The sequence below is a fragment of the Podarcis melisellensis genome (genome assembly GCF_964234715.1).
Source record: "Podarcis melisellensis genome assembly, chromosome: 13".
Lineage (NCBI taxonomy): Eukaryota > Metazoa > Chordata > Lepidosauria > Squamata > Lacertidae > Podarcis > Podarcis melisellensis.
The window spans coordinates 11,733,214-11,805,302 of record NC_138545.1 but is presented as its reverse complement, the minus strand read 5'-3'; the positions used below and the strand labels follow the sequence as shown (position 1 = coordinate 11,805,302).

Below are 72,089 nucleotides of genomic sequence, written 5' to 3'. Positions count from 1 at the left end.
TAAGTGTAGCAACATAATTGCTCCAGCTTTGCGAATATATATTGGTAAAGGAAAACATCACAGGGAAAAGCTCAACCACAGCTGACTTACGAAGGAGAAACCTTCAGTGCATCAGTCTAGAATGGCATTATTATGTTAAATTTCCAAATTTATTTATTAGCTCTGTCTTAAATCCATTGTACCTCAAACAATGCCTGTTTCTGTCAAATAAATAAATTCTGTGTAAAGTTAAGTACCATTGCAATATTGACTTAAGATAGTTCTCTTTCAGGTTCACACTAATAAACATTTCTGGAATATTTTAATGCCCACATCCATTTTGCTTTCAGGATTGTTAACCCAATATTTGCTAACTCCCGTTCCCATTTGCTTGTATATGAAGGATGAAGAGGTTATTTTGCATATATTGAGAGTATTAAAAAGATCTTTGCTACTATAGTTCGACATATTTTTCCAATTCCTTCATCCATAACTTTTCAGAAGTAGTTGCCTACAAAATCATATATCTAAAAAATAAGACATTGGGAGGGAAATGTTGGAAATATTCGTTTTTGAAAAATGACACCAGACTTTATGAATTGTTTTTGTAGAGAACAAAAAGTTCCAATTTATTTTATGTACGCATTATATTGCAGTTCCCTCCATTTCATGAAGCTGGTTTTCTAAAGCCAGTCCATCACCACCCCAATACATCTGCCCACCATCTTCACTTCATCTTCACCGTATTCCAATGATATAAGTGGTAGGGAGCATTCAAATAGGAGCAGAACTACAATATTTCACTACCTCCAAACGCCAACTCGCTGAAGTTGACTAAGGGGACATCAAGTGAAATTCCTTCAGCAAAGGGCACGAGGATGTAGTTCCATCAAAAGAAATAGCCAGTAGTAATATTAGATCAAAATATCTGATGGTTGCATGAATGGTCAATCTAGGTATGAACATTATAATCTGCTTGTGTTTCCATGATGCTTCAAACTGTAACATTTTCTCCCACTATTTTTGCCACCTGGGCACATATGGATCCTACTATTAATGGGAGATCACCTGATATTAGATGAATCCCCTAAAACATTTTCTTAATATTGACCTCTTCATGTATCTTTGGATAGGTGCCACCCCTTTCCTTATGTAATGCCAACTGCCTCCCTGGTTATGAGAAGAAAAAGAAGGAGGGAGAGAAGTTCTGTTGTTATGATTGCGATCCATGTCCTCGTGGGATGTTCTCAAATGAGAAGGGTGAGAGATGCCATATCACCATATTCAAGCTATTTTAGTATATTATGAGCAAATTGGCAATGGGGTTTGCTCTGTATAGTAACAATAGTAGAATAATCTTCATTCTGAGTAAATGCTATCAATAAATTATGAATAAATTATCTTAACCTTCAAGAGTGAAGGAACTGAGATTAATTTTCCAACACTGTATCTATGTACATTGATCTTCTAAACATTATTGCATATAATATTTTATAATGTTTGATGAAGTCTCCAATTAACAGGGGTTCACTTCTGTGTTGCCAAATTTTTATAACATATATTAACGTTATAAGCCATGAGTGTAGGTCCACCAGGTCTGTTTTGATGCACCAAGACATAATATTTGTACATGCATTCTGCCCTGGAAGAAACTAAGGTTTGGGCAAAGGGAGGATGGAAAAGAATTGGTGGTGATTTCTCTAAGAACAAGGTTCTTTGGAGACTTTATCTTCAAAGCTTCTAGGGCACAAGCATTTCAACTAGAAGTTTTGAAACTTTTCCTCATGAAAACACAATGGTAACAGGATTTTTTTTTAAAAAAAACAAACTCTCATAAACATATTCTGGATTATTTTCAATGCTCATACCACCTTTTTGCAGAGTTGGAAATCTGTGCCAGATGTCCTTCGCATCAATATCCAAATCAAGAGCAGAATGAGTGCATTCCCAAGAAACCAAACGTTCTAGGCTTTGGTGAAACCTTGGCCATTGTTTCAACTTTCTCTGCGCTTTTATTCTTTCTGATCACAGCTATGGTACTTGGCATTTTCATTAAGCACCGGAACACTGCCATCGTCAAAGCCAATAACAGAAGCCTCACTTACATTCTCCTCATCTCCCTCCTCTTGTGTTTCCTGTGCTCCTTGATGTTCATTGGAATGCCTAACAAAGCAACATGCCCACTCCGACAAACGGCTTTTGGCATTGTCTTCTCTGTGGCTCTCTCTAGCATCTTGGCCAAGACTATTTCAGTGGTTTTGGCATTCATGGCTACAAAGCCAGATTCCACAATCAGGAAGTTGGTAGGCAAAAAACTGGCTTACTCCATTGTCCTTTCCTGCTCTGTGATTCAAGTTGGAATCTGTGTCTTCTGGCTGGCAACCTCGGCCCCATTCCCAGATGTGGACATGCACTCAAGCAGTGAAGAAATTATATTCTTATGTAATGAAGGGTCAGTTCTCATGTTCTATTGCGTTTTAGGCTACATGGGCTTCCTGGCCATTATCAGCTTCACTGTGGCCTTCTTAGCCAGGAAGTTGCCGGACAGCTTCAATGAAGCCAAGTTCATCACCTTCAGCATGCTGGTCTTCTGCAGTGTTTGGTTCTCCTTTATTCCCACATACTTGAGCACCAGAGGAAAATACATGGTGGCTGTGGAGATCTTCTCCATCTTGGCTTCCAGTGCTGGGCTGCTGGGTTGCATCTTTTCCCCTAAATGCTACATTATTGTGGTGAGGCCTGAGCTAAATAACAGAGAGCAGCTGATACGGAGAAAGATGTAAAGAACAGTATAGTCTGTAATTTCTGTATTTACACTCTGTAGACTTGTTGGCGTGGTAATTTCACTGTAGTTTTTTAAGAAAGTAAGTTACCTGAAATGATCAAAGTAACAAAAGAGATTCTCTTATCAATTATGATCTTGAAATCCAGCATGGTTGCATATGTGGTATAAATGAACTGGGATTATGTGTATGAAATAAACTATGGATGAAATCCAACAGCTTAAAACCCTACTCGTCTCCTACTCTTCTTCTCCTGCATCCAAAGGGTTGACCTCCCATATCTTCCCAAGAGGCCCTGAACCTTCCCTGTGGAGATGATGAGGTGCAGAGTCAAGAGAAGAAAGCAATGCAAAAACTTGATAAGCTGCCTTTTACTGATTCCATTAGTCTATCTAGCAGGGATATGCACCAGATCTCACAATTCCCCAGGCCAATTTGTCCCTTTTTTGGGTGAGCCGGGCATCTATCAAGTTCATGTGAGACAGCCATGAATTGCAACAGCTTGGATCCAAGATTCTTTGTCTTCGCTACATGCCTACTGCACTAGCAACCAAACTTCACAAAGTAAGGATAGGTAAATGAAGGGAGCCAGGCAGTAAAGATACTCACTTTATGTTTAGATAAGGATGAAGAACAAGGTAAGAATCCAGTAGAAATACCCAAAGATTGCTTGCCCACTGCCACTCTCAAGATTCAGTTTGCAGCTTGTGTCATCACACCTCAAGGAAGCCAATCAAGAACTGACTCTGTGTTAATTACCAACCCAACCATTCCCCTACATGTACTGATTATTTTAAGAAATGAATGGAAAGTGAGAATTTCCTGGGAACAGTAATTCTATAAAGTCATGTATCGTGTTTTGTTTGATTCATTTTGAAGCCCCTACATGTATGTATTCATTTATGTTGTTCATAATATGTTGAAGCAGAACATTTAAAAGTGCTCCTAACTGAAAATCACATGTGCACTCCGTTAGAAATTCTAGGCACAAAAGAACTATTAAAATTGGATTTAATCTCTGCCAAGAGAATTATAACTCACAAATTAGAGGAGATGGATTTACAATTTAATATTGTGACAGGTGTTGGCACCTGTTCGCCGATAAACCTTGGCTTAACACCACCAATGAAACTCCCATCTTATTGAACTACCTTATCTGTGGTGACGCACAGGTATGCCTTTATAAAGGCTAGATTCAATGTTTTCCCATCAAACGTGTTGTATAACAGACTCTCCAACGGACAGATCTCACTCCTCTGTGACTGTAAAAGTGGATCTACAGAATCGTTATCATATAATCTTCTGTTGTCCATTACATTAGGCTTCACGGTCCAAGTTTCTGGCCCCATATTTATTGAGAATTGCTGACAGACCTCAGGAAGCCCAAATAATATACTTATTAAACGGCGAAGATACAAGTAGATCCCTTGCAGTCGCTAGATACCTGATTAATGTTTTATTTCAAAAGAGGAGAAATGGATCACTGTATGACTCTGACAGCTTAGCTAAACTTAAGAACCATTAATAAGTGCCAGAACTAAGACGTATACCCCCCCCCAAAAAATCTGAGGGATTTGAATTGTGGTTTACATAGAGGGAGCTTACTGTGTATAGTGTTTACTTAACTGAAGTAATAATTGGTTTTATATGGGTGTTTTAACTTGGAACTGTTTAAATTGTATTGTCTATGGATAAATTTGGATGTATTGTTTTCGTTATGGGCCAATGGCCGTAATAAATCTTGAATCTAGGCACAAAAAGACACCTCTAATCAATTTTAGAATTCCCAGGATAAACTTGGATTTCTACACTTCTGGAATTTCATACCTCAATTGACCTGGGGCTGTGAAGGGAGACAGGAAGTGACTCACCTTGCCATACGTAGACAGTGCTCCAGACTCAGAGGTCCCTAATATTTGACATACCCCTAGCAGAACAATATCTCCCTAGAGAGGGAGCCTTATTCTACACCCCACTCTTATTTGCACCAGGGGTAGTCAATCTGTGGCCCTTCAGATGTTGCTGAACTGCAGCTCCCACCAGCTTACAACAGACCATTATTATCAAGGATGATGTAAGCTGTAGTCAAAACATCTGGATGGCATAACAGTGCCTATCACTGCTTTACACTGATGAGCCACCCTGACAATCTTCTGGATTAACGCTTGATACCAGAGTAAGAGAGAGATGTCTTAAACCAGTGGTCTTCAACCTGTGTGGCATCCTGGGATGCCTTGAATGATGGTCAGGTGTGCCGTGGACAACACTAGCCTTAGTCCCTCTTTCCTTCCCTCCTTCCTCTGATGCCCTCTCTCATCCCTGCCTTGCACAGCCTTAGCTACAAACTCCCCAGATGAATGGTGCCTCTGGGGCTGGCTAGGGAGAGATTCCCAGATCCCTGTGGGGCAGTGTTAGGAGATGCTTCTCTTTGGGGTAGGGCAGCAGCTCAGAGACCAGCAGCAACAACCCAGAGGACTCCCAAGGAGAGGGGAGAGGACAGGAAGCAGAGGGAACACACCACAAGGGAGGGTGTTGGGAAAAGACTCTCCCTTTCACCCTAACTCTCCATTAATGATTCCTCACAATCCCAGCACTCTGAGCCAGGTTGAAAGTCTCCTTCCCCCTCAGGTGCCTCCTGGGCCACTGGCTGACACTACTCTCCTCATCCAGCCAGGCCCTGACACTGACTTAGGTGTTCCCAAGCATGTCACTCAGCTTCAAACGGTATATACATGTTCTTTCAAAAGTAGGTGGACTGTATTATCCAGGGTCTCTATATCCTGATATGGTTTGGACCCTTTCCATCATTGTTTCCAAGATCTAGCAACTGGAATCAATGTTTCATATGTCACAGAGTGTCAGGGCCATTAGCAGTAGGAAATTAGACAAATGGGGAAAGGATGCAGTTGGCTCACCTCCAAACACATTTTGATAGACAAAACTTTAGTGAAAAGATGGATGTCTGTCTACAGGTGGGGTGTTTTTCTGTATCTCTGGTTTGTTTTTAGTTCTGGATGTCCTACATTAGCAAGCAGATAGGACAAGATCACTTTAGAGATCCCTTCCTCACCTTTCATTCTGTGATATGACAAAAATATTTACTTCAGCAGTTCTCCTACTGGTGATACAACATAGAGTCCAAAAACATTGCAAAAGTGGTTATCTCTTCCGTAATTATTATAATTATTACAATTAATACACCTGGAAAAGCTCCAGAAAAGCAGAATGGGGAAAAAGGAAGGGGGGAAATGAAATGATTAAAAGTAACCCGGTTTTCCATAGACACCTACGGTAAAGGAAGAGAGGTGAGGCCAGCTTTGATAGAGGAGTTTTTAGGTGAAATATGGATGCCAGTCTACAGGTAGAATGTTTTTCTTTTTCTTGGTTTGTTTTTAGTTCTGGATGTCCTGCAATAGCAAGCAGATTGGACAAGATGACCTTGGAGGTTTCTTCCTAACTTTTGATTCCGTGATGTGACAAATATGTTTACTTTGGCCGTTCTCCTACTGGTGATGCAACACAGAGTCCAACAACATTGCAAAAGTAATTATCTTCTCTATAATTATTTAAATTATGGTAATCAATCCACCTGGAAAAGCTCCAGAAGGCTGAATGGGAAATAAGAAAAAATAATTAAATCTGAAATGATTAAAAGCACCCCGGTGTCCCATAGAGAGCTAAGGTAAGCTAAGGAGAGGTGAGGCCAGCTTTTGCTTTTCATTGTATTGGTTAGATTTCAAATCATAGCATTCAATGATTTTTTTGTGGCAGTGTTGAAGTTAAGGAACAGGTGGATACCTGCCCCTTTAAGTACAGAACTGGCAGAATCAGTGGTCACCAAATACATCCTGTTCAAGTTAGGCTGATGACAATTACAGTATTGTAGAGAAGCAAAGGAGATTCCAGGTGTAGAAGGATAGTTGTGATGAGGATGTTGTTGCTGCTGCTGCTTCTCCTGCTGTTTCCCAATATGGTGCCCCAAGTGCACACTGTTGTTTGCAGCGGAAATAATCCTGTGCATATTCCACATGAATGGTATGAATAAGGTGATCTTACCATTGGTGGGATAGTGTCTCATATCCATTACATATTCCCCAGCATTTCCTTCCATGAACACCCATCTCAGGTCTTTATTCCCAACCCAATGTAAGTAAACAGCTCTGAAGATCATTTCATTTGTTCTTTTTCCATTTATTTCTGACTAAACTGCTCTTGGTTTTCTTTGAAGATTAAACCCAATAGTAAGATTTTTATAAGACTATTTCATTTATGGTTCAGAGCAGTAGTTAGAAAGTGGGGACACTCCATAATCTGCTACATGGTATCTCTCCATCCTCCAATGATGTACAGATCACTCACTAGACCTCCCCAGTCACAGGGGCAGCGTTAGGGTTCTGCGAGAAGTAGCCACGCATTGGGCACAGAGCCATGGGACTGCTGTCTCAAAACCTGGTAAGTAAGGCGCTGGGCTTTGGGAAGGAGGCGTGGGCTGTGTCAAGGTTTGCTTTTTGTCACTTTTTTGCTCCTCCAGTGACTTTCACCTTGGCCATAGGCTCTGCTTCTTGCCCTCCTTTGTCTGCCTTCTTTGCTTCCTGTATCCCTTCATTTTCAAAATGACAACTGCCAATTCTATTATTTTCATTTCATACCAGTTTGTCTTGCTAGGGACAACAACTGACAAAAGGGTGTAGTTATGATTTCAATAACTGTACATGTTTCTAGGGATAAAAAGCAGCATGGTTAGAAAAACCGAATGTTATTAAGTGAAGATCACTTATCAATCTATGTATTCAGACATATAAAAAAATCTGGTTCAGATGGAAGTGAGATCCAAACATTAACTCTAATGGAACCAAACCGTTTCCATATATCCAACATGATTTAATAGAGGCAGTTGTATCCCCCAGATCTAAGTGTTGTGTACTTTTTAATTCCCTATAAAATAGTAAGGCATTTCATTTGCAGGGTGATTAGAAAGTTCTACCAACACATCCTCGCCTTGGTGTTTGCTGTTGACGAGATCAATCAGAATCCCAGGATCCTGTCCAATGTCACTCTTGGATTCCACATCTATGATAGCTATTCTGATTCAAAGATGGCCTACCAAACCACTCTGGATCTGCTCTTTAAATCACATCACTTTGTCCCCAACTACATATGTGGCATTCAGAAAAACATAGTAGGAGTCATTGGGGGACTTAGCTCTGACACCTCCACATCCATGGCAGATGTCTTAGGTCTTTACAAGATTCCACAGGTAGAATATAGGTATTGAAAAATTCATATATCATGCCGTGATTCATTCTTTCATCCTTCCACTGTTGATGCATAAATATGAAGTGGGAAAAGGGAAAAGGGAAACAGGTTGCAATATACGGATATATTTAGGGGGAATAATAATAATAATAATAATAATAATAATAATTATTATTATTATTATTATTATTATTATTATTATTATTATTATTCATGTTCCCCCCAGCCACTCTGGGCAGCATCCAACAAAATATTAAAATACAATAGTGTGTCAAACATTAAAAGCTTCCCTAAACAGGGCTGCCTTCAGATGTCAAAGTCTGGTAGTTATTATTCTCTTTGACATGAATGGAGTGCATTCCACAGGGCGAGTGCCACTACCAAGAAGGCCCTCTGCCTGGTTCCCTGTAACTTTGCCTCTCGCAGTGAGGGAAGGCCTTCGGTGCTGGACCTCAGTGTCCAGGCTGAATGATGGGGGTGGAGATGCTTCTTCAGGTATATTGGACTGAGGTCATTTAGGGTTTTAAAGGTCAGCACCAACACTTTGAATTGTGCCAGGAAGTGTATAATATTAGTACCCAAAAATATACATGAAAGGACCTAGGTTCTAAAGAATGTTTATATAATATATTTAATGGAGGATTATTCAAAACATTTCAGTTTGATAAAAGGGACATATTATCATTAATTTTAAAATATAATTTTATCAGTTTTCAAATACAAAATTCCAATATACACCTCGTTGTATCAATACCAAATTATAACATCAGTTCCAATATGAATCAATCAAATACCCAATTACTTAATTTAGGTGGCCCGCCACATGCTGGAATTGAAGCTTTGGTAATTTACTTTAATTCTTCTGATCCACAAGCCCAAGAAGCTCAGTGGTTTAGACCACAGCACCAACTGCGTCCCCTTGAAGCTGGATTAGAAAGCCATAAATAACTTGAGACAACAATGTCCTTCTCTCTAGGAATCATAAGGTCATCTCCCTGTATATGTATGGTGATGTTTAGTACTATCCACTTTCAGAGGCTAACCGAAAACAAATTTCTTGTTATTTTTTCTGGCATTTAGGGAGGGATATAGTGCTACCAATTTGGTGTTTTCTGCTGCATTACAGGACTTCATATTAGTTGTCTTAATTTTTGCTGGTATTTTACTTTTATAGGATATGGTTTATTGTGGTCAAAGAAAAATAAAATGCACAATATTCAGGAAATGTACAGGATTTCCAGGAGATCCTCCCACCAGACTTCTTAGTAGAAATGCCATCAACCTCTCCCTACAAGTGTTATAAAGATTATAAACCAAAAAGAACACGATAAATTACTTGTATTTCTCCTGGTCCACTTTGTTGAAGCCAGTGAAAGGATAAAGGTTCTCCTGTTCTGGGAGGGGATCCTTGTGTACAAATATGCATCTGTGATGACTCCCATAATAATAGGAATATCTACAAGAATAAATGAGCTATATTGTTTCTATGTAAATGGGGGTCAGCCCTGTCTAAGATTAGGAAATATGAGATATAAAGGTTTTATATTCAGGTAAATGAGTGTGTTGTGAATTCTTGTTTCCACTTGGATAGGTTTGGCTTTTTTTATTTTTCAGATTTCATACGGTTCATTTGAACCAGCCACAAATGATCAAAGCAAAGTTGCTTCCTTCTACCGCATGGTCCCCAATGAAGATCTTCAGTACAAGGGAATTATCCAGTTACTTCTGCATTTTGGGTGGAAGTGGGTCGGGCTCATCACTCCAGATAATGAAGCTGGAGAACGTTTCATTCAGAACATTGAACCAATGCTTTTCAAGAATGGAATTTGTTCAGAATTCACAGAAAAAAGTGAAAACAATATGCGTTTCACTGGTAGCGTATTTGATATGCTGGGTGACATAAGGATTTTGTCCCCAGCTTTCATGGCAAGCAGAGCAAATGCAATTGTTATATATGGAGAGAGTACATCTATTTTATGGTTGTCATGTGCTATAGAGGTAAGGAATACAATTCAACTGATATGGCCTCCATCTAAGAGGAAACAACCTGAAAGAAAAGTATGGATTACAACAGCCCAAACTGATTTCTAAGGAGTGTAAAGCCTTCCTGGGCAGATGCAGATGGTTTTATCAGGGATTTCTGGGAACAAGCATTCAGTTGTTTACTTTCAAATTCTACTGTGTCAGCAAACACATGTACTGGAGAGGAGTTGCTGGAGAGCCTTCCTGCACCATTTTTTGAAATGAGCATGACCGGCCATAGCTACAGTATCTATAATGCTGTCTATGCTCTGGCACACGCCTTACATATTAGGTACTCCTCTGAAGCCATCAGCAAAAGGATAAAGGGTGGAGACAGACTCTCTTCACAGAATGTAGAGCCCTGGCAGGTAATGTTTCCTCTTATAAAATGTTCACCTTGCAAAGTATTCAGTGTTCTGCACTGTGTTGATAATATAATGTGAGTTGGCATTCATCTATAAGTAAATAATTAAAAGAAGTGTATCTGAGGAAGTGTGCATGCACACGAAAGCTCATACCAAGAACAAACTAAGTTGGTCTCTAAGATGCTACTAGATAATTTTTATTATTTTTTTTTATATATTTCTACTTCGTCAGACCAACATGGCTACCTATCTAAATAATTAAAAGTAATAAATACATGAAAGATTAACCTTAAATTCTTTTATTTCCTATAATTATACTAAGCCGACTTTAAATTATACAGACTTTCATAAGTGACAGAATAGCAGCAACTACTTGAAAGGTTTATAATAGTTCACTGCTATTTAAAGATTAAAAACTGGCGCTGTTCCAGTATTACAACTGGCATTTAATTAGACCAGTGATTTCCAATTAGCTAATTACTGAGAACTCCCTATTTTTCAAAATCTAAACCCTGGAACTCCCGCTTTTGAAAATTTTGATAACTGTAGGTAGCAAAGCAATCTTTTGAAGAAAATGTGGGGTAGTCCCAAAGAAGCAAAGGATTTTAAGTCTACTAAAAAACAGACCATAAAATTTGTAATTTTACCATGCAAAAATGACAAAGATTTGGTTGGAGCAGAGACAAATTCAATTTTATTAAAGTAAAGTACAAGTGAACAATTTTAGACATTTCTAGCATCTTCTAAACCTACATCTATCTATCTATCTCTATCTATCATCTATCTATCTATCTCTATCTATCTATATATATATCTATCTATCATCTATCTATCTATCATCTATCTATCATCTATCTATCTATCATCTATCTATCTATCATCTATCTAATCTATATCTATCTATCTATCTATCTATCTATCTATCTATCTATCTATCTATCATCATCATCTATCATCTATCTATCTGTCATCTATCTATCTATCTATCATCTACCATCTATCTATCATCTATCTATCATCTATCTATCTATCTATCTATCTATCTATCTATCTATCTATCTATCATCTATCTATCTATCTATCTATCTATCTATCTATCTATCTATCTATCATCTATCTATCATCTATATCTATCATCTATCCATCTAACCAGGTTGAGAGATCTAGCAGGACCAGGTTTCACGTCTATCCCACCAGAAATCATTGACCAGCATGACCAGGGTGGGTTCAGTCTCCAGAACATCAACTCAAATCCCTTCCAATTCTTGATTATTTACAAAGGGTGATCTGAAACAAGCAGGTCTATAGCCTTATGCCTCTATTATATATTTTTCAGCATGGTGTAGCAGTTAAGAGCGGTGGACTCGTAATCTGGTGAACTGGGTTCACTTCCCCGCTCCTCCACATGCAGATGCTGGGTGACCTTCAGCTAGTCACACTTCTCTGAAATCTCTCAGCCTCACTCACCTCACAGAGTGTGTGTTGTGAGGAGGAAGGGAAATGAGATTGTTAGCCGCTTTGAGACTCCTTAGGATAGTGAAAGGCAGAATATCAACTCCAAACTACTACTACTACTACTACTACTACTACTCTTCTTCTTCTTCTTCTTCTTCTTCTTCTTCTTCCTGGAAGTCTCTTGACTGCTAGGTTTATGCTGATTCATGATTTTCCTCTCTTCCTGTACCTACCACTGAAATTTGGCTTCTCTCCAATATGAACTGAAGTGGTTAACCTGTGCCACAGACCAGATTTAACGAACACTCATATCAAAGTGTTCTGCAAATTGATAACCATAGTCTTTTATATACTAATCTTTCATGTTCTTCCGCACACATTTAATGCTCCTAACCTTTCTTTTAGCTTCTTTTAGCTTCTTATATACTTTTTCATATACCGTATTTTCCCGTGTATAAGATGCCCCATGTATAAGACAACCCCTATATTTTTAAACCCAAAATTAAGAAATTAAGTTGTTTAGCTTTTGGGGGGTGGGGGAGGTTACTTCTGCCAATCGCTCACCCGCCTGCCCACCACTGCCAATCGCTTACCACAGCCCCTGCCAATCACACACCTCACCACAGCCATCAATTGTCTGCCTGCTCACTGCCACCAACAGCCCACCTGCCCACTTGTTGGAACCGCCAATCATCTGCCCAACTGCCACAGTTACAGCCAATCTCCTGCTTGCTGCTGCCATTAATCGCACATCCCCCTTCTGCATTCACTATCCGCATATAAGACGAGCATCGTCTTATACATGGAAAAATACGGTACCTTCTCTTTTAATACTTTTTAGCTTTCCAAAACATTTTACAGATTTTAAATGACAGTACCCCACCCTACTTATGTTGGTCTACAACAGTAATAAAGAAATATTGATTGAAGTGGATAACTCCTGGAGGAAAATAATTTAAATCCTTCTAGGAAAGCTATTTATCTTTGTAAGACTATTACATCATTTGATGGACCTTCTGATTCTCTTTCCACTTAGCTCCACTCATTGCTGCAGAGGATCTCATTCAACAACAGTGCTGGGGATGAAATTACATTAAATGAACATGGGAAATTAGCAGCTGGCTTTGATATTACAAACCTGGTCACTTTCCCAAATAATTCATATATCAGGGTCAAAGTCGGAAGGCTGGATCCCCAGGCCCCTGCTGGCAAAGAGCTCACCATTAATGGGGACAAAATCCAATGGCACAGAGGCTTCACTAAGGTAAGGAAATCACTGCACACAAGTGGGAGAGCATGTAGTTTTGCCACTTGAGGTGAAAAGGGTAGTGCTGCCAACTGCTGCTGCTACTATTAATAATGCTGCTACTAATAATTTGATTAATAAATAAACAAATGAACGACGTCATAAAAAGAGCAATATACACAAAAGACATGTCACACCAAGAAGGACCAATGGCTATCAGACAGTCTTGTCCAACATGTTTTTTTGTTCAAGGCAGCTCTCTACATAGTGGCATTAGATAGAATGCTAAGCTAACTGTATCATTGTGAATGAACATTGTAATCTTCATGAGTTTTCTTTGATACTGCTTGCGACACTATTGTTGAGTTGGAATGATAGAAGCAGGGGTGTATGTAGTTGTTTGTCAGGTTGGCCCTTACCACAGGCCCAGGCTCAGAAGGAGCCCTCAAAATCATACCCTGCTCAGAGTGGCTAAGAGCCCAGCTGCCCCTTGATGTACTCCATGGGCTGCTGGGCAAGGCATGCATGATCCTCTCAGTGCCTCGGTGGAGGAATCCAGCTGCTGCCATTGGTCATCAGAGGATCTGTGTGGTTCCGCACCCCCAATTGCCCAGTGGCACTATTATAAGTGTGAGCAGACTGCCAAAAAGGACTTGGAGAGGGGGGGGCAGCAGAGGAAGGAAGGAAGGAAGGAAGGAAGGAAGGAAGGAAGGAAGGAAGGAAGGAAGGAAGGAAGGAAAGAAGGTGGTAAGTGAAGGAGGGATTCAGAAAAGAAGGTAGACAGACAGACCAAGGAGGACAGGAGCCGATGGACAAGGAGAAAGTCACTGCTTACAAGATACAAACTTTTTGAGTTTCTGTTCCATGGCCCCATTTCAAACTTTTTGATTTTCTATTCAATGGCAATATTATTTAAAATTTCAACAAATATTTATTAGATCTACCTTAATTGAGTTATACCTCAAACAATGCCTGTTTTTGCAAAATAAATAAATAAATAAAATGTAAATTTAAGTACCATTTGGATATTGACTATTTCGGGTTCAAAATAATAAACATATTTACAATACTTTAATGCCCACATCCCTTTTGCTTTTAGGATTGTTAAACCAATATTTGATAAATCCCATTCCCATTTCCTTGTATATGAAGGATGGAGAGATTCTTTTGCATATGTTGAGAGTATCTCGGCTGCCATAGTTTAACAAATCTTTCCAATTTTTTTCAATCCATAACTTGTTAGCATTAGTTGCCTACAAAATCATATTTTTTTAAAAGGTCATTGGAAAAATGTTGGAAATATTTCTATTTGTAAAATGACACTAGGCTCTATACATTGATTTTGTAGAGAAGTCCCAACTTATTTTATGTGCACTTTGTATTGTAGTTCCCTGCTTTTCATGAAGCTGGTTTTATAAAGCCAGTCCATCACCACCCCAATACATCTGCCCACCATCTTCACTTCATCTTCACTTTATTCCAATGGTATAAGTGGTAGGGACCATCCAAATATGAGCAGAACCACAATATTTCACTACCTCCAAATCCCAACGCCCTGAAGTTGACTAAGGGGACATAAAGTAAAATTGCTGCAGCAAAGGGCACGAGAAAGTAGTTCCATCAAAAGAAATAACCAGTAGTAGTATTAGAATAAAAAATCTGATGGTTTGCAGTGATGGTCAATCTAGATATGAACATTATAATCTGCTTGTGTTTACATGATGCTTCGAACTGTAACTTTTTCTCAAACTATTTGTGCTACCTGGGCACATACGGATCCTACAGCTAACACTTCTGGCCCTCCTACTTACTGGTAGATCACCTGATGTTAGATAAATCCCCTAAAACATTGTCTTAATATTAACCCCTTTGTGTCCCTTTGGATAGGTGCCACCCCTTTCCTTATGTAATGCCAACTGCCTTCCCGGTTATGAGAAGAAAAAGAAGGAGGGGAAGAAGTTTTGTTGTTATGATTGTGATCCATGTCCTCGTGGGATGTTCTCAAATGAGAAGGGTGAGAGATGCCATATTACCATATACAAGCTATTTTAGTAAATTCTGAGCAAATGGGCAATGAGGTTTGCTCTGAACTTTGCTTCAGGATGAGAACAGAGATTGTGCTCAGCAGCGTGGCAGCAGCAGGAGGCCTCATTAGCTAAAGTGGTCTTCTGGTTAAAAATAGTTTCAGGTCCTCCGGAATGAATTAAGTACTTAACCCGAGGTACCACTGTAGTAGAATAATCTCCCTTCTGTCTCTGTAAAAGCTGCCACTATGAAGAAATTATCTTAACCTTCAAGAGAGTATACCATGAGGATGTGACCGTAATCTGTAATGTAAAGATTTTCCATCAGTGTACCTACATACATTGATATTCTAAACATTACAAGTAAAGGTAAAGGGACTCCTGACCATTAGGTCCAGTCGTGGCTGACTCTGGGGTTGCGGCGCTCATCTCACTTTATTGGCCGTGGGTGCCGGCGTACAGCTTCAGGGCCATGTGTCCAGCATGACTAAGCTGCTTCTGGCAAACCAGAGTAGCGCACGGAAACGCCGTTTACCTTCCCGCTGGAGCGGTACCTATTTATCTACTTGCATTTTGACATGCTCTTGAACTGCTAGGTTGGCAGGAGCAGGGACCGAGCAACGGGAGCCATACCAGAGTGAAGGTATCTTCTTCTATTTGTCATTGTGTCACTTTTAGTTTATTGGTTAATTTTTCTAGTAGGGCTGTTTCTCATACTATTTGGTACAAGTGGTCCATGCTTACTCCTGACAGGTCTTTCCAGTGTCTGACTATGATGTTTGTGGTTGCTGAGAGTAGGTGGGTTATCACTTCTTTGTGATGTGAGTGGGCATTGTTGCCTTGGAATATGTTATTAGGGCCAGTTCTGGTGTGATTTCTAATACTTGCTTAGTTATTTTACATTTCTTGTATGGCTGTTGTCCAGAATAGTTGGATTTTGGGGCATTCCCACCAAACGTGTAGGTATGTTCCTGTGGAGGTGCACCCTCTCCAGCATTTTGGTGAGGTTCCGGGGGGCCGTAGCGCTAGTTTCCTTGTTGTTAGGTAATATTCTCTAATGTTTAATGCAGATTCTAATTGATGGTGGCTCACTGCTGTGCTGCCACATTTTAATAACACATTTTAATGATATACACCATAAGTGTAGATCCGCTCCTCTGTTTTGATGCAAAAAGACATACAAATTGTACATGAATGCTGCCCTGGAAGAAACCAAGGTTTTGGGGAGGGAGGATGGAAAAGAATTGGGGTCTTTATTCTAAGAACAAGGTTCCTTGAGAACTTTATCTTCAAAGCTTCTAGGGCACAAGCATTTCGACTAGAAGTTTTGAAACTTATCCTCGTGGAAACACTACGGTAAGGGAACTCATGATTTAAAAAAAACTCTGAAGCATATACTGGATTGTTTCCAATTGTCATACCACCTTTTTTCAGGATTGGAAACCTGTGCCAGATGTCCTCCAGAGCAATATCCAAATGAAGAGCAGAATCAGTGCATTCCCAAGAAACCACACGTCCTAGGCTTTGGGGAAACTTTGGCCATGGTTTCAACTTTCTCTGCACTTTTATTCTCTCTTATCACAGCTATGGTACTTGGCATTTTCATTAAGCACCGGGACACTGCCATTGTCAAAGCCAATAACAGAAGCCTCACTTACATTCTCCTTGTTTCCCTTCTCTTGTGTTTCCTCTGCACTTTGATGTTCATTGGAACACCTACGGAGGCAACCTGCCTTCTCCGACAAACAGCTTTTGGCATTGTCTTCTCTGTGGCCCTCTCCAGCATCTTGGCCAAGACTATTTCAGTGGTTTTGGCACTCATGGCTACCAAGCCAGATTCCACAATCAGGAAGTGGGTAGGCAAAAAACTGGCATACTCCATCGTCCTTTCCTGCTCTTTGATTGAAGTGGGAATCTGTGCCTTCTGGCTGGCAACCTCTGCCCCATTCCCAGATGTGGACATGCACTCAATGACTGAAGAAATTATATTCTTATGTAATGAAGGGTCAGTTCTCATGTTCTATGGTGTTTTAGGCTACATGGGCTTCCTGGCCATTATCAGCTTCACTGTGGCCTTCTTAGCCAGGAAGCTGCCTGACAGCTTCAATGAAGCCAAGTTCATCACCTTCAGCATGCTGGTCTTCTGCAGTGTTTGGTTCTCCTTTATTCCCACATACTTGAGCACCAGAGGAAAATACATGGTGGCTGTGGAGATCTTCTCCATCTTGGCTTCCAGTGCTGGGCTGCTGGGTTGCATCTTTTCCCCAAAATGCTACATTATTGTGGTGAGGCCTGAGCTGAATAACAGAGAGCAGCTGATTCGGAAAAAGATGTAAATAACAGTAGAGTTTGTCATTTCTGTATTTAGACTCTGTAGACTTGTTGGCATGGTAATTTCACTGTGTTTTTTTCAAGAAGGTACTGTATTTTTCGCACCATAGGGCGCACCGGACGATAGGGCGCACCTAGTTTTGGGAGGCGGAAAACAAGAAAAAATTATTCTGAACCCCAGAAGCCAGAACAGCAAGAGGTATCTGGCTTCTGGGATACCGTGTGGCTGTTCTGGCTTCTGGGGTCACCGCACCAAGCCTCTTCAGGGCAGCGGGATAAAGGCTCCCCCTGCCCAAAGAGGCTGCGCAGGGCTAAAGCAGAAGCCAGGACAGACGCGTCACTGAAGGGGCACTGCGCCATCTCTCTCTCTGCCCAGCGCCCCTCCTTCACAGGAGAGGTGCTGCGCAGAGAGGGAGAAGGGGCATCGCCCTTCAGCGAACCTGGAGAAGGAACAGAAGGAGACCCTTCTGTTCCTCCTCCGGCTTCGCTGGACAAGCGCGTTTCTCAAAGGGCGCTGCGCCTTCTCTCTCTCTCTGCGCATCGCCTCTCCTTCACAGGAGAGGTGCTGTGCAGAGAGGGAGAAGGGGCAGCGCCCTTCAGCGAAGCTGGAGAAGGAACAGAAGGAGACCCTTCTGTTACTCCTTTGGCTTCGCTGGACAGGCGCGTTGCTGAAGGGGCGCTGCACCTTCTCTCTCTCTCTGCGCAGCGCCTCTCCTTCGCAGGCTGCCGCCCCAAGCCTCGTGCGCCCGGCGGGACCTCCCGCCGGGCGCGCAAGGCTTGCAGACACTCGCCCAAGTACGGGGAGTCCTCCGGAGGGCTCCCTGTGCTTCGGGCAGCAGGCTGCCTCCCCAAGCCTCGCGCGCCCGACGGGAGCTCCTGCCGGGTGTGCAAGGCTTGCAGACACTCACCCCAAAGCACGGGGAGCCCTCCGGAGGGCTTTGCATGCTTTGGGCGGCAGGCTGCTGCCCCAAGCCTCGCGCGCTCGGCGGGTTCTTCAGCTGGGCGCGCAAGGCTTGCGGACACTCGCTGGGGCTGCAGGCTGCTGCCCAAAAGCCTTGTGAGCCCGCGGGAACTCCCGCCAGGCTTGCAAGGCTTGCGGATACCTTCCTGAAGCCTGGAGAGCGAGAGGGGCAGTGCGCACCGATGCCTCTCACTCTCCAGGCTTCAGCGAAAGCCTGCATTCGCACCATAGGACGCACACAGATTTCCGCTTCATTTTTGGAGGGGAAAAAGTGCGTCCTATGGAGCGAAAAATACGGTAAGTTAAATGAAATGATGAAAATAACAGAAGAGAATTGTCTTATCCAGTGCTTATTTTATAAAAAGGAGAGAAAATGTTTAGTGGTACTCCCATTTTCCTACTCATATTGAAATTCTGCCCCTTAATAAGGCCAAACTTAGATTCACAAAATGTTTAGGGTTATGCATCTCCCTGCATCCCCTCGGGTGGGGGGGGGATCACTGTTGTTATCATCTATGTTCTTGATATCCAGCATTGTTGCATATGAGATGTAAATGAAACAGGATTATGTTTATTTAAGAAACCATGGATTATATGCAAAAACTTTGAATGCCTATACATTCCGTTTCTCTTCTTCTCCTGCATCCAAAGAAATACCCCCCTATCTTCCCAAGAGGGCCTGAACCTCTTCTGAGGAGGAGGTGATGAGAGAAGAGATGAAAAATTTGAAGCTATCTTATAATGAGTCCATGAGTCAATCCAGCAGGGCTGTGCTCCAGATTTGACCATGCCCCAAGCCATATCGTCCCTATTTTGGGTGACCGTCTATTAAGTTCATGTTAGACAGCCATAAAATTGCAGCAGATTGGATCTGAGATACTTTGTCTTCACTATATGCCTAACTGCACTAGCAAAGAGGCTGAGCCCTTTCAAAAAGTTCGTGCAAGTAAATGAAGGGAGCCAGGCAGTAAAGATATTTTATGTTTAGGTAAGGATGAAGAAGAAGGTAAGAATCCAGTAGTAACAGCCAAAGATTGTTTGCCCACTGCCACTCTCAAGATTCAGTTTCCAGCTTGTGTCATCACACCTCAAGGAAGCCAATCAAGAAATGACTCTATGTTCATTACCAACCCAAGCATTCCCGTACATGTACTGAATATTTTAAGAAATGAATGGAAAGTGACAAATTCATGGTAACAGTAATTCTATTAAGTCATGGGTCATGTTTTGTGTGATTCATTTTGAGGAGCCTACATTTATGTATGTATTCATTTACGATGTTCATTAACTCACTCTCTTAACTCAATTGACATAAGACTGTGCAGGGAGCCAGGAAGTGACTCACCTCGCCATATGTAGAGACTGCTCCAGATTCAGAGGTCTCTAATACCTAACATACCCCTAGTGGATCAATATCACCCTAGCGATGGAGCCTTATTCTACACCCCACTCTTATTTGCACCAGGGGTCATCAATCTGTGGCCCTCCAGATGTTGATGAATTGCAGCTCCCACCAGCTTACAACAGACCATTGCTATCACAGATGATGGAAGCTGTACACCAAAAACATCTGGACGGCATAACAGTGCCTATCAGTGCCTTACACTGGGGTGCCTTGAATGATGGTCAGGGGTGCCACGGACAACACTGGCCTCTGTTCCTCTTTCCTTCCCTCCCTCCTCTCATGCCCTCTTGTGTCTCGGTCTCCCAAAAGTTTCCACAGCCTTGGCTACATGCTCTCCAGATGAATGGTGTCTCTGGGACTGGCCAGGGGGTGCTTCCTAGCAGTAGGGCTGTGTTAGGAGGCACCCCTGTTTGGGGTAAGGGGGCAGTTCAGAAACCAGGGTCAGCAGCATCAGCTTCCTGGAGGATTCCCAAGGAGAGGGCAGAGGAGAGGAGGCTGAGGGAAAACACCACAAGGGTGGGTGTTTAAAAAAAAGGTGGGAGGCTGCCAGCTCTGCAGGCAAGGAGTAACATAACTGGGGTCCTGAACCTCACAGGGGTGCCACAGAATGAATGTAGTTGAAGAAGTGAGCCATGGACTCAAAAGCCTCTGCCTGTCAGGCTGCCAGGAAAGCCCTTACATTTGTGGTTCAACGCTGTAAGCAGACAAAGGCAGGGCTTGAGAGTAATCAACATTAAAGCTCAGTAACCAACGAGACATCACATGGCACTTCCATCAGCTAAGCAGGTCAGTTGCAGAAATTAAAGGGACGGAGATGAATCAGTTCTGTATGGCAGAGCAGAAAACACCCCCTATCCTTCTCTATCACCTCTGTGGCTCCCTCAAGCCTCTCCCTTTCATGTTCACTCTCTGCTGATGATTCCTCTCTGTCCCACCTGTCTGAACCTGGTTCAAAGTCTCCTTCCCCCTCAGGTGCCTCCTGGGCCATCGGCTGCCACTACTCTCCTAATCCAGCCAGGCCCTGACACTGTCTTAGGTGTTCCCAAGCATGTCACTCTGCTTCAAACAGTATATACATGTCCTTTCAAAAGTAGCTAGACTGGGTCCAGGGTCTCTATATCCTGATATGGTTTGGGCCATTTCCATCGTTGTTTCCAAGATCTAGCAACTGGAATCAATGTTTCATATGTCAGAGAGTGTCAGGGCCAATAGCAGTAGGAAATTAGACAAATGGGGAAAGGATACAGTTGGCTCACCTATAAACACATTTTGATAGAGAAGTTTTTAGGTGAAATATGGATGCCTGTCTACAGGTAGAATGTTTTTCTTTTTCTTGGTTTGTTTTTAGTTCTGTATGTCCTGCAATAGCAAGTAGATAGGACAAGATGACCTTGGAGGCTTCTTCCTAACCTTTGATTCTGCAATGTGACAAATATGTTTACTTTGGCCGTTCTCCTAGTGGTGATGCAACACATTGCAAGTCCAACAACATTGCAAAAGTAATTATCTTCTCTATAATTATTAAAATTATGGTAATCAAATTCACCTGGAAAAGCTCCAGAAGGCTGAATGGGAAATAAGAAAAAATAATTAAATCTGAAATGATTAAAAGCACCCCGGTGTTCCATAGAGAGCTAAGGTAAGCTAAGGAGAGGTGAGGCCAGCTTTTGCTTTTCATTGTATTGGTTAGATTTCAAATCATAGCATTCAAAGAATTTTTTGTGGCAGTGTTGAAGTTAATGAGCAGGTGGATGCCTGCCCCTTTAAGTACAGAATTGGCAGAGTCAGTGGTCACAAAATACATCCTGTTCAAGTTAGGCTGATGACAAAGAGAAGCAAAGGAGATTCCAGGTGTAGAAGGATAGTTGTGATGAGGATGTTGTTGCTGCTGCTTCTCCTGCTGCTTCCCAATATGGTGCCCCAAGTTCACACTGTCATTTGCAGCGGAAATAATCCTGTTCATATTCCACATGAATGGTATGAACAAGGTGACTTTATGATTGGTGGGATAATGTCTCATATCTATTACCTATTGCCCAGCATCTCCTTCCACGAACACCCATCTCGGGCCTTTATTAACAGCCCAGTGTAAGTAAAGGGCTCTTAAGATCATTTCATTTATTCTTTCTACAGTTATATCTGACTATAAAGCATTTGGTTTGCTTTGAAACCCAATGGAAGATTAAAGCCAATAATAAGATTTTATAAGACTATTTTATAACCTGCTTCAAGATACATGGTATCTCTCTATCCTCCAATGACCTCTGTAGTCACAAGGGTGATGTTTTAGATCTGCGAACAGTGAGCACACATTGGACACAGAGCCATTGGAGTGCTGTCCCCTAACCTGCTAAGCAAGGCACTTGGCTTTGGGAAGGAGTCATGGGCTCTGACGAGGTCCTGGAGTCCTCCTGCTTCCTTCCCAAAGCCTAGATAGCACTTCCCCAGCTTTGGGATCTGGGGGCGGAGGGGGGGCTCTTGGATCCTACCCAAACGAGCCTTGTGTCTCCTTCCTTAAGCCTGGCACAGCTTTGCCCACCTTTAGGAAGTGCCAGGTAGGTGCAAAATTTTGGCCTTGCCCAGGGTGCCATAGTACCAAAGTCTGCGCTGCCAGTCAGTCCCATATAGCTATATCTAAATTTCTTTATTTTTATTTCATACCAGTTTGTTTTGCTAGGGACAACAACTGACAAAAGGGGTTTAGAAATGATGTCAATAACGGGGCATATTGCTAGTGATAAAGAGCAGCATGGTTGAAAAAACAAGTGAAGATGACTTCTCAATCTATGTGTTCAGAAAAGTAAAAAAATCTGTTTCAGATTTAAGAGAGCTCTAAACATTAGCTCTAAAAGTGGAAAACAATTTCTATATTTCCAACGCAATTTAATTGAGGCAGTTGTATCCCTCAGATCTAGGTGTTGTGCACTGTTTAATTGCCCATAAAGTAATAAGGCACTTTATTTGCAGAGTGACGACCAAGTCCTACCAACACCTCCTTGCCTTGGTGTTTGCTGTTGATGAGATCAATGAGAATCCCAAGATCTTGCCCAATGTCACTCTTGGATTCCACGTCTATGATAGCTATTCTGATTCAAAGATGGCCTACCGAACCACTCTGGATCTGCTCTTTAAATCACATCACTTTGTCCCCAACTATAAATGTGGCATTCAGAAAAATGTAGTGGGAGTCATTGGGGGACTTAGCTCTGAAACCTCCTCATCCATGGCAGATGTCTTAGGTCTTTACAAGATTCCACAGGTAGAATATGGGTATTGGAAAATTGTTATTTCATACTATAATTCACTCTTTTCTCCTTCCAATAGGAATCTGTTGATACATAAATAGGAAGTGGTAAAATGGAAAAGGGAAATGGGTTGCCATATATGGATATATTTTGGGGGGTATAATATTAGTACCCAACAATGTACATGAAATGACCCAGGTTCTATAGAATGTGTGTACAGTATATTTAATGGAAAATTGTTTGAATATTCCAGTTTGATAAATTTCACATTACATCATTCCTGAAAGCACTGCCCTAGCTGCATGAGAGGTATACCAGTCCCAATTCATAGTGATGAAGCTTGCTTTTTTAAAAAAGGTAAAGGACCCCTGACATTTAAGTCCAGTCAAAGACGACTCTGGGATTGCTGCCTTCATCTTGCTTTATAGGCCGAGGGAGCCGGCATTTGCCCACAGACAGTTTTTCCGGGTCATGTGGCCAGCATGACTAAGCCGCTTCTGGCGAAACCAGAGCAGTGCACGGAAACACCGTATACGTTCCCGCCGGAGCAGTACCTATTTATCTACTTGCACTTTTTGGCGTGCTTTCGAACTGCTGGGTTGGCAGGAGCTGGGACCAAACATCTGGAGCTCACCCCATCGCGGGGATTCGAACCACCGGCCTTCTGATCGGCAAGCCCAAGAGGCTCAGTGGTTTAGACCACAGCGCCACCCACGTCCCCCTGAAACTGGCTTACAAAGCCATAAATAACTTGAGACAACAATGTCTCTCACCCAAAGAATCATAAGATCCACTCCCTGTGTACGTATGATGATATTTAGTACTGTCCATTTTCAGAAGCTAATCAAAAACAAATTTCTTGTTATTTTTGAGGCATTTGGGGACGGATATAGTGTTACCATATGGTGTTCTTCTGCTGCATTACTAGACTTCATATTAGTTGCCTTAATTTTTGCTGGTATTTTACTTTTATAGGATATGGTTTATTGTGGTCACATAATAATAAAATGCATAATGGCCAGGAAATCTTCACGATTTCTAGGAGATCCAGGAGAGTTCTTAGTACAAATGCAATCAACCTCTCTCTACAAGTGTTTTAAAGATTATAAACAAAAAGATCCTGATCAATAGCTTGTATTTCTCCTGGTCCACTTTAGACTATTGCTGAAGGCAGTGCAAGGATAAAAGCTCTCCTGTTCCTGGAGAGAATCTGTGTGTACAAGTATGCAGCTGTGATGACTCCCATAATAATAGGAATTAATATCTACAAAATTAAATGAGCAATATTGTTTGTTTGGTTTTTGAGCAATATATTTTCTATGTAAATGGGGGTTCGCCATGTCTAAGATTAGTAAATATGGGATATACAGGATTTATACCCAGATAAATGTGTGTGTTTTGAATTTATGTTTTCACATGGAAAGGTTTGACTTTTTCCTTTTCAGATTTCATATGGTTCGTTTGAACCAGCCTCAAATGATCAAATCAAACGTGGTTTCTTCTACCGCATGGTCCCCAATGAAGATCTTCAGTACAAGGGAATTATCCAGTTACTTCTGCATTTTGGATGGAAATGGGTCGGGCTCATCACTACAAATAATGACGCTGGAGAACATTTCTTGCAGATCATTGAACCAATGCTTTTCCAAAATGGAATCTGTTCAGAATTCACAGATAAAAATGAAGAACTTCCACATTTCACGGGTAACATCCTGGATATGCTGCATGACACAGGGATTTTGACCCCAGCTTTCATATCAAGCAAAGCAAATGTAGTTGTTATATATGGAGAATCTATTTTGTGGGTAACTATTGCTATAGAGGCAAGGAATCTCATTCAGCTGCTATTGCCTCCATCTAAGAGGAAGCAACATGGAGGAAAAGTATGGATTACAACTGCCCAAATTGATTTCTCATTAGCTTTTTTTAAAAAACCTATTGAAATAAATATACAAATATGTCATGGTGCGTTCTCCTTTGCCATTCACTCCAAGGACATTCAAGACTTCTCAGACTTTCTGAGGAATGTAAAGCCTTTCTGGGCAGATGCGGATGGTTTTACCAACGATTTCTGGGAACAAGCATTCATGTGTTCACTTTCAAATTCCACTGGGTCAGCAGACATATGTACTGGAGAGGAGATGCTGGAGAGCCTTCCTGCACCATATTTTGAAATGAGCATGACCGGTCACAGCTACAGTATCTATAATGCTGTCTATGTTCTGGCACACGCCTTACATATTAGGTACTCCTCTGAAGCCATCAGCAAAAGGATAAAGGGTGGAGACAGACTCTCTTCTCAGAATGTAGAGCCTTGGCAGGTAACTTATAAAGTGTTCACCTTGCAAAGTATTCAGTGTTATGTGCTGTACTGATATATAATGTGAGTTGGCACTCATCTATAAGTAAATAACTGAAAGTAATATCTACATGAAAGATTAACCTTAAATTATTTTATTTCCTACAATTACACTAAACAGACTTTAGATTACACAGGCTTTCATAAGTGACTGAATAGCAGCAACTACTTGAAAGGTTAATAATTGTTCTAAAAATACGCTGCTATTTAAACATTTAGAACTGGCACTGTTCCAGTATTTCAACTGGCATTTAATTAGACCAGTGGTTCCTAATTAGCTAATTAGTGAGGATCCACTATTCTTCAAAAGGTAAACCATGAAACCCCTGCTTTTGAAAATTTTGATAACTGTAAGGTAGCAAAGCAATTTTTCGAAGAAAATGTGGGGTAGCCCCAAATAAGTAGAGGATTTTTAGTCTACTAAAAAACAGACCATAAAATTTGTGATTTTACCATGCAAAAATGACAAAGATTTAGTTGGAGCAGAGACCAATTCAATTTTATTATAGCATAGTACAAATGAACAAATTTTGACATTTCTAGCAGCTTCGAAAGCTTTATCCATATATCTAGCTCTATCTATCTATCATCTATCTATCTATCTATCCATCTATCATCTATCATCTATCATCTATCTATCTATCTATCTATCTATCTATCTATCTATCATCTATCTATCTATCTATCTATCTATCTATCTCTCATCTATCTATATCTATCTATCTATCTATCTATCATCTATCTATCATCTATCTATCTATCTATCTATCTATCTATCTATCTATCTATCTATATCTATCTATCTATCATCTATCATCTATCATCTATCATCTATCATCTATCATCTATCTATCTATCATCTATCTATCTATCTATCTATCTATCTATCTATCTATCATCTATCTATCTATCTATCTATCTAAGTAGGAAACAGGCAGAGGGCCTTCTTGGTAGTGACGCCTTCCCTGGGTAACACCTGCCCTTCAGAGGTCAAGGACATAAAGAACTACAAAACTTTTTCTCCCTCCCACTCTCCAATTTAAAGAGCACTAAGAAAATGTGTCTGAGGTTTTTCCCCCAATCCCACCTCGCTTGCCATTCAGCGACTCTTTCACAAGTTTTTCCCCTGCCAGAAATCAGAAATTGGTCGCAAGCAGAGGCTGAATGATCTGTGGAAGGTTTTCCCCGTGCAATTAACAAGAAAAGTGAGTAGCCCAGCAGGGGGTGGTACTGCAGACCCCCTGGGTGTGTTCTGTGGAAACTCTGGGGTCCCCAGACCTCTAATAGTGAACCACTGAATTAGACAACTTGTTGTATGAGGTTAATGGCATCAATGGGCCAAGTGGAATGTATCTGAAGCTGTCAAAAATGACGCTTGGGGCCACCTGCACCATGTTCCTCCCCACATTGCGGGTGTCCCATGCACATGTGTAATGTCACATGCTCCATGTGTTTTCACACGCTGGGAGGAGCCCCAGTTGCCCCCTCCGGGCTTTTCAGAGGCCTTTTTAGGGTATCTCCTAATGGCCTTCAGAGTCTATAAGGGGCTTCATCGCCCCTTCCCACTGCTCCATAGGAGCCCACTGCTGTAGCAGGCAGGCCCACCAGAGCCCTTCTGGCTGCAGAATATTGAGGGGGGTCTGACCCCCCTCATTGAACAATTTGTGGGTGCATGGGCATATGCCTATCCACATATAAGACGAGCATCGTATTATACATGGAAAAATATGGTACCTTCTGTTTAAATACTTTTTAGCTTTCCAAACCATTTTACAGATTTTAAATGACAGTACCCCACCTTACTTATGCTTGTCTACGATGGTAATAAAAAAAGATTGCTTGACGTGGATAACTCTTGTAGAAAAATAACTTAAATCCTTCTGGTATTTAAGACTATTACAACATTTTCTAGGCCTTCTGATTCTCTTTCCACCTAGGTCCACTCATTGCTACAAAGGATCTCATTCAACAACAGTGCTGGGGATGAAATCACATTGAATGAACATGGAGAAATAGCAGCTGGCTTTGATATTGAAAACCTGGTCACTTTCCCAAATAATTCCTATGTCAGGGTCAAAGTCGGCAAGCTGGATCCTCAGGCCCCTCCTGGCAAAGAACTCATCATTAATGGGAATGGAATCCAATGGCACAGAGTCTTCACTCAGGTAAGGAAATCACTGTGGGAGGTGCTGCCCAACTGCTGCTGCCACTACTAATAATGCTGCTACTAATAATTTTATTAATAACAAATGAACCACGTAATCAAAAAGAGCAATATGCACAGAAGACATGTCACACCAAGTAGGACCAATGGCTATCAGACAGTGTTGTCCAACATGCTTGTTGGTCCAAGGAGGTTAGATAGATTGCTAACATTGTAATCTTCTGTTGCTTCTTGAAACTCTAGTGTCGAGTTGGAATGCTAGAAGCCAGGATGTACGTAATTGTGTGTCAGGTTGGCTGCTGCCACAGGCCCAGGGGGAGCCGCCCAAATCATGCCTTGCTCAGAGTGCTTACTAGCCTGGCTGCTCATCCATATACTCCATCGGCTGTGGGCAAGGCATGCAGGCTCCTCTCAAAGCCTCATGTTTCTGATTTATTCAATCCAAGGCTTATCAGCACTAGTTGCCTAAAAAATCATATATTTTTTAAAAAGGTCATTGGGAAAATGTTGGAAATATTTCTTTTTGAAAGAGTCCCAACTTATTTTATGTACACATTGTATTGTAGTTCCCTGCTTTTTATGAAGTTGCTTTTCTAAAACCAGTCCACCACAACCCCAATACATCTGTGCACCATCTTCGCTGCCTCTCTTTTTTCCAATGGTATAAGTGATAGGGCTGTCCAAATAGGAGCAAAACCACAGTAATTCACTACCTCCAAATCCCAACTCCTTGAAGCTCACTAAGGGGCATCAAGTGAAATTACAGCAGCAAAGAGCAGGATGCTGTAGTTCCATAAAAAGAAATAACCAGTAATGTATTTGATCAAATTATCTGAAGATTGTAGCAATGGTCAATCTAGGTATGAACATTGTAATCTTCTTGTGTTTGTATGATGCTTAGAACTATAACTTTTTCTCCCACTGTGTATGTGCTGCTTTGGCACATAGAAAACCTATAGTTAACATTTCTGGCCCTCCTACTTACTGGTAGATCACCTGATGTTAGATGAATCCCCTAAAACATTGTCTTAATATTCACCTCTTTGTGTCTCTTTGGATAGGTGCCACCCCTTTCCTTATGTAATGCCAACTGCCTTCCCGGTTATGAGAAGAAAAAGAAGGAGGGGAAGAAGTTCTGTTGTTATGATTGTGATCCATGTCCTCGTGGGATGTTCTCAAATGAGAAGGGTGAGAGATGCCATATTACCATATACAAGCTATTATAGTAAATTCTGAGCAAATTGGCAATGAGGTTTGCTCTGTATGGTCTCAATTAATATTGTTTATTAACAATACAGTGGTACCTTGGCTTACATACGCTTCAGGTTACAGACTCCGCTAACCCAGAAATAGTACCTTGGGTTAAGAACTTTGCTTCAGGATGAGAACAGAAATTGTGCTTCAGCAGCGTGGCAGCAGCAGGAGGCCTCATTAGCTAAAGTGGTGCTTCTGGTTAAGAATAGTTTTAGGTTGAGAACGGACCTCCGGAACGAATTAAGTACTTAACCCGAGGTACCACTGTAGTAGAATAATCTCCCTTCTGTCTCTGTAAAAGCTGCCACTATGAAGAAATTATCTTAAACTTCAAGAGAGTATACCATGAGGATGTGACCGTAATCTGTAATGTAAAGATTTTCCATCAGTGTACCTACATACGTTGATATTCTAAACATTACAAGTAAAGGTAAAGGGACTCCTGACCATTAGGTCCAGTCGTGGCTGACTCTGGGGTTGCGACGCTCATCTCACTTTATTGGCCGAGGGAGCCGGCGTACAGCTTCAGGGCCATGTGTCCAGCATGACTAAGCTGTTTCTGGCGAACCAGAGCAGCGCACGGATACGCCGTTTACCTTCCCGCTGGAGCGGTACCTATTTATCTACTTGCATTTTGACATGCTCTTGAACTGCTAGGTTGGCAGGAGCAGGGACCGAGCAACGGGAGCCATACTGGAGTGAAGGTATCTTCTATATGTCATTGTGTCACTTTTAGTTTATTGGTTAATTTTGCTATTAGCGCTGCTTCCCTACTATTTGGTACAAGTGGTCCATGCTTACTCCGGACAGGTCTTTCCAGTGTCTGACTATGATGTTTGTGGTTGCTGAGAGTAGGTGGGTTATCACTTCTTTGTGTTGTGAGTGGGCATTGTTGTCTTGGAATATGTTATTAGGGCCAGTTCTGGTGTGATTTCTAATACTTGCTATTTATTTTACATTTCTTGTATGGCTGTTGTCCAAAATAGTTGTATTTTGGGGCATTCCCACCACATGTGTAGGTATGTGCCTGTGGAGGTGCACCCTCTCCAGCATTTTGGTGAGGTTCCGGGGGGCCGTAGCACTAGTTTCCTTGTTGTTACGTAATATACTCTAATGTTTACTGCAGATTCTCATTGATGGTGGCTCACTGCTGTGCTGCCACATTTTAATAACACATTTTAATGATATACACCATAAGTGTAGATCCGCCCCTCTGTTTTGATGCAAAAAGACATACAAATTGTACATGAATGCTGCCCTGGAAGAAACCAAGGTTTGGGGGAGGGAGGATGGAAAAGAATTGGGGTCTTTATTCTAAGAACAAGGCTCCTTGAGAACTTTATCTTCAAAGCTTCTAGGGCACAAGCATTTAGACTAGAAGTTTTGAAACTTATCCTCGTGGGAACACTACGGTAAGGGAACTCATGATTTAAAAAAAACACTTAAGCATGTACTGGATTGTTTCCAATTGTCATACCACCTTCTTTCAGGATTGGAAACCTGTGCCAGATGTCCTCCAGAGCAATATCCAAATGAAGAGCAGAATCAGTGCATTCCCAAGAAACCACACGTCCTAGGCTTTGGGGAAACTTTGGCCATGGTTTCAACTTTCTCTGCACTTTTATTCTCTCTTATCACAGCTATGGTACTTGGCATTTTCATTAAGCACCGGGACACTGCCATTGTCAAAGCCAATAACAGAAGCCTGACTTACATTCTCCTTGTTTCCCTTCTCTTGTGTTTCCTCTGCACTTTGATGTTCATTGGAACACCTACGGAGGCAACCTGCCTTCTCCGACAAACAGCTTTTGGCATTGTCTTCTCTGTGGCCCTCTCCAGCATCTTGGCCAAGACTATTTCAGTGGTTTTGGCATTCATGGCTACCAAGCCAGATTCCACAATCAGGAAGTGGGTAGGCAAAAAACTGGCATACTCCATCGTCCTTTCCTGCTCTTTGATTCAAGTGGGAATCTGTGCCTTCTGGCTGGCAACCTCTGCCCCATTCCCAGATGTGGACATGCACTCAATGACTGAAGAAATTATATTCTTATGTAATGAAGGGTCAGTTCTCATGTTCTATTGTGTTTTAGGCTACATGGGCTTCCTGGCCATTATCAGCTTCACTGTGGCCTTCTTAGCCAGGAAGTTGCCGGACAGCTTCAATGAAGCCAAGTTCATCACCTTCAGCATGCTGGTCTTCTGCAGTGTTTGGTTCTCCTTTATTCCCACATACTTGAGCACCAGAGGAAAATACATGGTGGCTGTGGAGATCTTCTCCATCTTGGCTTCCAGTGCTGGGCTGCTGGGTTGCATCTTTTCCCCAAAATGCTACATTATTGTGGTGAGGCCTGAGCTGAATAACAGAGAGCAGCTGATTCGGAGAAAGATGTAAATAACAGTAGAGTTTGTCATTTCTGTATTTAGACTCTGTAGACTTGTTGGCATGGTAATTTCACTGTGTGTTTTTTTCAAGAAGGTACCGTAAGTTAAATGAAATGATGACAATAACAGAAGAGAATTGTCTTATCCAGTGCTTGTTTTATAAAAAGGAGAGAAAATGTTTAGTGGTACTCTCATTTTCCTACTCATATTGAAATTCTGCCCCTTAATAAGGCCAAACTTAGATTAACAAAATGTTTAGGGTTATGCATCTCCCTGCATCCCCTCGGGTGGGGGGGGATCACTGGTGTTATCATCTATGTTCTTGATATCCAGCATTGTTGCATATGAGATGTAAATGAAACAGGATTATGTTTATTTAAGAAACCATGGATTATATGCAAAAACTTTGAATGCCTATACATTCTGTTTCTCTTCTTCTCCTGCATCCAAAGAAATGCCCCCTTATCTTCCCAAGAGGCCCTGAACCTCTTCTGAGGAGGAGGTGATGGGGTACAGAGAGAAGAGATGAAAAATTTGAAGCTGTCTTATAATGAGTCCATGAGTCAATCCAGCAGGGCTGTGCTCCAGATTTGACCATGCCCCAAGCCATATCGTCCCTATTTTGGGTGACCGTCTATTAAGTTCATGTTAGACAGCCATAAAATTGCAGCAGATTGGATCTGAGATACTTTGTCTTCACTATATGCCTAACTGCACTAGCAAAGAGGCTGAGCCCTTTCAAAAAGTTCGTGCAAGTAAATGAAGGGAGCCAGGCAGTAAAGATATTTTATGTTTAGGTAAGGATGAAGAAGAAGGTAAGAATCCAGTAGTAACGGCCAAAGATTGTTTGCCCACTGCCACTCTCAAGATTCAGTTTCCAGCTTGTGTCATCACACCTCAAGGAAGCCAATCAAGAAATGACTCTATGTTCATTACCAACCCAAGCATTCCCCTACATGTACTGAATATTTTAAGAAATGAATGGAAAGTGACAAATTCATGGTAACAGTAATTCTATTAAATCATGGGTCATGTTTTGTATGATTCATTTTGAGGAGCCTACATTTATGTATGTATTCATTTACGATGTTCATTAACTCACTCTCTTAACTCAATTGACATAAGACTGTGCAGGGAGCCAGGAAGTGACTCACCTCGCCATATGTAGAGACTGCTCCAGATTCAGAGATCTCTAATACCTAACATACCCCTAGTGGATCAATATCACCCTAGCGATGGAGCCTTATTCTACACCCCACTCTTATTTGCACCAGGGGTCATCAATCTGTGGCCATGAATTGCTGAATTGCAGCTCCCACCAGCTTACAACAGACCATTGCTGTCATGGATGATGGAAGCTGTAGACGAAAAACATCTGGACGGCATAACAGTGCCTTTCAGTGCCTTACACTGGGGTGCCTTGAATGATGGTCAGGGGTGCCACGGACAACACTAGCCTCTGTTCCTCTTTCCTTCCCTCCCTCCTCTCATGTCCTCTTGTGACTCGGTCTCCCAAAAGTTTCCACTGCCTTGGCTACATGCTCTCCAGATGAATGGTGTCTCTGCCTCCCAGCAGTGGGGAAGTGTTAGAAGGCACCTCAGTTTGCGGTAAGGGGGCAGCTCAGAAACCAGGGTCAGCAGCATCAGCTTCCTGGAGGACTCCCAAGGAGAGGGCAGAGGAGAGGAGGCTGAGGGAAAACACCACAAGGGTGGGTGTTTAAAAAAAAGGTGGGAGGCTGCCAGCTCTGCAGGCAAGGGGTAACCTAACTGGGGTCCTGAGCCTCACAGGGATACCACAGAAAGAATGTAGTTGGAGAAGCGACCCGTGGACTCAAAAGCCTCTGCCTGTCAGGCTGCCAGAAATCCCTTCCATTTGTGGTTCAACGCTGTAAGCAGACAAAGGCAGGGCTTGAGAGTAATCAACTTCATAGCTCAGTAACCAAGGAGACATCACATGGCACATCCATGAGCTAAGCAGGTCAGTTGCAGAAATTAAATTCCTGCCCCTTTCCGAATAATTTTTTATTAACCGACCAATCACATCAAATCAAACCAGATTACATAAATTCCAAATTACACAGCCGAATTTTAAATTTTTGTTGGGGGTATCCATATTTCAAGTTCCGAAGGGGATCGAATCAACTTCTTGTTTCTTGCTGCTGTTTTAATGTCCACAAATCTAACCATATGATGTTCACTGTACTATCCAGTCCTTTCTTATTGTTTTTCCACATCTCTTGTTGTTTTTTTCATATATTTTTCCTTTCTCCTTGTGACCTCTGATAGTCTCCACAAGCTGGTTAAAACAGTTTGTAATCTTGCGTGGATATTATTATTTTTTTATCCAGTAGTCATATCCAGACGTTTTCCATATAACATCACTTCTATACATCAAAACAGTCTTAGCGTCATTAATCTTCACCAATCTGCCTCCTTTCTCAAACCTCTGAGGAGATTCACCAGGAATGCAGTCTGAAAACAAGACCGTTCCTCCTCCCGGCTATAAATCCTTTGGCAAGATGGCGACTGAATTAATTGCTGCGCCATTCCAAAAGCTCTTATTGCTTCTCGATCTCCATAAAGCATACTTTTGGTTAAAGTTTATCTCCACACAGACCTTAATCATTCTGCTTGGGTCAGTTAAACCGACGGTTCTAATGAGGAGGGGTTCTTGGTAAATCACATAGACGGAAAGTAAAAAAGGTTCCCCCCCCCCAATTCAGTCCCGTTGCCGACATACCCAGCCTTTGGTGTATCTTCATTGTAAAATATTCCTGTTGCTCCAACCCTTAAATTAGCAGACTTCACTCCCCTTCTTCACTTGAAATATGTGTATTTGCTCCTTTTGTAATTAATTATTCCAAATTGCTGCAGCTAGTGCGCGATCAGAGATAGCGTCCAGGAGAGTCGAGGTCCACACGGGGGCATTCTGCCTAGTGCCCTCACCCCCTTCTTTCGAATTTGGGATTGATTTATGGGCACAACAGGCAAGGGCAGTGTTCCCCATTCCCTTGGGGCAACAAGGGAGGCTGCCTACTCCCATAACAGTCTCTTAATTACCCCGTGTGGGTCGGAGAGATGGTATTGTCGGCCATCTTCCAATGCGCCCCTAGTGCCCCCCCCAAATTCCTGCCCCTTTCATCCCCTATTTATACCTCCATTCTTAATTGTTCCAGCCTTTTCTCAACTCGTTGTTCCTGCACTGAGAATGGGGAAGTGGAAGGAGATGAATCAGTTCTGTATGGCAGAGCAGGACACCCTCTACTCCTTCTCTATCACCTCTGTGGCTCCCTCAAGCCTCTCCCTTTCATGTTCACTCTCTGCTGATGATTCCTCTCTGTTCCACCTGTCTGAACCTGGTTCAAAGTCTCCTTCCCCCTCAGGTGCCTCCTGGGCCATCGGCTGCCACTATTCTCCTCATCCAGCCAGGCCCTGACACTGTCTTAGGTGTTCCCAAGCATGTCACTCTGCTTCAAACAGTATATACATGTCCTGTCAAAAGTAGCTGGACTGTATTATCCGGGGTCTCTATATCCTGATATGGTTTGGATCATTTCCATCATTGTTTCCAATATCTAGCAACAGGAATCAATGTTTCATATGTCAGAGAGTGCCAGGGCCAATAGCAGTAGGAAATTAGACAAATAGGGAAAGGATGCAGTTGGCTCACCTATAAACACATTTTGATAGATAAATTTTTAGGTGAAATATGGATGCCTGTCTACAGGTAGAGTGTTCTTCTTTTTCTTGGCTTGTTTTTAGTTCTGGATGTCCTGCAATAGCAAGAAGATTGGACAAGATGACCTTGGAGGCTTCTTTCTAACCTTTGATTCTGCAATGTGACAAATATGTTTACTTTGGCTGTTCTCCTACTGGTGATGCAACACAGAGCCCAACAACATTGCAAAAGTAATTATCTTCTCTATAATTATTAAAATTATGGTAATCAATTCACCTGGAAAAGCTCCAGAAGGCTGAATGGAAAATCAGAAAAAATAATTAAATCTGAAATGATTAAAAGCACCCCGGTGTTCCATAGAGAGCTAAGGTAAGCTAAGGAGAGGTGAGGCCAGCTTTTGCTTTTCATTGTATTGGTTAGATTTCAAATCATAGCATTCAATGACCTTTTTTTGGCAGTGTTGAAGATAATGAGCAGGTGGATGCCTGTCCCTTCAAGTACAGTCAGTGGTCACAAAATACATCCTGTTCAAGTTAGGCTGATTATAGTAACAATATTGTAGACAGGTAAAGGAGATTCCATGTTTAGAGGGATGGTTGTGATGAGGATGTTGCTGCTGCTGCTTCTCCTGCTGCTTCCCAATATGGTGCCCCAAGTGACCACTGTCGTTTGCAGCAGAAATAATCCTGTGCATATTCCACATGAGTGGTATGAACAAGGGGACCTTATGATTGGTGGGATAATGTCTCATATCTATTACCTATTGCCCAGCATCTCCTTCCATGAACACCCATCTCGGGCCTTTATTAACAGCCCAGTGTAAGTAAAGGGCTCTTAAGATCATTTCATTTATTCTTTCTACAATTATATCTGACTATAAAGCATTTGTGTAGCACCTTAAAGACCAACTAAGTTAGTTCTTGGTATGAGCTTTCGTGTGCATGCACACTTCTTCAGATACCTGGTATCTGAAGAAGTGTGCATGCACACGAAAGCTCATACCAAGAACTAACTTAGTTGGTCTTTAAGGTGCTACAGGAAGGAATTTTTTTTGTTTTGACTATGGCAGACCAACATGGCTACCTATCTGTAACTATAAAGCATTTGCTTTGCTTTGAAACCCAATGGAAGATTAAAGCCAATAATACGATTTTATAAGACTATTTTATAACCTGCTTCAAGATACATGGTATCTCTCTATCCTCCAATGAAGCATACTTCACTCGCTAGACCTCTGTAGTCACAAGGGTGATGTTTTAGATCTGCGAACAGTGAGCACACATTGGACACAGAGCCATTGGAGTGCTGTCCCCTAACCTTGTAAGGAAGACAGTTGGCTTTGGGAAGGAGTCATGGGCTCTGACGAGGTCCTGGAGTCCTTCTGCTTCCTTCCCAAAGCCTAGTTAGCACTTCCCCAGCTTTGTGAACCGGGGGGGAGGGGGGCTCTTGGATCCTACCCAAGCGAGCCTTGTGTATCCTTCCTTAAGCCTGGCACAGCTTTGCCCACCTTTAGGAAGGGCCAAGTGGGTGCAAAATTTTGGCCTTGCCCAGGGAGCCATAGTACCAAAGTCTGCACTGCCAGTCAGTCCCATATAGCTATATCTAAATTTCTTTATTTTCATTTCATACCGGTTTGTTTTGCTAGGGACAACAACTGACAAAAGGGGTTTAGTAATGATGTCAATAACGGTGCATATTGCTAGTGATAAAGAGCAGCATGGTTGAAAAAACAAGTGAAGATGACCTCTCAATCTATGTGTTCAGAAAAGTAAAAAAATCTGTTTCGGATGGAAGAGAGCTCCAAACATTAGCTCTAAAGGCAGAAAACAATTTCTATATTTACAACATGATTTAATTGAGGCAGTTGTATCCCTCAGATCTAGGTGTTGTGCACTGTTTAATTGCCCATAAAATAATAAGGCACTTTATTTGCAGAGTGACGACCAAGTCCTACCAACACCTCCTTGCCTTGGTGTTTGCTGTTGATGAGATCAATGAGAATCCCAAGATCTTGCCCAATGTCACTCTTGGATTCCACGTCTATGATAGCTATTCTGATTCAAAGATGGCCTACCGAACCACTCTGGATCTGCTCTTTAAATCACATCACTTTGTCCCCAACTACATGTGTGGCATTCAGAAAAATGTAGTGGGAGTCATTGGGGGACTTAGCTCTGAAACCTCCTCATCCATGGCAGATGTCTTAGGTCTTTACAAGATTCCACAGGTAGAATATGGGTATTGAAAAATTGTTATTTCATACTATAATTCACTCTTTTCTCCTTCCAATAGGAATCTGTTGATACATAAATATGAAGTGGTAAAATGGAAAAGGGAAATGGGTTGCCATATATGGATATATTTTGGGGGGTATAATATTAGCACCCAACAATGTACATGAAATGACCCAGGTTCTATAGAATGTGTGTACAGTATATTTAATGGAAAATTGTTTGAATATTCCAGTTTGATAAATTTCACATTACATCATTCCTGAAAGCACTGCCCTAGCTGCATGAGAGGCATACCAGTCCCAATACATAGTGATGAAGCTTGCTTTTTTAAAAAAAGATAAAGGTAAAGGACCCCTGACATTTAAGTCCAGTCACAGACGACTCTGGGATTGCTGCGCTGATCTTCTTTTACAGGCTGAGGGAGCCGGCGTTTGTCCACAGACAGTTTTTCTGGGTCATGTGGCCAGCATGACTAAGCCGCTTCTGGCGAAACCAGAGCAGTGCACGGAAACACCGTTTACCTTCCCGCCGGAGCAGTACCTATTTATCTACTTGCACTTTTTGCCGTGCTTTCGAACTGCTGGGTTGGCAGGAGCTGGGACCAAACAACTGGAGCTCACCCCGTCGCGGGGATTCGAACCACCGGCCTTCTGATCAGCAAGCCTAAGAGGCTCAGTGGTTTAGACCACAGCGCCACCCACGTCCCCCTGAAGCTGGCTTACAAAGCCATAAATAACTTGAGACAACAATGTCTCTCACCCTAGGAATCATAAGATCCACTCCCTGTGTACGTATGATGATGTTTAGTACTGTCCATTTTCAGAAGCTAATCGAAAACAAATTTCTTGTTATTTTTTCTGGCATTTGGGGAGGGATATAGTGCTACCAATTTGGTGTTTTCTGCTGCATTACTAGACTTCATATTAGTTGCCTTAATTTTTGCTGGTATTTTACTTTTATAGGATATGGTTTATTGTGGTCACACAATAATAAAATGCATAATGGCCAGGAAATCTTCAGGATTTCCAGGAGATCTAAGAGAGTTCTTAGTACAAATGCCATGAACCGCTCTCTACAAGTGTTTTAAAGATTATAGACAAAAAGATCCTGATCAATAGCTTGTATTTCTCCTGGTCCACTTTAGAGTATTGTTGAAGACAGTGCAAGGATAAAAGCTCTCCTGTTCCTGGAGAGAATCTGTGTGTACAAGTATGCAGCTGTGATGACTCCCATAATAATAGGAATTAATATCTACAAAATTAAATGAGAAATATTGTTTGGTTGGTTTTTGAGCAATATATTTTCCATGTAAATGGGGGTTGGCCATGTCTAAGATTAGTAAATATGGGATATACAGGATGTATATTCAGATAAATGAGTGTGTTTTGAATTCTTGTTTTCACATGGAAAGGTTTGACAATTTCCTTTTCAGATTTCATATGGTTCATTTGAACCAGCCTCAAATGATCAAATGAAACGTGGTTTCTTCTACCGCATGGTCCCCAATGAAGATCTTCAGTACAAGGGAATTATCCACTTACTTCTGCATTTCGGATGGAAATGGGTCGGGCTCATCACTCCAAATAATGACGCTGGAGAACATTTCTTGCAGATCATTGAACCAATGCTTTTCCAAAATGGAATCTGTTCAGAATTCACAGATAAAAATGAAGAACTTCCACATTTCACGGGTAACATCCTGGATATGCTGGATGACACAGGGATTTTGACGCCAGCTTTCATATCAAGCAAAGCAAATGTGGTTGTTATATATGGAGAATCTATTTTGTGGGTAACTATTGCTATAGAGGCAAGGAATATGATTCAGCTGCTATTGCCTCCATCTAAGAGGAAGCAACGTGTAGGAAAAGTATGGATTACAACAGCCCAAATTGATTTCTCATTAGCTTTTTTTAAAAAACCTATTGAAATAAATATACAAATATGCCATGGTGCGTTCTCCTTTGCCATTCACTCCAAGGACATTCAAGACTTCTCAGACTTTCTGAGGAATGTAAAGCCTTCCTGGGCAGATGCGGATGGTTTTACCAACGATTTCTGGGAACAAGCATTTGTTTGTTCACTTTCAAATTCCACTGGGTCAGCAGACACATGTACTGGAGAGGAGATGCTGGAGAGCCTTCCTGCACCATATTTTGAAATGAGCATGACCGGTCACAGCTACAGTATCTATAATGCTGTCTATGCTCTGGCACACGCCTTACATATTAGGTACTCCTCTGAAGCCATCAGCAAAAGGATAAAGGGTGGAGACAGACTCTCTTCTCAGAATGTAGAGCCTTGGCAGGTAAATCATAAAGTGTTCACATTGCAAAGTATTCAGTGTTGTGTGCTGTACTGATATATAATGTGAGTCATCTATAAGTAAATAACTGAAAGTACATGAAAGATTAACCTTAAATTATTTTATTTCCTACAATTACACTAAACAGACTTCAGATTACACAGGCTTTCATAAGTGACTGAATAGCAGCAACTACTTGAAAGGTTAATAATTGTTCTAAAAATACGCTGCTATTTAAACATTTAGAACTGGCACTGTTCCAGTATTTCAACTGGCATTTAATTAGAGCAGTGGTTCCTAATTAGCTAATTAGTGAGGATCCACTATTCTTCAAAAGCTAAACCATGGAACCCCTGCTTTTGAAAATTTTGATAACTGTAAGGTAGCAAAGCAATTTTAAGAAGGAAATGTGGGGTAACCCCAAATAAGTAGAGGATTTTTAGTCTACTAAAAAACAGACCATAAAATTTGTGATGCAAAAATCACAAAGATTTAGTTGGAGAAGAGACCAATTCAATTTTATTAAAGCATAGTATAAATGAACAAATTTTGACATTTCTAGCAGCTTCGAAACCGTTATCCATATATCTAGCTCATCTATCTATCTATCATCTATCTATCATATATCATCAGTCATCAATCATCTATCATCTATCTATCATCTATCTATCATCTATCTATCTATATCTATCTATCTATATCTATATCTATATCTGTATCTGTATCTATATCTATATCTATCTATCTATCTATCTATCTATCTATCTATCTATCTATCTATCTATATCATCTATCTATCTATCTATCTATCTATCTATCTATCTATCTATCTATCTATCATCTATCATCTATCTATCTATCATCATCTATCTATCTATCTATCTATCTATCTATCTATCTATCTATCTATCTATCTATCTATCTATTTATCTATCTATCTATCTATCATCTATCTATCATCTATCTATCATCTATCTATCTATCATCTATCTATCTATCATCTATCTATCTATCTATCTATCATCTATCTATATCATCTATCTATCTATCATCTATCTATATCATCTATCTATCTATCATGTATCTATCATCTATCTATCATCTATCTAAGTAGGAAACAGGGAGAGGGCCTTCTTGGTAGTGACGCCTTCCCTGGGTAACACCTGCCCTTCAGAGGTCAAGGACATAAAGAACTACAAAAAAATTTTCCCCTCCCACTCTCCAATTTAAAGAGCACTAAGAAAATGTGTCTGAGGTTTTTCCCCCAATCCCACCTCGCTTGCCATCCAGCGACTCTTTCACAAGTTTTTCCCCTGCCAGAAAGCAGAAATCGGTCGCAAGCAGAGGCTGAATGATCCGTGGAAGGTTTTCCCAGTGCAATTAACAAGAAAAGTGAGTAGCCCAGCAGGGGGTGGTACTGCAGACCCCCTGGGTGTGTTCTGTGGAAACTCTGGGGTCCCCAGACCTCTAATAGTAAACCACTGAATTAGACAACTTGTTGTATGAGGTTAATGGCATCAATGTGCCAAGTGGAATGTATCTGAAGCTGTCAAAAATGACGCTTGGGGGCACCTGCACCATGTTCCTCCCCACATTGTGGGTGTCCCATGCACATGTGTGATGTCACATGCTCCATGTGTTGTCACACGCTGGGAGGAGCCCCAGCTGCCCCCTCTGGGCTTTTCAGAGGCCCTTTTAGGGTATCTCCTAATGGCCTTCAGAGTCTATAAGGGGCTTCATCGCCCATTCCCACTGCTCCATAGGAGTCCACTGCTGTAGCAGGCAGGCCCACCAGAGCCCTTCTGGCTGCAGAATATTGAGGGGGGTCTGACCCCCTCACTGAACAATTTGTGGGTGCATGGGCATATGCCTATCCGCATATAAGATGAGCATCATCTTATACATGGAAAAATACGGTACCTTCTGTTTAAATACCTTTTAGCTTTCCAAACCATTTTACAGACTACAGTATTACAACATTTTCTAGGCCTTCTGATTCTCTTTCCACCTAGGTCCACTCATTGCTACAAAGGATCTCATTCAACAACAGTGCTGGGGATGAAATCACATTGAATGAACATGGAGAAATAGCAGCTGGCTTTGATATTGAAAACCTGGTCACTTTCCCAAATAATTCCTATGTCAGGGTCAAAGTCGGCAAGCTGGATCCTCAGGCCCCTCCTGGCAAAGAACTCATCATTAATGGGAACGGAATCCAATGGCACAGAGTCTTCACTCAGGTAAGGAAATCACTGTGGGGGGAGGTGCTGCCCAACTGCTGCTGCCACTAGTAATAATGCTGCTACTAATAATTTTATTAATAACAAATGAACCACGTAATCAAAAAGAACAATATGCACAGAAGACATGTCACACCAAGAAGGACCGGTGGCTATCAGACAGTGTTGTCCAACATGCTTGTTGGTCCAAGGCTGTTTTCCTTTTTTTTTCCCAAGTGAATTTTTATTGTTTTCCTTACATATTCTTTTCCAACAAATTGTAATAGCACCATACATTCCCTTTGACTCTGCCGAGTCGCGACCCCCCCTCCCTCCCCACAACTGGTATATTTATCCTCTTTCCATCATGCACATCATTCTCATATTAGTACTATTATACATTGGAGGTATTATGTCAATCCTGCTAGTGTCTTGACCTCTTTACAATTCTTCTTTAAATATTCAATAAATTTACTCCAGTTATCTTGGTATCTTTGATCTCCCTGGTCCCCTGACAGTTTGGCAAGTTCTGCATATTCTGTCAACTTCGCCTGCCACTCCTGAGTAGTTGGTATATCTTGTATTTTCCATCTTTGGGCCAGAAGGGTCCTCGCGGCAGCTGTAGCATACATGAACAAATTTTGATCTTCTATTTTAATTTCTGTTCCTATTAAGCCTAATAGACACGCTTCCAGTCTTTGGGGGAAGGTATATCTAAATATTTTTTTTGAGTTCATTATAAATTGATTCCCAAATTTTTTTTACCTTATTGCAGGTCCACCACATATGGAAATAGTCACCATCTGCCTTTTTACATTTCCAACATTTTAATTCTTTTTTCCTATACATTTTAGCTAATTTTACTGGCGTCAAATGCCATCTATACATCATTTTTAGCAAGTTTTCCTTTAAAGCCATGCATCCTGTGAATCTCAAACCCTCCTTCCATAATCTTTTCCACGCATCCAATTCAATGTTATGCCCAATATCAATTGCCCATTTTATCATTGATTCCTTTACTTCTTCGTCTTTTGTATACCATTCTAGCAATAAACTATACATTCTTGATAAAATTTTATCTTTACAGTCTATTAACTCGATTTGGAATTTTGATTTTTTATCTTCGAACCCATTTCTCTTCTTATCTTCCTTTAATAAGTCACTGATCTGGTGGTATTGCAGCCACCCTGTTAACATCTTTTCAATTTGGTCATATGGTTTGAGCTTTATCCCTTGGTCTGTTTTCCTAGTAATATCCTCATATGTTACTCTTTCCCTTTCCATGTTTACTTTTTTTGTTGTCAGCACCTCAATTGGTGATATCCACCATGGTGTCTTTCTTTCCAGGAGGTTTTTATTCCGATCCCATATTCATATAAAGATTTCCTGATCACATTGTTTAGAAAACCTTTATGTACCTTTACTTTGTTGTACCATAGGTACGAATGCCAACCATATCTATTGTCGTGGCCCTCTAGATCTAATAGGTCAGTATTTTCTAAAGTCAGCCAATCTTTTAACCATACCAAGCACGAAGCTTCATAATATAAAGTCAGGTCTGGTAAATCAAAACCTCCTCTTTCTTTCTTATCTACTAGTATCTTCATTTTTATCCTTGGCCTTTTCCCCTGCCAGACAAATTTCGCTAATTTTTTTTGCCAATCTTTAAATTGTCTTATCCCTTTTACCACTGGTATTGCTTGAAATAAAAATAACAGTCTAGGTAGTATATTCATTTTTATCACAGAGATTCTTCCTAATAATGACAATTTTAGTCTGCTCCATATGTCCATATATTTCTTAATTTCTTTCCATAACACCTCATAGTTGTCCTTGTACAGGTTTATATTTTTTGTTGTCATCCAAATTCCTAAATATTTTATTTTTTTAGCTATCGTGATTCCTGAGTCTACTTGTAGTTCTTCCATCTCTTCTTTCTTCAGATTTTTTGCTAGCATTTTCATCTTGTTTTTGTTGAGTTTAAACCCTGATACCTTCCCAAACTCTTCCCTTCTTTTTATTGCCTCTTTCACATTTTGTCTTGGTTCTTCCAACGTTAAGACTAGATCATCTGCGAAGGCTCTTAACTTAAATTCTTTTCATCCCACCTTAATGCCCCTGACTTCTGATGATTCTCTTAGCCTCTTGTTCAAGACCTCTACGACTGTAATAAATAGCAAGGGAGACAAAGGACATCCCTGCCTAGTACCTTTAGTTATCTCAAAATTATCTGATATGTTGTTATTAATTATTAACTTTGCTTTTTGGTCTGAATAAATCGTGTCAATACCTCTCAAAAAATTTTCACCAATTCCTAATACTTTTAAGTTTTCTTTCATGAAATGCCAAGAAACATTATCGAACGCTTTTTCCACGTCTATGAACATTAATACTGCCTGTTTCTCATTTCTGACTTCAAGGTATTCAATTATATTTATCAGGTTTCTTACGTTGTCCCTTAGATGCCTCCCCGGTAGAAAGCCTGTTTGGTCCTTGTGTATCACCTTATTTAACACCATTTTTAGTCTATTCGCTAGTATATCCGCAAATAGCTTATAGTCGTTATTCAATATCGAAATTGGTCTGAAATTTTTTACATCTAATATATCCACCTCTTTCTTCGGGATCAGTGTAATATAGGCTTCTTTCCAAGTGTTTGGCATCCTTCCTTCTCTTAAGACTTTATTCATTGCTTCACTTAGAACAGGTGTCAGGTATTGCAATATGTTTTATAATACTTTGCTGATATACCGTCCGGTCCTGGGGCCTTCCCTATTTTCATTCTTTTTATTGCCTTTATGACCTCTTGTTCTGTTATCTCCTGGTTAAGCATTCTTTTTTCTTCTTCTGAGATTTGATGCAATTTATGGTCATGGATATGGGACACAGGTGGCGCTGTGGGTTAAAGCCTCAGCGCCTAGGACTTGCCGATCGAAAGGTCGGTGGTTCGAATCCCTGCTGCGGGGTGCGCTCCCGCTGCTCGGTCCCAGCGCCTGCCAACCTAGCAGTTCGAAAGCACCTCCGGGTGCAAGTAGATAAATAGGGACCGCTTACCAGCGGGAAGGTAAACGGCGTTTCCGTGTGCAGCTCTGGCTCGCCAGAGCAGCGATGTCACGCTGGCCATGTGACCCGGAAGTGTCTGCGGACAGCGCTGGCCCCTGGCCTCTTAAGTGAGATGGGCGCACAACCCCAGAGTCTGTCAAGACTGGTCCGTACGGGCAGGGGTACCTTTACCTTTACCTTTATGGTCATGGATATACTTTTCTATTCTCTTATTGTCTTCTTTATCTTTCCTATAAAGATCTCTATAGAATCTCTGAAATACTTTTCTAATTTCTTTTGGGTCCTCAATCATTTTATCCCCATCTTTTATTTTACAAATTGTGTTCTGTTTTTGTCTTGCTTTTATTTGCCATGCCAGGAATCTCCCAACTTTGTTGACCGACTCAAATTTTTTTTGTCTCATGGCTTTTATTTTCCATTCAATCTCCTGTCCCACCGCCATGGAGAACTGAGACTGCAACATTTTTATATTTTGTTTTATTATTTCATCTTTAGGTTTTGTTATAAGCTGTTTTTCGTTCTCCATGAGCTGGGACAGGATCTCTTCTTTCTTCTTCTATCTTCCTCTTTTCTGGAAGCTGTTTTTTTGAATCAGGAAACCCCTTATCACCGCTTTGCTCGTGTCCCAGACTGTTTCAATTGGTGTTTCTTTGTTTAGATTCCATTTAAAATAATCTGTTATTGTCTCTTTTGCAGTTTCCACTACTCTCTGGTCATGAAATAAGCTCTCATTCATTCTCCATCTATGTGTAGAGGGGTCCTTTCCTTTTAATTCCATATATAGCGGATTATGATCTGACAGGGTTTTGGGGAGGATTTCAATTCTAGTTACTCTCAGTGTTAGAATCTTAGGAACCCGGTTCTGATCTATTCTGCTGAAGCTTTGGTTTGGTTCAGAGTGAAATGAAAATTGTCTTACTGTTGGATTCCTTAATCTCCAGATATCAATTACTCCCAATGTATTGGCCATATCAAAAAAGGCCTTTGGCAGTTTACCTTCATATGTATTTCGCCTCTTTGTTAATCTGTCTAAATCCGGTACCACCACTCCATTGAAATCTCCCAGTAGTATCAATTTCTGATCTAAATACTCTAACATTATTTCATTCAACTTTGTATAAAATTCAGCTTTCATATCGTTTGGTGCATAGATCCCCACAATCAGCCATTTTCCCCCTTGAAACCCAATTTGTACAATCAATATTCTTCCCTCATCCTCCTTAAAAATTAATTTTGGATCATGCTTCTCTTTTACATATATTACCACACCTCACTTTTTGTTCGAATCTGACGCGATAAACTCTTGGCCCAGTTTTTTATTACTTAAAATTCTTTTGTGCTTTTTTGCTACATGTGTTTCTTGCAGGCATATGATATCTAGGTTTTGTTTAATCAAAACATGGTTAACTTTTCGTCTCTTATTTAAATTGTTCATCCCATTGACATTCCAGGAAAATACTTTCAGGTTCATTATTTCTTTTATCTAAGAGTTCCCACTCAGTTGCGCTAAGTTTACTGTTCTTTGTTGTTGTCTTCTTCTGATTCCTCTCTCTCTTCTTCTTGTTCCTCCTCTTCTTCCTGATGTTCTTCTTCTTTCTCCTTTTCCTTTCCTTCCTCTTTCTGGTCCTGTCTTGGTTTTATTTTCCCTGTCCTCCCTAACTCTTTGTTGTATCTTCTAGAGAATTTTTCTAACTCTTGGGGGCTAGTTAGTTTGAATCTTTTATCTTTAAAGTAAAAAGAGATTCCTTCTGGGAATTCCCATCTATGCTGAATTCCATTTCTTTTCAATAGACTCACCATTTGTTTATAAATTCCCCTTCGTTTCAGAAACCTGGCAGGGATCTCCCTAAAAATCAAGATTTTCACTCCATCTATGCATAGATTTTTGTTATAATTCAGTCTCAGTATTTCATTTCTTATGTCCAATGAGTTAAACATGACTAGAACATCTCCAGGAAGCTTTTTTGCCCTTGCTTTCACTGATCTAACCTTTATTCTAAAGACATTCATTATCATTGGGCCAATATCTTCTTCTCTTAGTTCCATCCACCCAGCCAGTTCTCTTATTATTTTATCTCTTATATTCTCATTTGGCGTCTCCAGGAGACCCCTGAATTTCAGATTTCGCTCTTTTTGACGCATCTCCAGAGTAGATACATTATCCAACATCTCCTCCTGTGCCCTATTCATTTCTGTAATTTCTCCTCTAATTTGTTCTGTCTGTCTTTTTATTTCCTTTAGATCTTTCTGAGTGCGTTTGGATGAATCCTCTACCACCTTAGTTCTTATTTCCAAGTCTTTTACCTTCCCTGACAACTCTCCCACCACCATTTCCAATTTTTTGTCCAAGGCTTCCTGGACCTCCAATAATTTTCTCTCTATATATTGCTCATTCTGTTTAAACACTTTTCTTATTTCCCCCAGTAAGCTCTCATATTCCCTGTTTTCTTTTCTGTTTTCTTGCCTAGATGGGCGTCTCTCTGCTGGAGTCCCTATTCTCTTTTTCCCATTTTTCCCAGACATCTTAGATATATATTATACAAAAATTTAGATCATATATATATATATATATATGATCACACAAAGTCAGTTCACACAATGCTTCAGCCAGCCACCAGGGGGAGCACTTTCCCGCCTTCTTTGCTTTTAAAATGTAATTTTTTTAGCTCCCAACACGGTGGCAGTACCTAATCCACACGCTGTATCATCACTCCCACCACGTCCGTCACTTCTATCCCTCCTCTCCCCACGTCCTCCAACACACAGGAGGCAGCAGGGAAGTCTGAGAGTCCTCAGGCAGATATTCCAAAAAGCAAAGGGTAAGAGTTTATTTGTTATCCCCTGTGAGTTTCCTCCTCTTCTTCTATCAGTCCATAAGGTTGTTTCAAACCACGCGCGGGTTGTGTAAGGCTCCCAAGTTCCCGAAGCGTAATTTCCGGCTTCTTCTTCCTCCCAATGACGGAGAGGGGGGAGGGGGAGATTAACCCCCCCCCTTGTTTTTCTTTGTTCCTTTAATATTAGTCTTGTCCCCCTCAGGAAACTGTTGAAAGTCAGTGTAGAAACCACCACCACGCGCTTCTCCTTGCTTTCTCTTTGAGTCTGCAGTCCCGATCCTTTTGCAAGTCCAGTATGGCTGAGACCCTCTTTACTTAAAATGGAGGAGTGTGATGAATTATTTAATGATTTGCCTCCGTCCGACAGAGACCCGTCCCAAGCCGATCAAAAGACACCTACAGTACTTTTTCCCCAGTAGTCATTTTGAAAGTAGCTTTGCCTCAACACTTTGTAGCTCGTGTTTGTGGGCTTAGAAAGTAATACTCACTCAGCAGAAACTTTTTTTCTCTCCTCCTTCCTCCAACCTTCCGTTGTGCGCCATTTTCTCCCAGTTGTCTGGGACAGACTCCCTTTTTGCATCCCGTAACTCGCCGAATTCTAATAGATTTCAAGTTTTAAAGCAGTGCTTGGATTAGCTCCGTCAGCTGTAGGTCCGAATTCGTTGTTGGTTTTGGAAGCTAACTGCTTTCATAAGAAGTCTGAGGCTTCACGGTGTGGGTTGAAAGTTGCTCCCCCTTCGTGCCTGCAGCTCAATACCGTCCCTGAGTCTATTATTAAGACCCAGGGAGCAAGAGAGCACCTCTGGGCACTGCTGGGTGCCAGTGCCCCTCGGGATCTCTTCCCGAGGATCCGAGATCCGCGTAGCCTTGGCGAAACCTCTCAAATAGCCCCCACACCACTCGAGACCCCCTGGAGGGTTATCTCGCACTTCTTATCATGTCTGCAGTTTCCGCCGGAAGCCTCCAAGGCGGTTTTCCAGTTAGTAGCATTAGATAGATTGCTAACATTGTAATCTTCTGGTGCCTCTTGAAACTCTAGTGTCGAGTTGGAATGCTAGAAGCCGGGATGTACGTAATTGTGTGTCAGGTTGGCCCCTGCCACAGGCCCAGGGGGAGCCGCCCAAATCATGCCTTGCTCAGAGTGGTTACTAGCCTGGCTGCTCATCCCATCGGCTGTGGGCAAGGCATGCAGGCTCCTCTCAAAGCCTCATGTTTCTGATTTATTCAATCCAAGGCTTATCAGCACTAGTTGCCTACAAAATCATATATTTTTTAAAAGGTCTTTGGGGAAATGTTGGAAATATTTCTTTTTGAAAAAGTCGCTACTTATGTTATGTACACATTGTATTGTAGTTCCCTGCTTTTTATGAAGTTGCTTTTCTAAAACCAGTCCACCACAACCCCAATACATCTGTGCACCATCTTTGCTGCCTCTCTTTTTTCCAATGGTATAATTGATAGGGCTGTCCAAATAGGAGCAAAACCACAGTAATTCACTACCTCCAAATCCCAACTCCTTGAAGCTCACTAAGGGGCATCAAGTGAAATTAAAGCAGCAAAGAGCAGGAGGCTGTAGTACCATAGAAAGAAATAACCAGTAGTGTATTAGATCAAATTATCTAATGGTTGTAGCAATGGTCAATCTAGGTATGAACATTGTAATCTTGTGTTTGTATGATGCTTAGAACTATAACTTTTTCTCCCACTGTGTATGTGCTGCTTTGGCACATAGAAAACCTATAGTTAACATTTCTGGCCCTCCTACTTACTGGTAGATCACCTGATGTTAGATGAATCCCCTAAAACATTGTCTTAATATTCACCTCTTTGTGTCTCTTTGGATAGGTGCCACCCCTTTCCTTATGTAATGCCAACTGCCTTCCCGGTTATGAGAAGAAAAAGAAGGAGGGGAAGAAGTTCTGTTGTTATGATTGTGATCCATGTCCTCGTGGGATGTTCTCAAATGAGAAGGGTGGGAGATGCCATATTACCCTATACAAGCTATTATAGTAAATTCTGAGCAAATTGGCAATGAGGATTGCTCCGTATGGTCTCAATTAATATTGTTTATTAACAATACAGTGGTACCTTGGCTTACATACGCTTCAGGTTACATACACTTCAGGTTACGGACTCCGCTAACCCAGAAATAGTACCTTGGGTTAAGAAATTTGCTTCAGGATGAGAACAGAAATTGTGCTCCAGCGGTGTGGCAGCAGCAGGAGGCCTCATTAGCTAAAGTGGTGCTTCTGGTTAAGAATAGTTTCAGGTTAAGAACGGACCTCCGGAACGAATTAACTACTTAACCCGAGGTACCACTGTAATGGAATAATCTCCCTTCTGTCTCTGTAAAAGCTGCCACTATGAAGAAATTATCTTAACCTTCAAGAGAGTATACCATGAGGATGTGACCGTAATCTGTAATGTAAAGATTTTCCATCAGTGTACCTACATACATTGATATTCTAAACATTACAAGTAAAGGTAAAGGGACTCCTGGCCATTAGGTCCAGTCGTGGCTGACTCTGGGGTTACAGCACTCATCTCACTTTATTAGCCAAGGGAGCCAGCGTACAGCTTCAGGGCCATGTGTCCAGCATGACTAAGCTGCTTCTGACGAACCAGAGCAGCTCACGGAAATGCCATTTACCTTCCCGCCGGAGCGGTACCTATTTATCTACTTGCACTTTGACATGCTCTTGAACTGCTAGCTTGGCAGGAGCAGGGACCAAGTAACAGGAGCTCACCCCGTCACGGGGATTCGAACCACCGACGTTCTGATTGGCTAGTCCTAAGTTCTGTGGTTTAACCCACAGCGCCACCCGCGTCCCACTCTAAACATTACTGCATATAATATTTTCTAAAAAAAATTTAAAAAATATTTTTATTAATTTTTTTTTTGTTTACAAAGGTATGTGCAGTGTCTCTTTTTTTCAAGTTACATTTTCCATAGGTCAGTTCATATGTTGAGACATTAGGGTTACATTAGGAAGAGAAAAGGGGGGAAGAGGTGGAGGGGGCCATGGTGTGTGGGGGTGGGGTCGGGAGGCGATATTTCTATTTTGCTTAATGTATGTGTGGGGTTTTGTGTCAGTGTAGATTGTGCAGGTGCTCTTTGCTATTCTCATGTGTTCCTTTGGTGCTGAGAGAGATCGGGGTTGGCCTAGGGTGCAGTTGCTTGTTTGTGGTTGCTTGTGGTGAACTTTGTTTTTGTGTGGGAGTGGGAGTAGGTGGGTGTTTTGGATCAGGTTAGCCATATTGATTCATATACTGTTTGCGGTTTCTTGTCATTGTCTTGTTGGGCTGTGTATGTGATAAAGGGGAGCCACACCGGAGTGAAGGTATCTTCTTCTATTTGTCATTGTGTCACTTTCAGTTTATTGGTTAATTTTTCTAGTAGGGCTGTTTCCCATACTATTTGGTACAAGTGGTCCATGCTTACTCCTGACAGGTCTTTCCAGTGTCTGACTATGATGTTTGTGGTTGATGAGAGTAGGTGGGTTATGAGTTATTTGTGATGTGAGTGGGCATTGTTGTCTTGGAATATGTTTATTAGGGCCAGTTCTGGTGTGATTTCTAATACTTGCTTAGTTATTTTACATTTCTTGTATGGCTGTTGTCCAGAATAGTTGGATTTTGGGGCATTCCCACCACATGGGTAGATATGTGCCTGTGGAGGTGCACCCTCTCCAGCATTTTGGTGAGGTTCCTGGGTGTATTAGCGCTAGTTTTCTTGTTGTTAGGCAATATTCTCTAACGTTTAATGCAGTTTCTCATTGATGGTGGCTCACTGCTGTGCTGCCACATTTTAATAACACATTTTAATGATATACACCATGAGTGTAGATCCGCCCCTCTGTTTTGATGCAAAAAGACATATAAATTGTACATGAATTCTGCCCTGGAAGAAACCAAGGTTTTGGGGGAGGGAGAATGGAAAAGAATTGGGGTCTTTATTCTAAGAACAAGGTTCCTTGGGAACTTTATCTTCAAAGCTTCTAGGGCACAAGCATTTCGACTAGAAGTTTTGAAATTTATCCTCGTGGAAACACTACGGTAAGGGAACTCATGATTTAAAAAAACCTCTTAAGCATATACTGGATTGTTTCCAATTGTCATACCACCTTTTTTCAGGATTGGAAACCTGTGCCAGATGTCCTCCAGAGCAATATCCAAATGAAGAGCAGAATCAGTGCATTCCCAAGAAACCACACGTCCTAGGCTTTGGGGAAACTTTGGCCATGGTTTCAACTTTCTCTGCGCTTTTATTCTCTCTTATCACAGCTATGGTACTTGGCATTTTCATTAAGCACCGGGACACTGCCATTGTCAAAGCCAATAACAGAAGCCTGACTTACATTCTCCTTGTGTCCCTTCTCTTGTGTTTCCTCTGCACTTTGATGTTCATTGGAACACCTACGGAGGCAACCTGCCTTCTCCGACAAACAGCTTTTGGCATTGTCTTCTCTGTGGCCCTCTCCAGCATCTTGGCCAAGACTATTTCAGTGGTTTTGGCATTCATGGCTACCAAGCCAGATTCCACAATCAGGAAGTGGGTAGGCAAAAAACTGGCTTACTCCATCGTCCTTTCCTGCTCTTTGATTGAAGTGGGAATCTGTGCCTTCTGGCTGGCAACCTCTGCCCCATTCCCAGATGTGGACATGCACTCAATGACTGAAGAAATTATATTCTTATGTAATGAAGGGTCAGTTCTCATGTTCTATTGCGTTTTAGGCTACATGGGCTTCCTGGCCATTATCAGCTTCACTGTGGCCTTCTTAGCCAGGAAGCTGCCTGACAGCTTCAACGAAGCCAAGTTCATCACCTTCAGCATGCTGGTCTTCTGCAGTGTTTGGTTCTCCTTTATTCCCACATACTTGAGCACCAGAGGAAAATACATGGTGGCTGTGGAGATCTTCTCCATCTTGGCTTCCAGTGCTGGGCTGCTGGGTTGCATCTTTTCCCCAAAATGCTACATTATTGTGGTGAGGCCTGAGCTGAATAACAGAGAGCAGCTGATTCGGAGAAAGATGTAAATAACAGTATAGTTTGTCATTTCTGTATTTAGACTCTGTAGACTTGTTGGCATGTTAATTTCACTGTGTTTTTTTCAAGAAGGGAAGTTAAATGAAATGATGAAAATAACAGAAGAGAATTGTCTTATCCAGTGCTTATTTTATAAAAAGGAGAGAAAATGTTTAGTGGTACTCCCATTTTCCTACTCATATTGAAATTCTGCCCCTTAATAAGGCCAAACGTAGATTCACAAAATGTTTAGGGTTATGCATGTCCCTCCATCCCCTCGGGGGGGAGATCACTGGTGTTATCATCTATGTTCTTGATATCCAGCATTGTTGCGTATGAGATGTAAATGAAACAGGATTATGTTTATTTAAGAAACCATGCAATACTTTGAATGCCTATACATTCTGTTTCTCTTCTTCTTCTGCATCCAAAGAAATGCCCCCCTATCTTCCCAAGAGGCCCTGAACCTCTCCTGAGGAAGAGGTGATGGGGTACAGAGAGAAGAGATGAAAAGGAACACAAAAATTTGAGAAGCTGTCTTATAATGAGTCCATGAGTCTATCCAGCAGGGCTGTGCTCCAGATTTGACCATGCCCCAAGCCATATTGTCCCTATTTTGGGTGACCGTTTATCAGGTTCATGTTAGACAGCCATAAAATTGCAGCAGATTGGATCTGAGATACTTTGTCTTCACTATATGCCAAACTGCACTAGCAAAGAGGCTGAGCCATTTCAAAATGTTTGCGCAAGTAAATGAAGGGAGCCAGGCAGTAAAGATATTTTATGTTTAGGTAAGGGTGAAGAAGAAAAGAATCCAGTAGTAACGGCCAAAGATTGCTTGCCCACTGCCACTCTCAAGATTCAGTTTCCAGCTTGTGTCATCACACCTCAAGAAAGCCAATCAAGAAATGACTCTATGTTCATTACCAACCCAACCATTTCCCTACATGTACTGATTATTTTAAGAAATGAATGGAAAGTGACAATTTCATGGTAACAGTAATTCTATTAAATTCTGGGTCATGTTTTGTGTGATTCATTTTGAGGAGCCTACATTCATGTACGTATTCATTGAAGATGTTCATTATATGTGGAAGCAGAACATTTAAAAGTGCTCCAAACTGAGAATCATATGAGCATTCCACTAGAAATTCCAGGCACAAAAAGACACCTCTAACCAATTTTAGAATTCCCAGTATAAACCTGGATTTCTACACTTCTGGAATCTCTTAACTCAATCGACATAAGACTGTGCAGGGAGCCAGGAAGTGACTCACCTTGCCATATGTAGAGACTGCTCCAGATTCAGAGGTCTCTAATACCTAACATACCCCTAGTGGATCAATATCACCCTAGCGATGGAGCCTTATTCTGCACCCCACTCTTATTTGCACCAGTGGTCATCAATCTGTGGCCCTCCAGATGTTGCTGAATTGCAGCTCCCACCAGCTTACAACAGACTAGGTCTCCCAAAAGTTTCCACAGCCTTGGCTACATGCTCTCCAGATGAATGGTGTCTCTGGGACTGGCCAGGATGTGCTTCCTAGCAGTAGGGCTGTGTTAGGAGGTACCCCTGTTTGGGGTAAGGGGGCAGTTCAGAAACCAGGGTCAGCAGCATCAGCTTCCTGGAGGACTCCCAAGGAGAGGGCAGAGGAGAGGAGGCTGAGGGAAAACACCACAAGGGTGGGTGTTTTAAAAAAAAAGGTGGGAGGCTGCCAGCTCTGAAGGAAGGAGTAACATAACTGGGGTCCTGAACCTCACAGGGGTGCCACAGAATGAATGTTGTTGGAGACGTGAGCCATGGACTCAAAAGCCTCTGCCTGTCAGGCTGCCAGGAAAGCCCTTCCATTTGTGGTTCAACGCTGTAAGCAGACAAAGGCAGGGCTTGAGAGTAATCAACTTTAAAGCTCAGTAACCAACGAGACATCACATGGCACTTCCATCAGCTAAGCAGGTCAGTTGCAGAAATTAAATTCCTGCCCCTTTCACACACACCCCCCATTTATACCTCCCTTCTTAATTGTTCCAGTTTTTTCTCAACTCTTTGTTCCTGCACTGAGAATGGGGAAGGGGAAGGAGATGAATCAGTTCTGTATGGCAGAGCAGAAGACACCCCCTATCCTTCTCTATCACCTCCGTGGCTCCCTCAAGTCTCTCCCTTTCATGTTCAGTCTCTGCTGATGATTCTTCTCTGTCCCACCTGTCTGAACCTGGTTCAAAGTCTCCTTCCCCCTCAGGTGCCTCCTGGGCCATCGGCTGACACTACTCTTCCTCGTCCAGCCAGGCCCTGACACTCTCTTAGATGTTCCCAAGCATGTCACTCTGCTTCAAACAGTATATACATGTCCTTTCAAAAGTAGCTGGACTGTATTATCCTGGGTCTCTATATTCTGAAATGATTTGGACCATTTCCATCATTGTTTCCAAGATCTAGCAACTGGAATCAATATTACATATGTCAGAGAGTGTCAGGGCCAATAGCAGTAGGAAATTAGACAAATGGAGAAAGGATGCAGTTGGCTCACCTATAAACACATTTTGATAGAGAAGCTTTTAGGTGAAATATGGATGCCTGTCTACAGGTAGAATGTTTTTCTTTTTCTCGGTTTGTTTTTAGTTCTGGATGTCCTGCAATAGCAAGAAGATTGGACAAGATGACCTTGGAGGCTTCTTCCTAACCTTTGATTCTGCAATGTGACAAATATGTTTACTTTGGCTGTTCTCCTACTGGTGATGCAACACAGAGTCCAACAACATTGCAAAAGTAATTATCTTCTCTATAATTATTAAAATTATGGTAATCAATTCACCTAGAAAAGCTCCAGAAGGCTGAATGGAAAATCAGATAAAATAATTAAATCTGAAATGATTTAAAGCACCCCGGTGTTCCATAGAGAGCTAAGGTAAGCTAAGGAGAGGTGAGGCCAGCTTTTGCTTTTCATTGTATTGGTTGGATTTCAAAACATAGCATTCAATGAATTTTTTGTGGCAGTGTTGAAGTTAATGAGCAGGTGGATGCCTGCCCCTTTAAGTACAGAATTGGCAGAGTCAGTGGTCACAAAATACACCCTGTTCAAGTTAGGCTGATGACAATTACAATATTGTAGAGAAGCAAAGGAGATTCCAGGTGTAGAAGGATAGTTGTGATGAGGATGTTGTTGTTGCTGCTGCTTCTCCTGCTGCTTCCCAATATGGTGCCCCAAGTGACCACTGTCATTTGCAGCAGAAATAATCCTGTGCATATTCCACATGAATGGTATGAACAAGGGGACCTTATCATTGGTGGGATAATGTCTCATATCTATTACCTATTGCCCAGCATCTCCTTCCATGAACACCCATCTCGGGCCTTTATTAACAGCCCAATGTAAGTAAATGGCTCTTAAGATCATTTCATTTATTCTTTCTACATTTATATCTGACTATAAAGCACTTGCTTTACTTTGAAACCCAAAGTAAGATGAAAACCAATAGTAAGATTTTATGACTATTTTATAACCTGCTTCAAGATTCATGGTATCTCTCTATCCTCCGATGAAGCATAGTTCACTCTCTAGACCTCTGTAGTCACAAGGGTGATGTTTTAGATCTGCGAACAGTGAGCACACATTGGACACAGAGCCATTGGAGTGCTGTCCCCTAACCTGGTAAGCAAAATACTTGGCTTTGGGAAGGAGTAATGGGCTCTGACAAGGTCCTGGAGTCCTTCTGCTTCCTTCCCAAAGCCTAGTTAGCACTTCCCCAGCTTTGGGATCCCGGGGGGGGCGGGGAGCTCTTGGATCCTACCCAAGCGAGCCTTGTGCCTCCTTCCTTAAGCCTGGCACAGCTTTGCCCACCTTTAGGAAGGGCCAAGTGGGTGCAAAATTTTGGCCTTGCCCTGGGTGCCATAGTACCAAAGCCTGCACTGCCAGTCAGTCCCATATAGCTAGTTTTTAAAAGCCAAGATAGGCAAGGGTCATGGGGTCCATTGGGCAGCTTCATTTCTCGAATCCCATTCACTACATCCTCAGGCCACGATAATCTAAACTGATCCAGCAAAGATGGAACAAAAGAGGACACTTTTTGTGAATACCATTTGAAAAGCTCTTCCAGGCAGCTAGTTGTGGACAAAATTGTGGTGAAGAAGTAAGCTGTCTTTACCACTGCCCCTTCCCTTCCATTACCAGGTACAGAAATGAAACCTCAACCATGTTTGAGCTGATTCTGTTTCAGATCACCACCACTTGCTCTCTAGTCATTGATCCTCCTGCCCACAGTAAGTCCACAAAAGCAGCCAGAATTCAACGAATGACACAGAATTACAGCTACACCCTAGGGGCTTTCATGAGTATGCAAGGGGAGAGGGAAAAGCTAGCTTGAGCTGCTTTGTTGAAGGATGGTATAAAACTGAAGGCATATCTAAATTATTTTCATTTCATACCAGTTTGTTTTGCTAGGGACAACAACTGACAAAAGGGGTGTAGTAATGATGTCAATAACGGTGTATGTTGCTAGTTATAAAAAGCAGCATGGTTGAAAAAACAAGTGAAGACCACTTCTCAATATATGTGTTCGGAAAAGGGGGGAAAATCTGTTTCGGATGGAAGAAAGATCCAAACATTAGCTCTAAAGGCAGAAAACAATTTCTATATTTCCAACACGATTTACTTGAGGCACTTGTATCCCTCAGATCTAGGTGTTGTGCACTGTTTAATTGCCCATAAAGTAATAAGGCACTTTATTTGCAGAGTGACGACCAAGTCCTACCAACACCTCCTTGCCTTGGTGTTTGCTGTTGATGAGATCAATGAGAATCCCAAGATCTTGCCCAATGTCACTCTTGGATTCCACATCTATGATAGCTATTCTGATTCAAAGATGGCCTACCGAACCACTCTGGATCTGCTCTTTAAATCACATCACTTTGTCCCCAACTACACGTGTGGCATTCAGAAAATTGTAGTAGGAGTCATTGGGGGACTTAGCTCTGACACCTCCTCATCCATGGCAGATGTCTTAGGTCTTTACAAGATTCCACAGGTAGAATATGGGTATTGAAAAAAATTTATTTCATATTATAATTCACTCTTTTCTCCTTCCAATAGGAATCTGTTGATACATAAATATGAAGTGGTAAAATGGAAAAGGGAAATGGGTTGCCGTATATGGATATATTTTGGGGGGTATAATATTAGTACTCAACAATGTACATGAAATGACCCAGGTTCTATAGAATGTGTGTACAGTATATTTAATGGAAAATTGTTTGAATATTCCAGTTTGATAAATTTCACATTACATCATTCCTGAAAGCACTGCCCTAGCTGCATGAGAGGTATACCAGTCCCAATTCATAGTGATGAAGCTGGCTTTTTTTAAAAAAAAGGTAAAGGTAAAGGATCCCTGACAGTTAAGTCCAGTCACAGACGACTCTCGGATTGCTGCGCTCATCTTGCTTTACAGGCCAAGGGAGCGGGCGTTTGTCCACAGACAGTTTTTGCGGGTCATGTGGCGAAACCAGAGCAGTGCATGGAAACACCGTTTACCTTCCCGCCGGAGCAGTACCTATTTATCTACTTGCACTTTTTGCCATGCTTTCGAACTGCTGGATTGGCAGGAGCTGGGACCAAACAACTGGAGCTCACCCCGTCGCGGGGATTCGAATCACTGGCCTTCTGATCAGCAAGCCCAAGAGGCTCAGTGGTTTAGACCACAGCGCCATCCACGTCCCCCTGAAGCTGGCTTAAGGTAAAGGTAAAGGCACCCCTGCCCATACGGGCCAGTCTTGACAGACTCTGGGGTTGTGCCCCCATCTCACTTAAGAGGCCAGGGGCCAGCGCTGTCCGGAGACACTTCCGGGTCACGTGGCCAGCGTGACATCGCTGCTCTGGCGAGCCAGAGCCGCACACGGAAACGCCGTTTACCTTCCCGCTGGTAAGCGGTCCCTATTTATCTACTTGCACCCAGAGGTGCTTTCGAACTGCTAGGTTGGCAGGCGCTGGGACCGAGCAGCGGGAGCGCACCCCGCCGCAGGGATTCGAACCGCCGACCTTTCGATCGGCAAGTCCTAGGCGCTGAGGCTTTAACCCACAGCGCCACCTGCGTAAGCTGGCTTACAAAGGCATAAATAACTTGAGACAACAATGTCTCTCACCCTAGGAATCATAAGATCCACTCGCTGTGTACGTATGATGATGTTTAGTACTGTCCATTTTCAGAGGCTAATCGAAAACAAATTTCTTGTTATTTTTGAGGCATTTGGGGAGGGATATAGTGTTACCATATGGTGTTCTTCTGCTGCATTACTAGACTTCATATTAGTTGCCTTAATTTTTGCTGGTATTTTACTTTTATAGGATATGGTTTATTGTGGTCACACAATAATAAAATGCATAATGGCCAGGAAATCTTCAGGATTTCCAGGAGATCTAAGAGAGTTCTTAGTACAAATGCCATGAACCTCTCTCTACAAGTGTTTTAAAGATCCTGATCAATTGTGTGTCTTTCTCATGGTCCACTTTAGAGTATTGTTGAAGGCAGTGAAAGAAGAGAATCTGTGTGTACATGTATGCAGCTGTGATGACTCCCATAATAATAGGAATTAATATCTACAAAATTAAATGAGAAATATTGTTTGTTTGGTTTTTGAGCAATAGATTTTCTATTTAAATGGGGGTTCGCCATTATGGCGGAGATTAGTATATATGGGTATATTCAGATAAATGTGTGTGTTTTGAATTCTTGTTTTCACATGGAAAGGTTTGACTTTTTCCTTTTTCAGATTTCATATGGTTCCTTTGAACCAGCCACAAATGATCAAATCAAACGTGGTTTCTTCTACCGCATGGTCCCCAATGAAGATCTTCAGTTCAAGGGAATGATCCAGTTACTTCTGCATTTTGGATGGAAATGGGTCGGGCTCATCACTCCAATTAATGAAGCTGGAGAACGTTTCTTGCAGATCATTGAACCAATGCTTTTCCAGAATGGAATCTGTTCAGAATTCACTGAAAAAGTTGAGTGCCATCTGCATTTCACGGGTAACATCCTGGATATGTTGGATGACACAGGGATTTTGACCCCAGCTTTCATGTCAAGCAAAGCAAATGTGGTTGTTATATATGGAGAATCTATTTTGTGGGTAACTATTGCTATAGAGGCAAGGAATATGATTCAGCTGCTATTGCCTCCATCTAAGAGGAAGCAACACGTAGGAAAAGTATGGATTACAACTGCCCAAACTGATTTCTCATTAGCTTTTTTTAAAAAACCTATTGAAATAAATATACAAATATGCCATGGTGCATTCTCATTTGCCATTCACTCCAAGGACATTCAAGACTTCTCAGACTTTCTGAGGAATGTAAAGCCTTCCTGGGCAGATGCGGATGGTTTTACCAATGATTTCTGGGAACAAGCATTCATGTGTTCACTTTCAAATTCCACTGGGTCAGCAGACATATGTACTGGAGAGGAGGTGCTGGAGAGCCTTCCTGCACCATATTTTGAAATGAGCATGACCGGCCACAGCTACAGTATCTATAATGCTGTCTATGCTCTGGCACACGCCTTACACATTAGGTACTCCTCTGAAGCCATCAGCAAAAGGATAAAGGGTGGAGACAGACTCTCTTCTCAGAATGTAGAGCCTTGGCAGGTAGTGTTTCCTCTTATAAAGTGTTCACCTTGCAAAGTATTCAGTGTTGTGCGCTGTATTGATCTATAATGTGAGTTGGCACTCATCTATAAGTAAATAATTAATAGTAATAAATACATGAAAGATTAACCTTAAATTATTTTATGTCCTACACTAAACAGACTTTAGATTACACAGACTTTCATAAGTGACAGAATAGCAGCAACTACTTGAACGTTTAATAATTGTTCTAAAAATACGCTGCTATTTAAACTGGCTCTGTTCCAGTATTTCAACTAGCAGTTAATTAGACCAGTGGTTCCTAATTAGCTAATTCATGAGTTTCCACTATTTTTCAAGAGCTAAACCATGGAACCCCTGCTTTCGAAAATTTTGATAACTGTAAGGTAGCAAAGCAATTTTTCGAAGAAAATGTGGGGTAGCCCCAAATAAGCAGAGGATTTTTAGTCTACTAAAAAACAGACCATGAAATTTGTGATTTTACCATGCAAAAATGACAAAGATTTAGCTGGAGCACAGACCAATTCTATTTTATTAAAGTATAGCACAAATGAACAATTTTTGAACATTTCTAGCAGCTTTGAAACCTATCTATCTATCTATCATCTATCTATCTATCTATCTATCTAGTAGGAACCAGGCAGAGGGTCTTCTTGGTAGTGACACATTCCCTGGGTAACACCCTCCCTTCAGATACCTAGGAGATAAAGAACTACAAAACTTTTAGAAGACATCTGTAGGCAGCCCTGTATACAGAAGTTTTGTTATGTTTTTATATGTGCGCTACCCATCTGGCTGGGTTGCCCCAGCTACTTTGGGCAGCTCCCCACAAAACATATATAATGAAAAGCACGTGGACCCGCCCCATGGAGCAAGCCACGGAATTAGACAACTTGTTGTGTAAGGTTAATGGCATCAAGTGGCCAAGTGGAATGTATCTGAAGCTGTCAAAAATGATGCTTGGGGCCACCTGCACCATGTTCCTCCCCACATTGTGGGTGTCCCGTGCACGTGTGTGATGTCACACGCTCCTGTGATGTTACACATTGGGAGCAGCCCCAGCTGCCCCCTCCGTGGGCCTTTCTAGGGTATCTCCTAATGGCCTTCAGAGTCTCTAAGGGGCTTCATCCCCCCCTCCCACTGCTCCGTAGGAGCCCACTGCTGTAGCAGGCGAGCCCACCGGAGCCCTTCGGGCTGCAGAATATTGAAGGGGCCTGGCCACTGAACAATTTGTGGGTGCCTGGGCCCCAGGGCCCCACAGAGATGGTGCCTGTGCTTGTGGCTTTCTATAGTTTCTCATCATCTGATAATGTGCATGAAATTGTCAGGCTTCTATGGTAATCTGAGCAAACAGAGCCAGGCTGTTTGACTAGAGAGGGTAATGATGTCATTTTATAGTGTTAAGCACAATGCAAGGATTCCAGAATATACAACAACAAAAACAAAAATTATCATTTGCATGCCACCCAGCCACTCATTTGAAGCCATTCTACACATCTTTGCTAATTTTGTAAGTGTAAAATATCAATGATACATCAATTTCATCTAGTTCTCCTTCAATGCACAGCATGCTGCAAACTTTAAATCCTCCCTCCATAACTTTTCCCAAGATGAAAATTGGATATTGTGTCCAATATCTTTTGCCCCTTGTCTCATTACCGATTTAATTTCTTCAACTTTAGTATGCCACTCTAGCGACAACTTACACATTTTGGAAGGCAACTTCACATTGTTTGCCAGTAATTATTTTTCAAACCTTGAACTTTCCTTACTAAACCCATTTTACTAATCAATTTTAAAAACATCATTGAATTGGTGATATTGCAACCAGTCTGTTACTAAATGTCTTCAGGTTTAGTTGTTCTTCTACTTCCCTTAGCAACTCTTTATGGGTCTCCCATTCCCTTTTTACATTAGTCTTTTTCAAGGATACATTCAATCCCTGTTTCTTTTTTTAATGGCCAAGTAAGCAGTTTTCCTGGTTTGTTTGCAAATTCAATTTTTTTCTGCCTTAGCATTTTAATCTCCCATTCGATTTCTTGATTCACTACCATTAAGAATTTGGTCTGTAACAATTTTATATTCTGTTTTACTGAATCTTTTCCTGGTTTTTAAATCAATTCCTTTTCAGTTCTCCCAGAATTTATTTCTTTTTACCCTCCCTAACCTTTTTTTTATATGCACTTTGTTCAATAAAAAACCTGTCAGGTTGGTGTCTCCCCCCCCCCTCCCCACGACTAGACTCCGGCAGTTACGGTAATTAATCCAGGCTGGATGATAGCGGTGTAGCTGCTCCTTCAGATATACGGGACCAAAGAGGCTAAGGGCTACAAAGGTCAGCATCAAAATTTTAAATTTGCTTGGAAACATACTTGTAGCCTATGTAGTTCCTTTAAGACCAGTATTATATGGTCCTGGCAGCCACTCCCAGTCACCAGTCTGGCAGCTGTGTTTTGGATTAGTTTTAGTTTCTGAGTAAACTTCAAAGGTAGCCCCACATAAAGTGCATTGTAGTATTCCAAGCAGGCGATAACCAGAGCGTGTTCCACTCTGGCAAGACAGTGCACAGGCAGGCAGGATCTCAGCAGGTAGAGCTGGTAGACAGCTGCCCTGGACACAGAATTGACTTGCAGCTTCATGGACATCTGTGAGTCCAAAATGGCTCCCCTGGTCCTTAAGGGGATTGTTACCCCATTCAGGACTAGGGAATCCCCCCACACCTACCCTCCCCCTGTCCTGCAGAAACAATACTTGTTGGCATTGAACCTCAATCCATTAGGCACCACCCACCCACCAACTGCCTTCAGACACCCAAAGAGGATGTTCACTGCCTTCGCTGGTTATAGTTTAAATGAGAAGTGGAAAAGCATGGGAAAGAGGGCAGAACCCTGGTGCACCCCACAAATGAGCTCCCAGGGGTCCAAACATACAACTCCCAACACTACTTTCTGGACATGACCCAGGAGGAAGGAGCAGAACCACTGCATAGCAGTGCTTCCAACTCCTAGCCCTCCAAGATGGTCCATGAGGATAGCATGGTTGACAGTGTCAAAAACACCTATAGCCTCATGCCTCCATTATGTATCTTCCTGGAGGCCTATTGACTGCTGAGTTTATGCTGATTCATGATTTCCCTCTCTCTGTGTATCTGCTACTGAAATTTGGGTGCTCTCCATTGGGAACTGAACTGGTGAACTCCTGCAGGAAAATAACTTAAATCCTTCTGGGATTTAAGACTATTACAACATTTTCTAGGCCTTCTGATTCTCTTTCCACCTAGGTCCACTCATTGCTACAAAGGATCTCATTCAACAACAGTGCTGGGGATGAAATCACATTAAATGAACATGGAGAATTAGCAGCTGGCTTTGATATTATAAACCTGGTCACTTTCCCAAATAATTCATATGTCAGGATCAAAGTCGGGAAGCTGGATCCTCAGGCCCCTCCTGGCAAAGAACTCATCATTAATGGGAACGGAATCCAATGGCACAGAGTCTTCACTCAGGTAAGGAAATCACTGTGGGAGGTGGGAGGGCATGTAGTTTTACCACTTGAGGTGAAAATGGAGGTGCTGCCCAACTGCTGCTGCCACTACTAATAATGCTGCTGCAAATAATTGTTTTAATAATTAAACAAATGAACCACGTCATCAAAAGGAGCAATATGCACAGAAGACATGTCACACCAAGAAGGACCAATGGCTATCAGACAGTGTTGAGCAACATGCTTGTTGGTCCAAGGTGGTTTTCCGGTTAGTAGCATTAGACACATTGTAATCTTCTGTTGCTTCTTGAAACTCTAGTGTCGAGTTGGAATGCTAGAAGCCGGGATGTACATAATTGTGTGTCAGGTTGGCTGCTGCCACAGGCCCAGGGGGAGCTGCCCAAATCATGCCTTGCTCAGAGTGGTTACTAGCCTGGCTGCTCATCCATATACTCCATCAGCTGTGGACAAGGCATGCAGCCTCCTCTCAATGCCTCAGTGGAGGAATCCAGTTGCTTGTCATTGTCCTGTGCTGCCAACCATAGCTGAGCTCAGTGGAAGGAGAAGCCAGCCAACCAGCCAAGTCTTCCATGGTCCCTCCCAACATTGGAGGCACTGATATATCTCCTTGCCAAGGGCACAAGGGAGTCTAGGTACACCTCTGCATATCCTCACAAGCAGTTCTGAGTTTTACAAGAACTAAACGTGGCAATATGATTGTTCTTGTTTTGAGCATATGTATTGGTAAAGAAAAACAGCACTGGGAAAAGTTCCACCACAGCTGACTTCTGAAGGAGAAATATCCAGTACTTCAGTCCAGAAAGGCATTATTACAGTGGTATCTCAGGTTAAGAACTTAATTCGTTCTGGAGGTCTGTTCTTAACCTGAAACTGTTCTTAACCTGAAGCACCACTTTAGCTAATGGGGCCTCCTGCTGCTGCACGATTCCTGTTCTCATCCTGAAGCAAAGTTCTTAACCCAAGGTAGTATTTCTGGGTTAGCGGAGTCTGTAACCTGAAGCGTATGTAACCCGAGGTACCACTGTATTTTATAAATTCAGAAGATATGTATTAGAACTTCCTGAATTCCATTATAGCTCAACAAATAAATAAATAAATTCTGTGTAAATTTAAGTACCATTGGGATATTAACTTAAGATAGTTCTCTTTCGGATTCACACTAATAAACATTTTGGGAACATTTTAATGCCCACAGCTATTTTCTTTCCAGAATTGTTAACCAAATATTTGCTAAATCCCATTCCCAATTCCTTGTGTATCAAGATATTCCTTTGCATATATTAAGTGTATTAAAAGGATCTTTGCTGCTATAGTTTAACAAATGTTTCTGATTTATTCAATCCAAGGCTTGTCAGCATTAGTTGCCTACAAAATCATATATTTTTAAAAAAGGTCATTGGAAAATTTTTGGGAAATATTTCTTTTTGAAAAAGTCCCAACTTATGTTATGTACACATTGTATTGTAGTTCCCTGCTTTTTATGAAGTTGGTTTTACAAAGCCAGTCCACCACAACCCCAATACATCTGCGCACCATCTTCACTGCCTCTCTTTTTTCCAATGGTATAATTGATAGGGCTGTCCAAATAGGAGCAAAACCACAGTAATTCACTACCTCCAAATCCCAACTCCTTGAAGCTCACTAAGGGGATGTCAAGTGAAATTACAGCAGCAAAGAGCAGGAGGCTGTAGTACCATAAAAAGAAATAACCAGTAATGTATTAGATCAAATTATCTGATGGTTGTAGCAATGGTCAATCTAGGTATGAAAATTGTAATCTTCTTGTGCTTGTATGATGGTTAGAACTATAACTTTTTCTCCTACTGTGTATGTGCTGTTTTGGCACCTACAGTTAACATTTCTGGCCCTCCTACTTACTGATGTTAGATGAATCCCCTAAAACATTGTCTTAATATTAACCCCTTTGTGTCTCTTTGGATAGGTGCCACCCCTTTCCTTATGTAATGCCAACTGCCTTCCCGGTTATGAGAAGAAAAAGAAGGAGGGAAAGAAGTTTTGTTGTTATGATTGTGATCCATGTCCTCGTGGGATGTTCTCAAATGAGAAGGGTGAGAGATGCCATACAAGCTATTATAGTAAATTCTGAGCAAATTGGCAATGAGGGTTGCTCTGTATGGTCTCAATTAATATTGTTTATTAACAATAGTATTGGGACGCGGATGGCGCTGTGGTCTAAACCACTGAGCCTAGGGCTTGCTGATCAGCAGATGGGCAGTTCAAATCCCCACGACGGGATGAGCTCCCCTTGTTCGCTCACAGCTTCTGCCAACCTAGCAGTTCAGAAGCACGTCAAAGTGCAAGTAGATAAATAGGTACCGCTCCAGCGAGAAGATAAACGGCATTTCCATGCGCTGCTCTTGTTTTGCCAGAAGCGGCTTGGTCATGCTGGCCACATGACCCGGAAAAACTGTCTGTGGACAAATGTCGGCTATCTCGGCCTATAGAGCGAGATGAGCACCGCAACCCAAGAGTCGTTCATGACTGGACTTAACTGTCAAGGGTTCTTTACCTTTTTATTAACAATAGTATAATTATCGCCCTTCTGTCTCTGTAATAGCTGCCACTCTGAAGAAATTATGTTAACCTTCAAGAGAGTATACCATGAAGATGTGAGCTAATTTGTAATGTAAAGCTTTTCCATCGCTGTATCTACATAACATTCTCTAATGTTTAATGCAATTTCTCATTGACAGTGGCTCACAGCTGTGCTGCCACATTTTAATAACACATTTTAACAATATACACCATGAGTATAGACCCACCCCTCTGTTTTACTGTAAAAAGACATAAAATTTGTACATGCATTCTGTCCTGGAAGACACTAAACTCTTACCTTTGGGGAAGGGAGGATGGAATAGAAGGGGTGGACATTTCTCTAAGAACAAGGATCTTTGGGGGACAGGATTTAAATCTGATAAAAATCACCTTTCTTGCTGCCAAGATGGCAGCTGTAATATTTCTCTCATTTAATCTGGGGTTCTAAGAAAATAGAGGAAGATCTCTAAAAGCATATTTTCCCCATATAGGAAATGTCAGATTTCATTCATGACTTTATAATCAAATCATCAAGGGCACAAGCATTTGAACTAGAAGTTTTGAAATATTTCCTCATCGAAACAATATGCTAAGGGTACTCCTGATTTTTTTTTAAAAAAAACAACAAACTATTAAGCATATTCTGGATTGTTTCCAATTGTCATACAACCTTTTTTTTTTCCAGGGTTGGAAACCTGTGCCAGATGTCCTCCACATCAATATCCAAATGAGGAGCAGAATCAGTGCATTCCCAAGAAAACAAACGTCCTAGGCTTTCGTGAAACTTTGGCCATTATTTCAACTTTCTCTACACTTTTATTCTCTCTTTTCACAGCTATGGTACTTGGCATTTTCATTAAGCACCGGGACACTGCCATCGTCAAAGCCAATAACAGAAGCCTCACTTACATTCTCCTCACATCCCTCTTCTTGTGTTTCCTCTGCTCCTTGATGTTCATTGGAATGCCTAACAAAGCAACCTGCCCACTCCGACAAACGGCTTTTGGCATTGTCTTCTCTGTGGCCCTCTCCAGCATCTTGGCCAAGACTATTTCAGTGGTTTTGGCATTCATGGCTACCAAGCCAGATTCCACAATCAGGAAGTGGGTAGGCAAAAAACTGGCTTACTCCATCGTCCTTTCTTGCTCTGTGATTCAAGTAGGAATTTGTGCCTTCTGGCTGGCAACCTCTGCCCCATTTCCAGATGTGGACATGCACTCAAGCAGTGAAGAAATTATATTCTTATGTAATGAAGGGTCAGTTCTCATGTTCTATGGTGTTTTAGGCTACATGGGCTTCCTGGCCATGATCAGCTTCACTGTGGCCTTCTTAGCCCGGAAGTTGCCGGACAGCTTCAATGAAGCCAAGTTCATCACCTTCAGCATGCTGGTCTTCTGCAGTGTTTGGTTCTCCTTTATTCCCACATACTTGAGCACCAGAGGAAAATACATGGTGGCTGTGGAGATCTTCTCCATCTTGGCTTCCAGTGCTGGGCTGCTGGGTTGCATCTTTTCCCCTAAATGCTACATTATTGTGGTGAGACCTGAGCTGAATAACAGAGAGCAGCTGATAAGGAGAAAGATATAAATAACAGAATAGTTTGCTGTTTCTGTGTGTAGACTGTTGGTATGAAAAATTGACTGTGGTTTTCCAAGAAAGGTAGTTACCTGAAAAGATCAAAATAACAGAAGAGATTGTCCTATTATTTATGTTCTTGGTATTCAGCATAGTTACATATGAGGTGTAAATGAACTGTGATTACATGTATGAAAAAGCTATGGGTGGTTTTGAATTTCTACACCTTCCCTCACTCTACTTCTCCCGCATCCACTTTCGCAATAGGTTCTGAAACTCCTGAGCAGAAGTGGGGGTCCTTAGGAATCAGGAGAGAGATGAAAGGGGAAGGGGAACATTGAAAGCTGCCTTATACTGAGTGAGAGCATTGCCCATTCTATCAGGACCATGCTCTAAATTCAGCCAAGTCTCCATCCAAATTATGCTTATTTGGAAAGATTTGGGCATCACTCATATTGAGTTGGAGTAGCCATGGCTTTCTCTGGTTTGGGTTGTATGGCACAGAATGATGTAGGGCTGTTAGGGACTAATATCACACAAGAAGTGGAGGCTGGCACCATGCTGGAAAACCTGTTTGTAGTTTGAGACCTATCTGATCATCAACTATGTCTTCCATGGAGAATGTCAAAGCCTGATGCCACCTGAGTCTCCTCCATGCCTTGTACCCCACACCACGGGATTAATGCCTCTTCCAATCTGCTGGTTGATCACTACTATCTTTAATAAAAATAAGAGTTTTCTGAGCTATAGCCCGGTAGTACACTTCTTTTGAAGTGGATAAAAATCTACAAGAGGGTCAGCTTGGGTTGCCATATTTCAAAAAGTAAAAATCTGGACACAAAGGTTGTTGAGCTTTTGAGCTGTTTTAGGAATTCACCCAAATAAGGCAAAAAGTGTTACTCATCATCATCATTAAATTTTATTATGGTCGCAGACCAGCATATGATAAAAACATGCGAATAAAATTAGGCACATAGGACTTAGAGAGCAAAGAGATAAAAGCTAATAGTTAAAAGTGATTATGACTCACATAAACACAAAAGGTGTTAGCACAGGTGTTAATCAAACACACACTTCCTGATTCTGTTGGCAAAAACCTGGACATTTTGCAGATTTCCCCAAATTCCCTCCAGGACACTAATTTCACTGGACACTTATTCCTCCAGGAAATTCCTGACTTAGGGCAACTCTAGTGGCAGCTATAGTTTGGACTAATGGGAACCTGAGCAGAACTCTACTATGCTTCAGAATGGCCAAAGGTAGAGAAATAGAAATACAGGTACAGAAATAAGAGGTATAGAAATAGCACTGTGAGGCAGAGTAGCTTGTCTGATTTACGGAACAGATCTAGGCACTGTTCACTGGAATTGTTTTAGCCAACTGAAGAGGTTTGCCATCACATATGAAAGAAGTCCCTTAAGAAATGACTCTATGCTAATTACCAACCCAACCATAATCCTTACACACACTGTTTCTTTTAAGAAATGAATGGAAAGTGACAAAGTCCTGTGGACTTTAATTCTGTTAAATCATGCATCATTATTTGTGTGACTCATTTTGAAGCCAGAACATATATGTATTCATTTGTTGTCTTCATAATATGTAGATAATTACCCACCTCTTTTGCACCTCCACAAACTAATGGGAGTGGAGCATTCAAAAGTGCTCCAAATTGGAAATCATATAGATCTCTCACTAGAAACTCAGTGCTCAAAAACACACCTCAAACCAATCTAAAAACTCTCAGGGTGAACTGGGACATCTAAACTCCTTGAATCTCACTGCTGGACTGATCTGGAGTTTCCATAGGAGTCAGGAAATCACTGTTGTTGCCTTAGCAAGTGTACCAGACTCAAAGGGATCTATTATATGACTTATCCTTGGCAGATAAAGATCACGTCAGAGATGAAGCCTATTTCTCCAAACCACACTTTCCCTTACACCAGAGGTAGTCCAGTTGTTGCTGGACTACAACTCCCATCCGTTTATAACAGACCGTTATTATCAGGGAGGAAGGAAGCTGTAATGCAGCAAAATCCAGAGGGAACAATTACCTATCATTGGTTTACATGGATGGGACCATCTTGTCATTCTTCTGATCTACATTGTTTACCAGAGTGAGAGAATGTGGCAGAAATGTCCTCATGCATGCCACATTGCTTCATTCTTTGTTTCTTTTTCAAAAGTGGCTAGACTGTATTCACTTGGGTCCAGACATCTGGATATGGTTAGGACTCTCTCCTACATTTCCCCAAAATATCCACTTAGTAGGGTGGATTGGAGTATCTGATCAATGTTACATAGGAGAGTGTGTGTAAACAACGTATTATAGGAAGAGGATTGATTCCTGCCCATAAATGGGCTATTTTACTTATCAATTTCTTGTCTTAGTCAAGATGTTGGACTAAATGACTTTGGAGGTCTCTTCCTAGTCTATGATTCTGTGATGTGACAGATATGTTTAGTTTGGCAGTTCTCCTACTGATGATGCACCATAGTCCAAAAACATTGCACAAATGGTTATCTCCCCTATAATTATTAAAATTATTATAATCAATCCACCTGGCAAAGCTTCACAAGGCAGAATGTGAAATAAAAAATCAAAACAGGCTCTGCTATTTCAATCTTTTCCCCTCTTTCATTATATAGGTCAGATTTCAAATCACTGTAGCTTATTTAGGATTCACTGAATTTTTTGTGACAGTGTTGAAGGTAATGAGAAGGTGGATACATGTCCATTTACGTACTGCATTGCCAGAGTTGGCTGTCACCAAATCCTTCCTATTCAGGTCAGGCTGATGATAGTAACAACATTGTAGAGAGATAAAGGAGAATATATGTATAGAAGGATATTTGTGATCAATATGTTACTGCTTCTGCTTCCCTTGCTGCTTCCCAACATGGTGCCCCAAGTGCATACTGTTCTTTGCAGTAGAAATAATCCTGTGGATATTCCACATGAATGGTATGAAGAAGGTGACCTTGTAATTGGTGGAATAGCGTCTCATATCTTTTACTTATTCCCCTACCTTTCCTTCAAGAAACACCCTTCTCAGGAATTTATTGACATCCCAGTGTAAGTAAATGGTTGTTAACATTATTTTATGTGTGCTTTTTGGGCGGCGGTGGGGTGGGTTTAGAACCTATTTTATAAAAAGCAATAGGCAATGTGGATTCAGTAAAGTTGGAACAGGCAGCCCACTGCATACCATTTGACGTGCCTAAATTTGAGACATCTTTCCTCTAAATTGCCTTAAAATCATTACACCAGGCTACTGAAGATGTCAAAGAAACACCCCTCTTGGCCAGATGACAATTTTCCATTCACCACTTCGAAAAGCTCTGTCAGATGGCTACTTGTGGACACAGTCATGGCAGAAAGGTAAGCTTTCTGTGCCAACGCTACTACCACATTGCAGTGTCCTAACACAGTCTCACACATACATGATTGATGCTATGATTTACGTGGCTGTGCTCCAAGCACCAGCCCTTCTGTTTCTTCAGACACAGACCTGCACACAAAAGCTCTTGGTTCATATCTCCATTTTTTGGGTCACCTACAGGGTAGGAGTTGTTGTTAGGATTCAAGGATAAAGGGACCTGAGCTTCCTTGATAAAAGATGGTGTAAAAATATAGTAAATAAGTGGTCATGCCTATTTTGGTGCTGTTGTTTTTTATGGCAAACCACCCTCTGATCCTCAGATTAAGGACAGTATAGAAATTTTGATGGTAATAATAAATAATGTTAATAAGACTTCATTCATGACTAAACTTCTGGCTGTGCCCTTTCATTTTAGGCAGGCAGGTGAATCTTTCAGATCTAGATTTCATTCACTGTTTAATCCCATCGTGAAACAATAACTCACTTCATTTGCAGGGTGATTACAAAGTTCTACCAGCATATCCTGGCCTTGGTGTTTGCTGTTGATGAGATCAATGAGAATCCCAAGATCTTGCCCAATGCCACTCTTGGATTCCACATCTATGATAGCTATTTTGATTCAAGGATGACCTACCGAAACACTCTGGATCTGCTCTTTAAATCACAGCACTTTGTCCCCAACTACATATGTGGCATTCAGAAAAATGTAGTAGGAGTCATTGGGGGACTTAGCTCTGACACCTCCTCATCCATGGCAGACATCTTAGGTCTTCACAAGATTCCACAGGTAGAATTTGGGGGGCGGGAGGAGAGATTTCACGCAAAAATAAACTCTTCCCTTT

At 41.5% G+C, this 72,089-nt stretch overlaps 2 protein-coding genes and 1 long non-coding RNA gene across 3 annotated transcripts in view; all 3 read left to right on the top strand.

Annotated features, from left to right (window-relative positions):
- The window catches only part of LOC309354702 (vomeronasal type-2 receptor 26-like), a gene marked incomplete at both ends in the record, with an annotated part of 7,791 nt that extends 5,029 nt beyond the window's left edge, over nucleotides 1–2,762 (top strand). Inside the window, 2 exons of the mRNA XM_081884967.1 lie at nucleotides 1,113–1,239; nucleotides 1,861–2,762. Of these exons, the coding sequence (XP_081741093.1) occupies nucleotides 1,113–1,239; nucleotides 1,861–2,762 (1,029 nt within the window). The remainder of the gene's footprint in view (nucleotides 1–1,112; nucleotides 1,240–1,860) is intronic.
- A 38,405-nt stretch (nucleotides 2,763–41,167) lies between these two features.
- LOC309353939 lies at nucleotides 41,168–51,780 on the top strand. The gene is made up of 4 exons (XR_014162140.1): nucleotides 41,168–41,365; nucleotides 41,462–41,689; nucleotides 49,411–49,537; nucleotides 51,700–51,780. It is a non-coding gene; the product is annotated as an uncharacterized lncRNA (long non-coding RNA).
- A 4,001-nt stretch (nucleotides 51,781–55,781) lies between these two features.
- Nucleotides 55,782–67,876, top strand: LOC309354701 (vomeronasal type-2 receptor 26-like; the record flags this gene model as incomplete). The annotated part of the gene is made up of 6 exons (XM_081884966.1): nucleotides 55,782–55,957; nucleotides 57,318–57,609; nucleotides 59,351–59,788; nucleotides 63,507–63,734; nucleotides 65,676–65,802; nucleotides 67,125–67,876. The coding sequence occupies 6 exons, from the start codon at nucleotides 55,782–55,784 to the stop codon at nucleotides 67,874–67,876; spliced, it is 2,013 nt and encodes a 670-aa protein (XP_081741092.1).
- Nucleotides 67,877–72,089: the final 4,213 nt, after the last annotated feature.